Consider the following 71534-nt stretch of genomic DNA (forward strand, 5'->3'; position numbering starts at 1 on the left):
TTTTGACAGCGACCATGCATATGGGGTGCCTAACGACCACCCCAACCCCAAAGGCCAGGAGGCAGGAATAGGCGGAAATGTGGATGACTGCACCTGTTGCTGAGGCTGTTATGCAAGATGATGGAGTTAACCACCTACCTGTAGAATGGATCACACTAAACGAGATCATCCTCCCTAAAAAAATTATGAAAGAGGTATCAGCAGTGCATTCCTTCTTAAATTCTGTCACAAAACAGTTATGCACTCCTTTGCTCTAATGCATCCCAGAGAGGAAACCACAGAGCATGCATGCATAGAGCCAAGATCATAGCACACACTGCTGAGAAGTGATCGCCTTGCCAAGAAAACAACGCCCGGCAAAGATGCAGTGCAGATCACATAGGAAGTGCTTGCAAAAAAGTTAAGGGACCTATCTCCAAAACCACTCGCACAACTGAGAGATTATCTTTCTAAATGCAGCGTTTTGACCAGTCGCTCTCCAAGGCTACTATTGAAGTGATCACGATGCTCATCGACAAGGGAGACCCCCGACACAAGAGCAAAAAGGTGACAAAGAGGATTGCGCCTACACTACAAGCTAGAGTCTAGGGCTTTCTACCTTGATCGATGTGAGAGGCCAGCCACTCACAAGCATCTGTCATCCATTGTTACTCATGTTGTGTCTTAGTTTTATGCCATCGTTATGCTTCAGTGTCTGTAAGGCAAGTGCTTCTGCTTTGATCTCCATGACTTGCACCAGTTGTGGACTACTGTGTGCAGGGGGCAAGTGGGGCCACATGGCCCTTTTTGTATTGTTAGTGCCTAGAGGCAACAGCCCACTCCAGCAAAAGACTACCCATGTAGTCAGCTCATCCAAGTGCAATGAATGCACTTTAGGCCCAACCAAATTCATCACAACTTTGTATCAAATTCAGTTGTACCTCTCTATTACCATGTCGCAACATAACGTTTTGGTGCTATGTTGAAAAGTCAGGGGATTCAATTCTGTAGCCAAAAGATCAAGCATCAGAAATCTGGTGATGTGGATGAGAGCTACCATCATTTGTTTTCAAGAAACTAAGATGCAAGAATGGACTAATACATTGGTGTTAGATACTCTAGGGTCAAATTTCACCAGAAACTACAATGCCATGAACGCTGATGGTGCAAGTGGATTGCTGGCATGTGATGAACATTCTTCACTTTATCAGACTCTCATGCCACCAAACATACCCTCTCAGCCACTATCACTATGCTAGCAGATGATAAATCCTAGTCTTTAACCATGGTGTATGGGCCGCAGAGCAACGAGGAAAAATTATTTTTCATGGAGGAGCTGGTTTCTCTCCTGCCTCTCATGAAGCCCGTGTGGTTACTAACGCAGGCTTCAACCTCATTTATTAGGCATAGGACAAGAATAACAACCGTTTAAACCTGTGCATGATGAGAAAATTTAGAAAAGCAATCGACGACATGAGCCTCAAAGAACTTGAACTCAATGGGCGCAGATTCACCTAGAGCAATGACTGGGAAAACCCCACCATGACGAAATCGACCATTTCCTTTGCTCTACATATTGGGATTTGCTTTTCCCGATAGTGTATCTTTCAGCCCTCTCGTCTAGCGACTTTGACCATAGTCCACTTTATCTCAATGGAGATAACCTTCTCCATTGGTACACATGTTTCATATTAGAATCCTTTTTGGTGGGTCTACTTGGTTTCAAAGAGACAGTTTTGGCAGCCTGGAAACAACCTATGTTGGTCTCCGACGCCATTCTCTGCATGCATGTCAAGCTAAACCAAACCACAAAGGCAATTAAGCTATGGAAAAAATAGAACATTGGAGACATAAAATTGCATCTTAATATCGCACGGGAAGTAATTCATAGACTGGACATTGCACATGAATCACATTTGCTCTCAGAAGATGAAAAACCTCAGAAAATGGCTCAAAGGGAAAATAGCTGGACTCACCGCATTGGAGAAAGCACACGCTAGACAACACTCACAAATGATAATGATCAATAAGTCAGACGCAAACATGAGGTTTTTCCACATCAAAGCAAATGACAAAAGAAGAAAGAAGTTCATCCCGAGCATAACCTATGACAATGGGATTGTGATGACCCACAATCAAAAAGAGGCCTTGCTGTACAATCACTTTGTTCAACATTTGGGCACAAGCAAAAGAAAAGAATTGGTTATAGACTGGGATGCTCTGAACTATCAACCACAAGATTTGTCGGATTTAGAAGCCCGCTTCGATGAGGAGGAGTTACACTCCACCATAAAAGGCATGCACTTGGAAAAGTCCCAAGGCCCAAATGGGTTCATCAGAATGTTCTTCAAAAACTACTGGGAAATAATCAAAAGAGACCACATTGAAGTGCTAAATGTTTTTAACAATTTGGGTTCAAACAAGCTAAGTCTCATTAATGACACACATATAGTGCTACTGCCCAAAAAGGATGGAGCTATATCTATGGTTGATTATAGACCAATCAACCTGATCAACAGTTTATCCAAAATCAACACAAAGCTATTAGCCAACAGATTAGCCATCCGCCTCAATGAGTTAGTGCTGAAAAGCCAAAGTGCATTCATAAAGGGTCATTGCATAAATGATAATTTCATGTACGTCCAGAATGTAGTAAAGGTGCTACACAGATCGAAACAAGCAGCCCTTTTCATCAAGCTAGACATCTCCAAAGCTTTTGACTCAATAAATTGGCCATATTTGATCGAAGTGTTGTAGGCGATAGGGTTTGGACAAAGATTTTGAGAGATTGGATTTCAGATTTGCTAGTGACATCCTCATCTTGGATTATCTTAAATGGGATCCCACGACCATAGTTATGACATGCTAGAGGGCCGCGGCAAGGTGATCCACTCTCACCAATGCGTTTCATCCTAGCAATCGATCCCCTTCAAAGAATCATCACAAAAGCAGCACGTAAAAACATCCTCAAGCCAATCTTGCCCAGAGTGGCAAACCTCTATTGCTCCCTATATGCGGATGACGTGGCCATCTTCGCCTCCCTGGACATAAATGAATTGAATGCCTTATGGTTGATTTTGGATGCTTTCAGCAAGTGCTCGGGCCCAATAACAAACCTACAAAAACAGAAATCTACCCAATTTGCTGCAACGAGCTAGACTTTGATGAGATTCTAGCAGGTTTTCAAGGAAAGGTGTGGTACTTCCCTTGCAAATATCTAGGTTTGCTCATTCACACACGTCGACTATGAAGAGTGGACTTTCAACCCCTTATAGATAAAATTGGGAACAAATTGTCAGGATGGCAAGGAAGACACTTTTCACTGGCGGGTCATGAGACGCTAGTTAAAGCGGTGTTGTCCTCGCAAGTAATGTTTCACCTTACCGTCCTACCTTTACAAAAATGGCTGCAAAAGAAGATCAATCGTATACGTCGCTGCTTCCTATGGAGGGGGGAGGAACTGGACAAGGTATGTGGATTGCCTGGTGAGCTGGCTGATAGTTACAAAACCAAAAGAGAGGGGAGGACTTGGCATCGCCGACCTTCAAAGATTTTCATGTGCCTTGCGCGTTCGCTGGCTATGGTTTGATTGGCAGGATATTGTGCGGCCATGGAAAGGCTAGCTTTTACCATGTGATCAAGCAAACCGTGCGCTTTCCAACACATCCACAGAAATTACAGTGGGGAACGGGAAAAAAAACCGACTTCTAGCACTCAAGTTGGGTACACGGGAAGGCTCCAAGAAACATTGCCCCGCTGATCTTTGACGAATCTAGTAGAAAGAACTTTAAGGTGAATCGAGGACTTCATGACCACCATTGGTTATCATACATTGGGGAAATCTCAACGGAAGGGGAACTATCACAGATCACAACTCTATGGGAAAAGACCAACCGAATCCACCTCATAGAAGAACAACCTGACGTAATTACATGGTGATGGACTGAAAATGGGTAGTACATGGGAAGCAGCGCATACAAGATCCAATTCCATGGGGCAACGGTGAAACACAACACAACACTGGTCTGGAAAGCAAAAGCACAACCCAAATGTAAAACGTTCACGTGGCTTCTACTACAACAAAAGATCTTAATAGCAGACAACCTAGCAAGAGACCAAATGTGCAAATTATGTGACCAAGAGCTGGAAACCCCTACACATCTTTGCAAGGATTGTGCCTTCACTCGTGAGGTATGGTGCCATCTATTTGCCTGGCTCCACCTATTCAACTTATTACCATCTTTTGAGCTCTTTCAAACTCTATATGGATGGTGGCACGCAGCAATGAAGAAGATTGATAAACAATTGCGGAGTCAGATCAACGACTTTGTGCTACTCTTCTGGTGGTATATATGGAACGAGAGAAACGCAAGGATTTTCCGAGACAATAGCCTAACAGCACTTGAGGTGGCGCACAAGATCAAGGACGAATTGGGCGAGTTCTCAATGGCCTTGAACAGGTTATAGTGGCGCTATCTCCTGAGGCAATTAGTCGTGCCTACCGGTTGGTGTTTTTGTCATGTTGGTTTTGTTTTTAACCTTGCTATGTGCTCCTTTTAGTCTCTTTTGTTTTTTCTTTGTAAACCTTCTTTTATTCTTGGTCTAATAAAATTGGCATATCCTCGTTCCGTCCCTTCTAAAAAAAATCTATACTTGAAATTGCTTATTACAAAACAGACCTTTTGAACCCCCATAGGATCTACACAACTACATATATTACAAAACAAACCTGTTGAAATTGCTTATTACCCACCTGTGACCTCTCAAGTGTCAAAAGATGATCAGAAAATGACATGGCTTAAATATGTAGTTGTATGTGTACCTTCCTTGTCACTAAAAGCTGGTCGTAAGAAAATGAAATGTTAATTTATTAATTTTTAAAAGAAGGAACAATATCATTCTAATTCAGTAGTGATTATGACTATCACATGTAGTTACACAGAACCAAACCATTCATGCCTGTATATGATCGTCTTTCTTCTCTACGAACAAAGTAGAACTCCTGAACAAGCAGAAAAGAAACAATCATCAATTGATCGTTGCCTTCCCAACAAGTGTGCCTATCTACGTTTTAGACATAGATGACAATACTTTGCACGCAAGCATCGATTGATAGATTAAGCAGGGGTGAACAATACTCAAAACTTACTGCGTCTACTCGATAGTAATTAGAATCCCTTGCGTATGTAGCAACAAATAAAACAGCTGCATGCTGCATCGATGGCACCAACAAGTTAGCTGCATCGATCCAAACAATCAAGAGTATGGTACGTTGCTTTGTTCTCAAGATAGCATCCCTGACAGGAGCCCTCTAGTAAAACCCTATATGTCTGACTACGAGGTGCACGGGCAGGCATAGCCCGTTGATGGCGGCTCGACTGCCGAGGAGCGAGCGCATCGAGGCGCGACAACGATGCTTCCACAACAAGTGTGGTTCTAGTTGCCATGTTTGCTAGCTGTAGAGATCGATCGGAGCCATGGTTGTGTGATAGAGGCTGGCTGGGAGGTTAGGCCCTTCGTTGACAAGGAATTATGAAGGTTGTCCATGCTGTGACATGAAGCCTTAGAGTTGGCGCCAAAAGGGACTGCGGATGCAGGAGGTATAGTGTGACAATTCTAGGGTCTAGCATAAGTGGTCATCTGCCCTTCGTTCGATGTGCATGGGTACATACAAAAGAACGTTAACGACGCAACGTATACTAATTCTAATCAGAAGATAGCGATCATAAACCTCTACAATGTCTCAATATCTAGGGAAGCAACTGTAATACAACGCAGAGAACAACTAACACTTGTAGGTCATATCACTACTATAGAAGGATTCATCACTGACAGTTTAAACCTTCATTACAACGTTGTAATTTAAGTGGTTATCACAGACAGTAGAAATTGATAACTTTGATCTCAATTTCACATATTGTACCAATTTTTTTATCAATACTGAGTTAAGTTCTAATTTAATGTTTGCAACTATATACATCTTCGTGCCATGAATTAGTAGATTGATTAAGTTTTGTGGTCGGTTTCTTTTTCGACTTGCTTTCATGTGTAATTATCATGTGAGAATTTGGTCGTATATGTTCTCAGCCAAAAGAGTGGATAGCTGATTTCACACTACCAAGAAAGTCAAGCATTAAGGTTTTTACGGTGATTATCCCAGTTTTGGCTATAACTTTTTCTGACCCGCCGCCCCTATTTTCTTCAAGTAATATTAGAAACTGCAATAATATGTGGAAGTTGACATACTTAAAATTTCCTAAAATATGTGAAAGTCACTAGAGACACTCATGTTGACGAACTTTTATTAGGATCGGAGAGCATACATGTTCGCGCGCAGAAGTAATTTTCAAGTGTCAAGATTGTGCATCAGCTAGACTGGGAAAGCTATAATACTAAGCTAGAGCAACGAGCAAGATATGAATTGATTGAATGAAAAACTATTTAGAAGAATCTTTTATCGGCATACGTATACCTTTCATCTTATCCATCATCATTTAGATTGGATACATGTATATCAATCCATCTACATGCTATATATGTAAAATAACATAACAGCGTATGGATTATCCATACATCAGTCGGCTTTCTTTTTTTTGAATTTTTTTAACAACATTGGATGTTGCCTAGATTTTTGCTCATAGGCAATAAACTGATAGGCGATGGCCCGTACGTGGACTTTGCAAGGTTAGTTCGACCAGATTCCTTTGGGTTTTCTAGGCCCCCAACTATTGATCCCAATGGACACAGGCGAAGGGAGGCTGTTGACGTTGGTGTTGGTGTGGTGAGGTGGTACAGCGCTAGCCAAGGGCTTGGAGGACGGCTATGAGCAGCAAAGGCTAAGTAGAGAAGCCAAGGTCATCAACGGAGGATTCAAGTTAGGGTTTTCTTGGCTAATGTGGTTGTCAGATGCAATGGCACGCTATCGGTGGATGAACACCGCGAGCAGGAATCCTGAGGGATCCCCTTTGAGATTCGACCGGGGGCTGGTCCTGGAACTATCTCGTATATGGGGTTAATGCGAGTGGGACTTAGGAAGGATGGATCACCGTCAGCTAGTAGAAATGAATGCACCAAGAATTTAGACAGGTTCAGGTCGCACGAAGGCGTAATACCCTACTCCTGTGTGTCCAATATGTTATCAATGCTCCTTTCTTTTCCTTTTTTCCTATCTCTCCCTTCTCGATGTGCTCCCCCCCCCCTTTATCTACCGGGGGGGAGGCCATTCAGGGAATGCCCAGAACGAGGGCACAAGTTTTCGTAAACAATAAATGAAAAGTGACCATCAGTGGTCTACTGTTGATGTTACAGAGGGTTGAAAATACATCCCTTGGACGGTCCCATCGGTCTTCACATTCCAGCTTTAGCAGGCGTAGGTGCGCCCACTGGCCAGCTTCTGAGTACTCTCTCATGCCCGTTTGGTCAGAGTAGGTCTTACGCGGTCTGATGTGACAGGACGATAAGCCTCGTGCCTATCAAAGATATCTTCAAACCGTCTTTCTTCATGGGCCCCGTGAGGGGACATGCGATGGGACCCGCTGTATTAATTGTGCCCACGCCTTCCTGTACCGTGGACCAAAAATCATGTAAGCCCCTTTTTTTCTTCGAGCTCGTTTTGCCCGTGTTTTGGCTGGGGGTTGATCTCTTTCCATTCCAGGCCACCCAAGGGCTCTTCAGGAAGCCGAGCGTCTCCTGAGCAAACGAGGCCTTCCCTGGCCCTAAGTTGAGAGCCCAGGCTGGCTCTGCCCCGAGCACTCTGACTGGGGAGGAGCTACTAGCTTCAGGGGAGGCTATCGCGACAAGGGTGGCGCTGGCACGGTCGCCGTCGGGGTCCCTGAGCGCCTCTGCTGAAAAGGCGCGGAGGGGATCTAGCTCTTGGCCATCCCCTGGCCAGGCCCCGGAACCCCTCCCCGAGGTGCTAGGTAGTGCTCGGGAGGTCATCGGGCGGCTTGAGGTGGCCATCACGGCGGAGAGGGACAAGCTCGAAGAGGAGCGTGCCACCCTTGTTGACGAAAGGGGTCGGCTAGAGGAGGCCCGCAAGCTCCTGGAGACCCATGTGGCCATGGCCCGCATGGCCTACGAGAGATCCCTGCAGGAGCTGGCCATGGAGCGGGAGGCCTTGGAGGAGGTGCACGAGGAGGCCATCACCGCAAAGAAGAAGGCCGAACGCTTGGGGAGCTTGCGGCGCTGCGCGACCAGGCGTCGAAGGAGTGCACCGATGAGCTGGCCACTCGTGAGGAGCAGCTTTCCTTGCACAAGCAGGTGGTTGCCTCACGGGAGGAGGTGGTCGGCAAGAGGGAGGAAGCCTCTCTATCCACTAAGACGGACCTCCGCCGCCAAGCCCAAGATCTCGAACACGGTCGTGCCGACATTTTCCACCGGGAGGAGCAGGTTGCGCTGCGCGAGATGGACGCCAACCTGGCGTCGTCAGTGCTCGCCACCCGGGAGGAGAGCCTCGCCAACCAGGAGGCACGCGTAACTGCCCGAGAGCAAGCCATCGAGGCCCGGGCCAAGCAACTAGAGCGGGCCCGCACCGAGGTGGCTGCCCAACTCCAGGAAGCACGGGCCATAAAGGACGTCCCCGCCAGCAACAAAGGTTTGGCGCACTTATCGGCCAGCGCAAAAAGCTCTGCGGTGGTCTCGACCACGTTCGTGCCTAGCTTCTCGAGCATCCGCTCATCGCGGACACCCTGCCGGAAGGCGACGATGATAGCGTGGGGGATGATCCGCGGGATGATATTACGGACTTGGTTAAAGCGCTGTATGAACCACCTCAGCGTCTCTCCCTCCGGCTGCTTGACACAATGGAGGTCGCACTCCAGGCCGGGGCACGCGAAGGTGCCTTGAAAGTTTGCCACAAACTGGTGGCACAGATCATCCCAGGAGAAAATAGAGCCTGGGGGTAAGTTCATGAGCCAAGAGCGGGTAGAGCCCCTCAGGGCCATGTGAAAGTAATTTGCCATCACATTTTCGTTCCCGCCTGCCGCTTGGACAGCGGTGGTGTAGATCTGGAGGAATTCGATGGGGTCGATGGGACCGTCGTACTTCTCCGGTAGTTCGGGCTGGAACTTTGTGGGTCAGTTGACCTGGTGGAGCTCGCCGGTGAACACTCGACAGCCCGTGCCATATACCTCGGCACCGGCTGTGCCCCTGGTGGGTGAACGCCGACGCGCCGGGGAACCCCGGCGGTCGCGGGGCAGCATAGAGGAGGTTTGGTCCTCCACCGCCTCAGCCTCGCGACGGGACTCCCGGCGGCGCTCGAGGGTGACACGCGCATCCTCGATGGCTCTCCGCTCATTAATATGCAAACGGAGGTCTTGAGCTCCCGTTATGATCAGTGGGGCGGCACTTCGTTTGGAGCCCCCCTGGCTGGCTCTACCGTCACTCGAAGATGCTCCAGCCTTAGTTGTACCATAGAGGGAGGTGGTACGGAAACTCTGGGCAAGTACTCTCCGATGAGCCGTGCCTACCAAGTCGGCTACCTCCTGTAGCCAACGGCCCTCTGGCGTTTCTCCCGTTGCCTGGACAGGCAGGTGCCTAAGGAGTGCTTGTGCCGCAAGCAAAGCACTCCCAGGGCTGGCATCGCCAAAGTTGAGTTTGCGTCGTATCGGTGCTCGGCGTTGTCTAGATGCCAATCTTGCAACAGGGACGATCGCTGCTTGCTGTTGGTTCGACGACCCACCCGCGGCGGTCGCGGCCCTACTGGGCCCAGCGCCATTGTCCCTGATGCAAGGAGGTGCCGTGTGAGCTGGCTGTCGACGCCGCTGAGGACGAGCAGGAGCCAGGGCCCCCTGAGCCATGTTTTCCATGTCCTCGTTCGAGTCCAAATCAGCGCACTGACAATGATGTCCACCCGCCATTTTTTCTACAAAAAACGAGGCGGATTCAGGGATACAACCCCCCTACCTAGCGCGCCAGCTATCGATGGATAAACACTGCGAGCAGGGATCCTGAGGGACCCCCTTTGAGATTCAGCCGGGGGGCTAGTCCTGGAACTACCTCATACGTGGGGTTAATGCGAGTGGGACTTTGGCAGGATGGATAATCGTTAGCTAGTAGAAATGAATGCACCAAGAATTTAGACAGGTTCAGGACGCACGGAGGCGTAATACCCTACTCCTGTGTATCCAATATGTTATCAATGCTCCTTTCCTTTCCTTTTTTCCTATCTCTCCCTTCTCGATGTGCTCCCCCCCTTTTATCTACCGGAGGGGGAGGCCATTTAGGGAATGCCCAAAACGAGGGCACAAGTTCCCGTAAACAATAAATGGAAAGTGACCATCATTGGTCTACAGTTGATGTTACAGATGGTTGAAAATACATCCCTCGGACGGTCCCATCGGTCTTCATGTTCCAGCTTTAGCAGGCGCAAAGGCACCCACCGGCCAGCTTCTGAGTACTCTCTCATGCCCGTTTGGTCAGAGTAGGTCTTACGCGGTCTGATGTGACAGGGCGATAAGCCTCATGCCCATCAAAGATATCTTCAAACCGTCTTTCTTCATGGGCCCCGTGAGGGGACATGCGATGGGACCCGCCGTATTAATTGTGCCCACGCCTTCCTGCCAGACGGCGGCAGGGACTGGCGTATTCAGAACGGCAGGCGTGGGGGAGAGTGGTTGGATGTGACCGTCCACGCTCCCCATTAAATGCGGCATCGGGCCTCCCACCGACCGACACCTCATCGTGGAGTCCCTGCGGGGTCCACCGGCATGGGGCTTGCCGGGTGCTCGGGGCTCTCTGGGTGCTCAAGGACCAACTGTTCTTGGCCCCGAGCACCCACTCCCGGACCTTGCGTCCCTCGGGTCCTCGGGACTCTCTGGGTACTCGGGGACCAACTGTTCTTGACCCCGAGCATCCACTCCCGAACCTTGCTTCCCTCCTGGCCTCGGGACTCGGGAACACCTAGTTCCTATATGACCGACACACGCTGTCGAAGATTAGAGATGAAATGGACAGTAAAAATGAGACCATGATGAATGAACAGACGGTACTCTAATAATATATATACAAGGTAGTGCTATTTTACACGTATACCTAGTCTGGCCCCATCCCTAGCCCAACTCTACTAGTCCAACCCCTTAGCTCAACTCGCCCTCACTTCCCTGACCACGCGCCACGCCCAACCCACCCCCACCAGCCTAGCTCACCCCGTGCTGAGCCACGCTGGCCAAAGACGTGTTAAGGGCCGCACGCTGGGCGACGCGCCACAGGCCGTAAGCCAGCTGTTTCTGTAATTAATTGCTACCAACTTATTTGCATGGCACCACGCACCATGCAAGCAAAGCAAAAAAGCATGCATGTACACCTGGTAACCACCTATATAAGCAGATTTCAAATTTTGAAGTATGTATGTAAGCAGATTTCAAATTTCAAAGTATTATACCAGATCCGTTTCTTGGTTCCTACAGCAGGATGAGTGTGTGGTACTTCTGCTGCCCTCTTGCACTACTTTTTTTCCATTGCATGTAGAGGCATCTATCCATCGAGTCACAAATCCAGAGAGAGTGACTAAATTTTGTATCTGTTCAATCCAGAGGATGAGACAACTAGCAGACCGTGTAGCATACATTAACAACCTACCGACCAATAACTACTGAACACTGACACTATTATGACACTACTTAACAACTTGCTGACCAATAACTATTGAAAAAACTACTGATGTTACTGCATAACTACTGATACTCATGGCAACTACTGACCACATGGGTATGAACCAGCTACTGAAACAAACTACTGAACAAAAACTACTGAACAACTACTGATATTACTGATAACTACTAACTACTGAACAAAACTACTAAGACTGGGGTATGAATCAGCTACTGACAACTACTGAATGAAAACTACTAAAACTATTGAACAAACTACTGATACTACTAACAACTATTGACACTACTAACATAAACTACTGAATCATTTTACTATGACTTGGAACTAGTAAACAAAACTATTAAATAAAAACTACTGACACTACTGAATAAAATACTGATATTACTGGCAACTACTAACACTACTAATATAAACTACTTAACAACGTTACTATAACTTAGAACTACTAACAACTACTACAAAGATGATGAGTAACTCAGTAGTACATGTCAACAACTACTGAACTCCTCAACTACTATGAGCTAATGAACAACTACTGCATTGGAGGGAAGAGTTTTTATATACAAGCAAGTCCTTAACGATGAGTTAATACGTTTCAACGGTGTAAGACTATAAGATGCTCGATTAAACCAGTTATAGGGCATAAAAATGATGAAAAAAAGCTAGCTATTTTTGTTTTTAGATGATGCCTAAAAAAAAAGAAGTTGTTAGATGATGTTTCGCAACTTGCTAGCTGACACCACTAGAAAAAGAACACGATAGCATGTTATGCAGAGGCGAGCATCACGTGGGCCACATGGCAAGCATGCACGGTGGTGTGAGCGTAGCTGGGCAGCCACGTGGTGTGGTTGTGATGCTGGGCAGGCGAACACGTTGGTGGGCGCAAGGGTGAGCGCACTATGAGGACACGGGCCAAACGCGAGGGCAAGCGAGGCATGGGGAGTCAAGGTAGGTGTCGGAGGGTGAACTCCTATCGCAGGGATTCGGAGGGACCCCTTTTTGATATTCGACCGGGGGGATGATTCTGAATATGTTTGCGGGAGAAATAAATGGGTGTAAATATGATGGCAGGTGGGATGGAAGGATCGAATGCAAAATGCAGTAAATGCACTGGAGGGATTTTTAGACAGGTTTGGGCCACACTGAGCGTAATACCCTACTCCTGTGTGGATGCTATAAATGCCCTGGGAATGTCTCTCAGAATGTTGATGGTTACATAAATGTTTGTCTATCCTAGAGCTTCGGGCTCCTTATTCTTCGGTGATCTCAGCTTCTATGCTTGTACTAAGTGTTCTTCTGTCTTCGCTCTGGATTCTTTAGCCTCCGAGAATGTGTATTCGAGTCTCTCTGATAGCCTAAAAATCCTCCCCTTGTCCGTGCCCACCGGCTCTCTTAAATACCCGCCGGCGGTAGCGTGCCCTGAAAGGGAGGGCACGAGTTCCAAGGCGCCATAAATGGAAAAGTAGTCATTATGGGCTGCTGCGCGAAGTGACGGCGGGGATGAAAACGCACCCCCCGCCCTGTCTTGGTCGTCATGATGGCGTCGGCAACGGGCGCCGTGGAGAGGGCCCACCGGGCAGCGACAGAGCAGCCCAGCGTGCCCGCCCGGTCTTGTTAGCCTAACACAGCAGGGTGGCAGGCGGGGCGCCTTGGGCCTTGTGATGCTATCCCGAGGCGCGCCGGATGACCCGGGATGGGACCCGTGCATTAAATGTCCCCACACCCTTCTGCCAGGATGTGGCAGGGACTGACACCGAGCATGGTAGGAGCAGTTGGAGGTGACAGGCCACGCGCCCTCTTAAATGCAGCATCAGGCTTTTCACAGGCTGACACCTCACCACTGGATCCCTGTGGGGGCCACCGACGAAGGACTTCTTGGGCCGTCGGGGAAACGAGTGCTCGGGGGTCACTGGTCATATCCCCGAGTACTCTCTCCCGGAAACGCCCTCTCTTGGTCCTCGGGGAACCGAGTGCTCGGGGGGTCACTGTTCATATCCCCGAGTACTCTCTTCTGGAAATGTCCTCTCTTGGTCCTCGGGGAACCGAGTGCTCGGAGGCTACTATTCACAGCCCCGAGCACTCTCTCCCAGAATTGACTATTTGGATCCTCGGGGAACTGAATGCTCGGGGGCCGCTGTTCGTAGCCCCGAGCACTCTCTCCCGAAACTACCTTCCTTGGGTCCTCGGGGTACTTGGGTGCCCGGGGGCCACTGTTCGCAGACCCGAACATGCCCTTCCCGGTACTCGGCTTTTCTGGTCGTCGGGGGACTTGGTCCTCGGGGAACCGAGTGCTCGGGGGCCACCGCTCATGACCCCAAGCACTCCCTTCCCGACACTTGGTCTTCGTAGATCATCGAGGGACTCGGGCACTCGGGGACCACTGTTCATGGCCCCGAGCACCCCCTCCCGGGACTTAGTCTTCTCGTACCTCGGGGAGGTGAACCCCGCGGGAAGGCACCACGTGGCAGATTGCTGGCCCGGCCTCGGGATTTAAGGACCCCTGGTTCCTGATTCACCGACAGCAGCCCCCAGGCCCATTGGCAGGCGATGGCCCAAAGACTGTGGATGGGGCCTTCATCTTTATCGAGGCCGAATCCAGCACCGACGCCACATAGCGTGTTTTTAGGCGCTGTCCCCCCCCCCCCCACCCGGCCTAGGCTTCTGGTACGGCCTGACGGGGAGCCGAACCGTCGCACGTCCAGCCGACTCCCGAGGTGCGTGATAACAAGGCAGGCGGCGCGCGTGGCAACTGCGCAGATCGAGGGTAGTGCGCCTGATGACTGCTGACATCCGTGCGGATCGAGGGAGATTCGTCGGGCGGTTGCACCGGCCGAGGGAGTTTGTCTCGGCGAGCATGCCGCGGCAGGCATTGTTTGAAATCCCGAAAATATAAAAAGGAGAGGGGAGCGAACCGCCCCCCTCATTACGCCATCTTTGCGATCAAGTCTTCGCCTTCTTCTTCCTTGCGCTCTAGAACTCTCGCCCTCTCTCCGGCCCGCAACACATCCTTCCTCCCCCACCATTCCAGCACGCTCCCCACCCCGAAACAATGCCGAGGGTAGGGAGCAGCCATCGTGACAAGGGGGTCGACAGCATACTACCGGAGTCACGGATCGTCAACGAGGAGGGGGCGGGAAAAGTGCTGAAGATGATGGTGCCCGAAGGCCAGCGGGAGGCCTCGGTGGTGACGCCGGCGAACTACCGACCCGTCACGGACCGGTCGGGGCACGTCGTCATCTTCATCTCCTTCGTGGTGGCTGGACTGGTGCCGCCGTTCTTGACGTTCTTCCCCCAAATCCTCGACACGTTCGGGATTCAGATGACGCACCTCAGCCCAAACTCGGTGGTCATTCTGGCAATCTTTGCGCATTTCTGCGAGATGTTCATCGGAGTGCCACCGTCGGTGGCGCTGTTTCGCCACTTCTTCGTGCTGCGGCCGGCCGGGAAGAAGAGAGGCTTCTCCACCGCGGACGTCGCCGGCTGCTGCAATTTCCGGCTGCGGGACGGCTTGACGGAGGTGTACATCCCCCAAGTGCCGCGGAGCAAGTGGGATGATTGGCAGTGTGACTGGGTCTACATCGACGTCAGCCCCCACGACCGCCTCACTCTGCCGGAGGTGGTGGCGGAACCCCAGAGGTCGATCTGGGAGACGGCTCCGGCAGAGGACGAGCGGATGCGGCCAGTGCTGAACCGCATCGACAACCTGCGCCAGGCGGGGTTGACGTCGGTGATGGTGGTGGCGGATTATCTGCGCCACTGCCTGGTGCCTCTGCGGGAGCGGGCCTGCCCCTGCTGGATGTACACCAGGCCCCAAGATATCACCAGGACCCAGATCGGTAAGGACTGGGACCTGGACGAGGCGGCGCTGTCGGGCTTGCTCCGGGTGGTGACCGGCATGGATGACCTGACCCGGGCGGTGCTACCCCGGGAGTAGTTGGCGCTCTGTGCGGACCTGGGACGGGTGGCGCTGCAAGTGACGTTGCCCGAGTTCGACGCCTAGGGTCTGATTGACCGGCTAGGGCACCGGAACCCCAGGACCATCCATATCCCCGGGGTGGACGAGGAGACTGGCAGCGCGCCGAGGGCCAGCGGCCGGGACGCCGCAAGTGGCAGGCCACAGGCGAGCGGCAGGGAGGCCGCGGGCAGCAGGTTGTAGGCCGGCCGTGGTGCTGCTGCAGGCAACAGCCATCAGGCCCACGGGAGAGGCACCGCCGGCAGTGGAACGGTGGCCCGGGGGACAAGGGAAAACACCCCCGGACGTTCGTGCCTCAGCCATCGTCCTCATCCTCGCCGTCGCCTCCACGGCAGCGGCCATCGGTGGGCGGCACGAAGGAGGGAGGCCGGGGCGCCCAGTCATCCAACGCGGAGTCTGCGACGGAGGCGAGGTCCAGGGCTCCGGAACCCGGAGACCAAGGTCGGTGTAGGAGCGCATCTACAGCGAGTGCCCAAGCTGACCCACCGCCGGAGACGGGCTCCACGGCGGAGGCGAGGCCCCGGGCGCCGGAGCCCAGAGACTAAGGCCGGCACGGGAGCGCGTCTACAGCGAGTGCCCAAGCTGGCCTGCCGTTGGAGCCGGGCTCCGTGGCCGCCCCGCAGAGCCCCCCACCGAAGAGGAGGGCAGATTCCAGGCCGAAGCCGTCGGGCCCGGAGTTCAACATCCCGGAATCGCGATGGCAATACCGAGGACCGAAGACTGCATAAGTTTCTTTTCCCCGAGCATGTTTCGCTCGGAGTAAGTTCGTGGACTAACCTGTTTTTGCTTTCAGGCTGCCCAAGGACGCCGCCGGAGACCAAAGGCGACCGGAAGCACCAAGGTCGGCTCCCACCCCAGGGCCGAGCGCGCCTGAGCCGAGTGTGCCGGCCGAGCCGGAGCCGCAGGCGCTTCCGATCCCTAAGCCGAGGGCAGCGACCGCGCCCGAGCCGCCAGCGCCGGTCGAGCCCGCCCCTAGTACTTCGAGGGCGGGGCAGATGGCCGTAGCGAGGGCGGCGCCGTCAAGGCAGCAGTCGGGGACCCCGAGCGCCTTTGCAGAGAGGGCTCACAGGGGACCCAGCGCCCGACCGCCGTCCAACCAGGCCGCGGAACCCCTCCTGGACGTGCTAGGAAGCTCCCGGGAGGTGATCGAGCGGCTGGAGGTAGCCGTGGCAGGGGAACGAGCACAGCTCGAGGCCGAGTGGGCCACCCTCATAGAGGAGAGGGGGCGGCTGGAGGAGGTCGGCCGTCTTTTGGAGGCCCGCATCGCCTCGGCCCGCACCGCCCATGAGAGGGAGAGGCGCGCGATGGCCGATGAGCGGGAGACGCTGGATGAAGTGCGCGAGGAGGCCATCGCCGCGCAAGAGAAAGCCACCTGCTTGGGTGAGATATTGCGGCGGCGGGCCACAGAGCTGCTCGCCAGGGAGCGGCTGGTGCGGGCTCGGGAGGAAGCCATCCTGCGGCACGAGAAGGCGGTGGATGCCTCCCATGCAGACTTAGCCCGTCGGAACGACGAGCTCGAGCAAAGCCGCGCCGAAGTCCACCGTCGGGAGGAGGAGGTCGTGATCCACGAGACCGACATCGGAATCACGGCGACGGCTCTGGATGCCCGGGAGGAGCAGCTAACTCACCGTGAAGCGGAGGCCGCCTCGGCATCGGCGGTTTTAACTGCTCGGGAGGAGCAGGCTGCCAAGTGGGAGGCGGAGCTGACTGCCCGGGAGCATGCCCTCTCTGCCCTCGCCGAGCAGGTGAAGCAGAAGCAAGCCGAAGCTTTGGCGACCAGCGCCGTCCCAACCAGCGCGGCCGAGGAGATAACCCTTGAGGAGCGGCTGCAGATCACGAAGGGCGAGCTCGAGGCTGTTACCGCCGAGCGGACGAACGTCAAGCTAATGATGCGAGGCATCCTTCGGCAAGCACGGAGGTCCGTGAGGGTGGCCGGGCTCGGGCGAGTCAATGTGGGCGAGAAGGGGATGGATCAAGACACCATCGGCCACATCGCCCTTGGCTTCGAAGAGATCAGCCGGCGACTGAAGGCACTTCCCCGGGCCGTGCAGGAGTTAGCCTCCCGGGAAGGGCGTGGTCTGGCCCAAGCAGTGGCCGAGCACGTCCTGGCCTATTACCAAAGCCGGGACCCCAACTTCTCGATGGAGCCAGCCCGACAGGGGGTGGTCGAGGCCGAGGAGGGGGCCGCTCGGGAGGCTGTCCGGGGCGTCGCCGCCGAGAGGGCGGCTTGCTTCACGCGGGAGCCGCCGCCGGTGCCGAGCAGTGGCAGCAGCAGCGAGGACTCCTCGCCGCCTCCAGAGCCCGCCGACCTAGATTAGGCTTTTGCTTTTTCTTTTCATTATCTTGATGTAAATATGGGAGTGATCCCTCAGAATAGCTGTCCTTTTTTGAATATAATGGAAGCCTTTCCTTGGGATCGCAACTCCAATGTTGTCTTGATGCTTGATGAAGTCCTTTCTCTTTTCGCTTGATGTCCCGAGGAGTACTTAGCCGGACCGAGCCCGACTACCCCCCCCCCCCCGAGAATGAAGTCGCCCTGACCACTAATCATCCGAGTAGTGAGGCCTCTCCGCGCGTTCAGCCCCCGAGCCCTCGTAAGTCCGCAGCGGCTAAGTCAAAAGACAAAGGCATGAACTTCTACTCAGGAGATAGGTCGATCCAGCACGGAGCACGCCACGACCAGTGAACGCTTTCCCACTTTGCGAGCACTCAAACAAGCAGACCGGAGACACGTGCGGGCGGAAATGCGACCAAGAGTCCCCACGGTTTGGTGGTGCCCAGGCTAGGACGGACCGGACCGAGCACTGATAGCCCGCCCCAAGGGTCTAGGCTCCCGACCGCTCTTTGCTCAAGTGGTAGGATTACCCGAGAACCCCAGAGGCTCGGTAGTGCCCGGGGTACTTTCAAGCGAGCCGAACACCACTGGAGAACTTCGGTCAGATATTGACGTTCGTACGGTACACCTTTCTACTGTCCGTTCTGTCGTTCCGGGAAAAGCGAACACGTGAGCAGGGTTTTGTGCACGAGGAGACCATCTCGCCGAACTGATTAGAATGCGAGGGTCCCGAGGATAACTCGAGAACAATAGATTGCTGAATATGTAAGAATGTAAATTCGTATGACCTTAACCACTCACTAGACAGGTGTCAGCCTTTCGGCCGACCGATCCAGGAGAGGTATGCACTCCGAGCTCGGGGTACTCGGGAACTTGGTTTCTTTGGACGGAACACCCGAGCACTGGAAAGCATGAGAGGAAGCCAGGGGCCAGGTGGTCCCGACCAATCATGCCCAAGTGGTAGGATTACCCGAGGACCCCTTAGGCCTGAGCAGCGGCCTAGGCACTGAGGCCCTTGCAGTCGAGCTGCTTTTATTCTCGGTTGTTGATCTGTAACTTAAGAAAATAGGAAAAGATTCTTTGTTCGGTGCGCTCTGTTAGTGCGGTACTCATTAGACTGCTCTTGTTTTTGACCCGAGACCTCTCGAATACCCGGACCGGCGAAGTATGCAGACAGAGGCATAACCCAGAGGTCCTATGGCTTGGTGGCGCCCGGGAAGGACTGACCAGGCCGAGCACCGATAGCCTGCCCCTGGGGTCTAGGCTCCCGATCACTCTTTGCTCGAGCGGTAGGATTACCCAAGAACCCAGAGGCTCGGTGATGCTCGGGATACTGCCATGACACTGAACACCACAGCCTACCACAACAGACTTAGGTCAAGCGGCAACTGCCTATGCGCATACCGATCGGGATTCTTTTATCAACGGGAAAAATGAGAGAGCATGTTTTCCTCGCACAATCAAGTATCTCACCAAACAGGTTAAACATATGGATTCCAGACAAAATAAAATTTGAAATAAGAACTGGAGAATGATAATATATATTGACAATTTTGTACAAGACTTGGTGATTTACATGGTTAGTGGTAGCACCCGACCAACTTGGGCAGGGGGGGGGACCCCCGGCCTGGTTGGCCCGAGCACATACATGCCACCTACGGATAGAACTTGCGCAAATTCTCAATGTTCCATGCGTTTGGGCGCGGCTGCCCGTCCTCTGCAGCCAGCGGAAAAGAGCCTTCTCGCGGGACACCGATCACGGTAAAGGGGCCTTCCCACATAGGGGACATTTTATTCCTTCCTTCGCGCGATTGGACACATCAGAGAACTAGATCCCAAACCTCGAGAGACCAGGCCTGGATGTGACGCTGATGATAGCGCCGCAGGCTTTGCTGGTATCGGGCTGCTCGGATGGCGGCACGCCGCCGGCGCTCCTCCAAGTAGTCGACGTCGTCGCGCCTTCGCAGTTCCTGTTCGCCTTTGGAGTAAGCATGCACCCGAGGGGAGCCAAGAGTGAGCTCGGAGGGGAGGACCGCCTCAGCGTCGTACACGAGGAAGAAAGGAGTCTCCCCGGTGGCGCGACTTGGCGTAGTCCGATTGGCCCATAGTACAGCAGGTAGCTCGTCGATCCACCCTTTCCCGTGCTTTGCGAGCACGTCATAGGTCCGGGTTTTGAGCCCCTTCAGTATCTCAGCATTGGCACGCTCGACCTGCCCATTGCTCTAAGGATGAGCGACAGAGGCGAAGCAAAGCTTGATGCCGAGGTCCTCGCAGTAGTCCCCGAATAGGGCACTGGTGAACTGAGTGCCATTATCAGTGATGATCCTGTTCGGAACGCCGAAGCAACTTGTGATACTGCGGATGAACTGAAGCGTCGTGTTCTTGGTAACCTTGATGACTGGAACCGCCTCTGGCCACTTGGTAAACTTGTCGATGGTGACGTAGAGGTACTCATAGCACCCGATTGCTCGGGGGAATGGACGAGGATGTCCAGCCCCTAGACCGCGAAGGGCCATGACAGGGGGATGGTGTGAAGAGCTTGAGCTGGCTGGTGAATCTGCTTTGCGTGGAACTGGCATGCCCTGCAGCGTCGAACCAACTCGGAAGCATCCTGGAGAGATGTAGCCTAGTAGAAAACTTGCAGGAAGGCCTTCCCGACCAGCGTGCAGAACGATGCATGGCCACCGCACTCGCCCTCATGGATCTCAGTGAGAAGCTCGCCACCTTCTGCCCGGGTGATGCATTTCAGGAGGACATCGTTTGTGCCTCGCCGGTAGAGACCCCCCGTCTACTATGGCATAGCGTTTAGACTACCGTGCAATTCTCTCGGCAGAGGCATCATCCCCGGGGAGGAACTTTTCTTTCAATTACCCTCGGATCTCGTCCATCCACGAGGCATCTTGAGAACCGCCAGCAAGCGCAGCGCATTCGCTGGGCGGCGGCACCCTGACGGGGCTTCCCACTGAGGGCACCGCCTGGGTCCCCTGAACTAGGCTCGAGGGTTCCCCTTCGTCCTGGTCGGCGGGCAGGACGGAAGGCCGTGTGAGCCTTTCTTCAAAGACTCCGGCAGGGACACGCACACGGGAAGAGGCCAGGTGAGAAAGGTCATCGGCCAGAGCGTTGTCGCGGCGAGATATATACCGTAGCTCCAGGCCGTCGAAGTGCCTCTCCAGCCTCCTGACTTCCACCACGTACGCCGCCATTTGAGGATCCGTGCACTGGTACTCTTTTGACACTTGGTTAACCACCAGCTGGGAGTCTCCCTTGACCAGGAGGCGACGAATCCCAAGGCCCACCGCGGCCCGGAGGCCAGCGATGAGGCCCTCATATTCCGCCATGTTGTTGGTTGCTCGGAACTGCAGCTACACGACGTACCGGAGTTCTTCACCTGCTGGGGAGGTGAGAACCACTCTAGCCCCCGCACCTTTTAGCGTGAGGGAACCGTCGAAGTGCATAACCCAGTACCCGGGCGCATCGTGCCCAGGATAGGCGGAAATTTCTTCTTGGTCGATCTCGGGGACGGGCGTCCACTCTGCCACAAAGTCAAAGAGCGCTTGACTTTTGATCGCCTGGCGGCTGACAAAGTGCGAATCAAACTCCGCCAGTTCCACCACCCACTTGACGATGCGCCTAGTGCCTTCTCGGTTTCGGAGGATTGGCCCCAGTGGGTATGTGGTAACCACCGAGACCTTGTGCGCCTGGAAGTAGTGGCGCAGCTTCCGGGAGGCAACGAGCACGGCATAGAGCAGCTTCTGGGCTTGGGGATATTTTTTTTGGCATCTCGGAGGACTTCACTGACGAAGTACACTGGTCGCTGCACACGGCGGGCCCGGACTGCAACCTCACCCGAGGGCTTGTCACAGCCCCCGAGCTCGGCGGAGTGGTCGGGGCTGGCCCAGTGCTCAGGCTCGACTCCCTGATCGGGAGGAGGCAAGTGCTCAGGCTCATCTCCCTGGTCGAGAGAAGCCAAGTGCTCGGGCTCGTCTCCCTGGTCGGGAGGAGCCAAGTGCTCGGGCTCGACCCCCTGCTCGGGGGGAGCCGCGAGGACTGGGGAGTGCTCGGGGGCGGCCAGGAGCTGGGACCCAGCACCTTGCCCCGAGCACTCATCACGCTCCACCACCAGTACTATGCTCACGACCTGAGGAGTGGCCGAGACGTAGAGAAGTAGTGGCTCGCCCTCGGAGGGGGCCACCAGTACGGGCGGCGAGGTGAGATATTTCTTCAAGTCATGGAAGGACTGCTCGGCCTCCGGCGTCCAGTCGAAGTGATCGGTCTTCTTTAGGAGTTTGAAGAGGGGGAGTCCTCGCTCCCCGAGCTTGGAGATGAAGCGCCCGATGGCCGCCATGCAGCCGATGAGGCGTTGAACTTCCTTGAGTCAAGCCGGGGGTCGCATCTGCTTGATGGCCCGGATCTTCTCGGGGTTGGCCTCGATTCCTCGGCTAGAGACCAAGAAACCGAGGAGCTTGCCCGCAGGTACCCCAAAAACACACTTCTCAGGGTTGAGCTTCAAGCGGGTAATGCAGAGACTGTTGAAAGTCTCGGCTAGATCTTCAAGCAGGGTGGCGCGGTCTCGGGATTTGACCACGAGATCGTCGATGTAAGCCTCAACGTAGCAGCCAACCTGCGAGTCAAGGGTAATGCGCACAGCGCGCTGGAAAGACAACCCAGCGTTGCGCAAACCAAATGGCATCGATACATAGCAATAAGTCTCCACCAGAGTGGTAAAAGAAGTTTTTTCTTCATCCTCTATGGCCATACGAATTTGGTGATAACCAGAGTTTGCATCTAGAAAACACAAAAGATCGCACCTCGCGGTTGCATCTACAATCTGATCTATGCGGGGTAAAGGAAAATGATCTTTTGGGCAAGCCTTGTTTAAGTCGGTGTAGTCGACGCACATGCAGAGCTTGCCGTTGGCCTTCGGGACAATGACTGGGTTCGCCAGCCACTCGGGGTGGAAGACTTCTCGGGTGAAGCCGGCGTCAAGGAGCTTACTTACTTGCTCCCGGATGAATTCCTGGCGCTCGGGCACCTGCCGCCAGACTTTTTGCTTCACCAGCCGTGCATCCGGGCGCATAGCCAGGTGGTGCTCGATCACCTCCCTAGGGATCCTGGGCATATCGGATGGCTGCCATGCAAACACGTCGACGTTAGCCCAGAGGAAGGCGATGAGCGCGCTTTCCTATTTGCCGCCCAGGTCACCGCCGATTCGGATGACCTGGGAAGCGTCTTCGCCCACCATGGCCTCCTTCGTAGGAACGGAGGTGTCGGCAGCGAGTCGGGGTTTGGATGAAGAGGGTCCCGGGACCCCTGGATGACCTTCGACCTCGGCCCGAGCTATGACCAAGGCCGAGTATAACTGCTTGGCGCAGGAGACGGCGCTGCCGGTCTCGGCGGACACGAGATGGGGCCCGCAGGGCCCGGTATCTTGACCGTGAGGTACGCATAATGGGTGACCACCATGATCTGAGCGAGCGCCGGGCGCCCGAGGATGGCGTTGTAGGGGAGGGGAAGTTACACGACATCGAAGATAACGTTCTCCGTACGGAAGTTATCCCGGCTCCCGAATGTCACGGGCAGCTCAACCTACCCGAGGGGCAGGGAGTGCTCGGGCGACACCCCGTAGAAGGGGAGCAAGGGCTTTAGGCGCCTGGAAGGCACCTGTAGTTTCTCGAAGGCCTCCCGGGAAAGGAGGTTCAGGCCTGCACCCCCATCGATCAGCACCTTGCTGACCTTTACGTTGCAGATGGTGGGGGACACTACCAGGGGTAGCCGCCCCACGCCTGCAGTATTTGCGGGGTGGTCGGCCAGGCTGAACATGATCGGGGAGTCTGACCACTTCAGGGGGCCTGGCGGCCTCTTCGCTCGGGATCGCTGAGCACACCTCGCGTCGCATGGTCTTGATGCTGCAGCGGGAGGAGGGCGTGTATGTGCCTCCGTCGATGAAGGCGACGGTGTGCTCGGGCTCCTGGAAGCCGAGCTCTTGGTTGTCAGGGGCAGCTCTATCGTCGCCGCCCCTGCAGGGCTCCTCGCGGACCCTCTCGCGCTGCTCGATGAGACCTTTGACCGTGCGGCACTCCGTGAGATCATGCCACTTGGTCTGGTGGATCTGGCACCACTTCCCAGGCTCGGGCCTCGCAGGAGCAGGGGCCCTTACCGGAGTGGGAGCCCTTGCGGGAGCCAGAGCCCTAGGAGGGGCTCGGGCCGAAGCCCTCGTAGGCGCGGACCTTCTGTCGGTGGCCGCCTGGCGTGCTGGCCAGTGGTCAGGCTCCTGGGCTGGCCCATGGGCGGGGCCCTGGGCTGGCTTGATGGGGACAGACTCGCGCCTCCTTCTCTTTTTCTTTTCCCGCCTGTCGGAGCGGGAAGGACCTAGTTGATCGGCGGTGGGATGCTCGGGGCGCGAAACATGCCACGCCCGAGCCTCCACCGCCTTGGCGCACTTGTCGGCCAGCGCGAAAAGTTCCGCGGTGGTTTCGACTTCGTGCGTGCCCAGCTTCTCGAGCATCCACTCATCGCGGACACCTTGCCGGAACGCGACAATGATTGCGTGGGGGGTTATCCGCGGGATGGTGTTGCGGACCTGGCTAAAGTGCTGTATGAAGCACCGCAGTGTCTCCTCCTCCTGCTGTTTGACGGCGTGGAGGTCGCACTCCAGGCCGGGGCACATGAATATACCCTGAAAGTTTGCCACAAACTGGTGGTAGAGATCATCCCAGGAACCGATGGATCCTGGGGGTAAGTTCATAAGCCAAGAGCGGGCAAAGCACCTCAAGGCAATATGGAAATAATTGACCATCACCTTTTCACTGCCGCCAGCCGCTTGGACAGCGGTGGTGTAGATTTGGAGGAACTCGACGGGGTCGATGGACCCGTCGTACTTCTCCGGCAGTTCTGGCTAGAACTTGGTGGGCCATTTGACCCGACGGTGCTCGCTGGTGAAGGCACGGCAGCCTGTGCCATACCCTGCTGCGCGGGGGGCGCCCTTGGGCGGTGAACGCCGATGAGCCGGGGAGCCCCGGCGGTCATGGGTCGGCATGGAGGAGGCCTGGTCCTCAGCTTCAGCTTCATGCCGGGATTCCCATTGACGCTCAAGGGTAACACGCGTGTCTTCGACGGCCCTCCGCTCATTGAGGTGCAAGCAGAGGTCCTGAGCTCCGGTAGTGGCCAGGGGGGCGGCACTCCGCTTGGAGGCCCCCCAGCCGGTTCGGCCGCTACCCGAGGATGGACCGGCCTTGGTTGCGCCGCGGTGGGAGGTAGCCCAGGAACTCTCGGCTAGCACCTGACGGTGAGCTGTGCCGACCAAGGCAGCCACATCCTGGAGCCAGCGGCCTTCTGGGGTTTCCCCCACTGCCTGAACTGGCGGGTGCTTGAGGAGAGCTTGCGCCGCAAGCAGCGCACTCCCAGGACTGGCCTCGCCGAAGGCGAGCCTACGTCGCAACGGCGCCCTGCGCTGTCCCGACGTGGATCTGGCGGCAGGAGTTTCTGCCGCCTGTTGAGGGTTAGATGGTGCGCTAGCGACGACGGCGGCGGCCCTGCTGGGCCCAGCGCCATGATCCCCATGAGAGGGGAGCGCCGTGCGTGCGGACCGCAGATGCTGCTGAGGAGCAGCAGCGACAAGGGCCTCCCGCGCGAGGGGCTCCATTTCCTCACTGGAGCTGGAGCTAGTGCGCCGGAGACGATGGCCACCTGCCATTTTTCCTGCAGGAAAAAACAAACAAATTCAGGGATGCAACCCCCCTATCTGGCGCGCCAGCTGTCGGAGGGTGAACTCCTATCGCAGGGATCCGGAGGGACCCCTTTTTGAGATTCGGCCGAGGGGATGATTCTGAATATGTTTGCGGCAGAAATAAATGGGTGTAAATGCGATGGTAGGTGGGATGGAAGGATCGAATGCAGAATGCAGTAAATGCACTGGAGGGAGTTTTAGACAGGTTCAGGTCACACTGAGCGTAATACCCTACTCCTGTGTGGATGCTATAAATGCTCTGGGAATGTCTCTCAGGAATGTTGCTGGTTACAAGAATGTTTGTCTATCCTAGAGCTTCGGGCTCCTTGTTCTTCGGTGATCTTAGCTTCTGTGCTTGTACTAAGTGTTCTTCTGTCTTCGCTCTGGATTCTTCAGCCTCTGAGAATGTGTATCCGAGTCTCTCTGATAGCCTAAAAATCCTCCCCTTATCCATGCCCCGAAAGGGAGGGCACGAGTTCCAATGCGCCATAAATGGAAAAGCAGTCATTACGGGCTACTGCGCGAAGTGACGGCGGGGTTGAAAACGCGCCCCCCGCCCTGTCTTGGTCGTCATGATGGCGTTGGCAACAGGCACCGTGGAGAGGGCCCACCGGGCAACGATAGAGCAGCCCGGCGTGCCCGCCCGGTCTTGTTCGCCTGACACAGCAGGGTGGCAGGCGGGCGCCTTGGGCCTTGCGATTCTATCTCGAGGCGCGCCGGATGACGCGGGATGGGACTCGTGCATTAAATGTCCCCACGCCCTTCTACCAGGATGTGGCAGGGACTGATATCGAGCGTGGCAGGAGCAGTTGGAGGTGACAGGCCACGCGCCCTCTTAAATGCGGCATTGGGCCTTTCACAGGTTGACACCTCACCGCTGGACCCCTGTGGGGGTCACCGACGAAGGACTTCTTGGGCCGTCAGGGAACCGAGTGCTCGGGGATCACAATTCATATCCCCGAGCACTCTCTCCCGGAAACGCCCTCTCTTGGTCCTCGGGGAACCGAGTGCTCGGGGGCCACTGTTCACGGCCCTGAGCACTCTCTCCCGGAATTGACTGTTCGGATCCTCGGGGAACCGAATGCTCGGGGGCCGCTGTTCGCAGCCCCGAGCACTCTCTCCCAAAACTACCTTCCTTGGGTCCTCGAGGTACTCGGGTGCCCGGGGGCTACTATTCGCAGCCCTGAGCACGCCCTTCCCGGTACTCGGCTTTTCTGGTCGTCGGGGGACTTGGTCCTCGGGGAACCGAGTGCTAAGGGGCCACTGCTCATGACCCCGAGCACTCCCTTCCCGGCAGTTGGTCTTCGCAGATCATCGGGGGACTCGGGCACTTGGGGACCACTGTTCATGGCTCCGAGCACCCTCTCCCGGGACTTAGTCTTTTCGTACCTCGCGGAGGTGAACCCCGCGGGAAGGCACCACATGGCAGATTGCTGGCCCAACCTCGAAATTCGGTCCCTGGTTCCTGATTCACCGACAGCAGAGGCCTAGGAGTTGGACTGGCTGGTTGGATCCAGGTGTAGAATGTTATTCTAAACCCAAGGTGTAGTATAGCATTTGTGTGTGTGTTAAATTTGAATTACAATGTCCTAAGGATTTGGATTACCATGCTCCCTATATATCCAAAGTCCAAGCAGGTCCTGAGTGGTGATTTCTCTAAAAAACAACAGATGGCCCGCAGAACCCTAACTTGCGACCCTTGATTATTGAACACTAGATCGTCTTTGAATTGGAGGTTGCTCAGATTCCATGGTCAAACTAAGAGGCTATCTGCTAATGAGCTTTAAAATTATCGGTTGCATTCATGCGCGCATATAAAAAGATTACAGCAAAGTATGTGGCTGTGAATGCACGTGTCTGTGAGCAACTGGGGGAAAATATACATGCAAATTGATCTCACGAGTGGGGTCGTTGGAGAGAATTCAGGAAAAGGAATTCTTGGCATGATCCAAAGAATAAATGTGTTTGTCATTACGACTGTTCTCACCTGTGATCTGGCAATACGTACGTTCGTCGAAACTTTAGAGGAAAACTCTGTCATTAAAATTCTGCAAGTATTTACAAACTAAAAACTACAACATCAAGGCCCTGCTTGGAACGCTGTGTTTCAAACAGGTGAGTCCTCTATCGCTAGGGAAAAGAATTCCAACCCCCGGCCGGGTTTTACCTTTTTTGGATTGCAAGGACATGCATACAAACCACGCTTACAAATATGCATGTGCCCCCGATCTATAACAGTTGAACTTACACACAATGCATGTGCCCTCGATCTATAACAGTTGAACTTAGATAGCGTAGGGACGTGTTTTAGTATTGTGTGGGTGTAATAGGTGGGCATGAGTGAACACACCAAGTTATTTTTTTTAAAAAAAAATCCTTCACTCAATTGAATTTCCATCTACATGTTAATATATACATCACCTATGCTATTATATGTACATATTATGTGGAGATTAAATTCAAATTTTGACAAGAATGAAACTTGAGTTACAAAGTTTCCCACCAAACTTTTCCAAAAATCTTCCCAGAAAAGATTGCATCCCCGCTAGATCTAGACACATAAAACCATGCCCAACGGATTTCCTTCATGATCCAGAATCCCTTCGCGATGGGATTTTCGTTCCTTTCAGTGTTCCAACGGTTTTCCTTCGCGATTCCTTTCACAAAGAGATTCTCAATGTTATTCTCTTTATGACGGGGTTCTCTCTCTTTTTCTTTTACGAATTCCTTCAAAGAAAAGCTATTGAAGATAAGAAAAAATAAAAAGAATATAAATAGGAAAGGAAATTAGAAAGAGAACAAAATGAAAAAAAAATAGTTAGTGATAGTCTAAGAGAACATGTAGAAGTATAATTTTGTTTTCCACAACATTCTCTCTCTATATATAATAAAACTACCTACCGACGTCCTTTGTTGACCAGATTCATCTATAACCATTTGGTTCATCGGGGCGAGCCCACTAGATAGCGTAAGGATCCATTCAGCCAGCAATAAGAGACTCAATTAATAATTAAGTGAAATACTAGTGCGTAATCATGTTTGGGCATACGAAAGCATTTATGGAACTTCGAGTAGATATAACAGCAAGCAAGATAGAAATGACAGTCTTCGATTCATCCCCCCCCCCCCTCTCTGTGACTCTCTCTCTCTCTCTCATATGCCGGCTAGTTTGATTGGGTACCTCAACTTACCCTACTGAAAATTGGTCATGCAAAATATGTTTGGGTACTCTTTGCTTTGTTGCCAAAATATTGGTTTGCCAATGCCAGTATTGTCGTGCACTCAAAATTGGTCATGCAAAATTATATTGTTTCGCAATTAGCGAGACAGCGCGGAAGTTTTCGTGAATGAACACAAGGCAGATCTCGATATTCGTGCATGCGTACGTGGAAGTTTTCATGTCTTCGATCCCTGGCCTGCTATGACCGTGTCTTTACGTTGCTTGGTTCCCGATGTGACCTCGAGCAAAGTGTAGCATTTCAAATAATCATATTTGATTGATCAGGCCATTTTCTCTTATGAATAATTTTGAGCTAAGTCAATGTTAGTTGAATTATGACCGATACTATATATGTATATTGTAGCCATATAAGAATGTAACATATTTATTTTTATTTATTGTAGTGCTAGCTAGCTAAACGACACCTATAATTTGGACAGAAAGGAAGTAGTTAAGTAGACTTCTTTTTTGCAATTTTTTTCGTTTTGCAAGGTGAGTAGTTTAATTTAATTAGTAAACTATACGCAGCACATAAATATATGACCAAACCATGCATCATTAATTTTCATTCACATTTAAGCTTATTACCATTTGTGATTTGTTCTCCTGTTACCCACCAGGAAATTAAAACTATTAGTTACCCGTGGTAAGTGGTCCGTTACTTACGGAAGTGATTTGAATTCTGGTTGACGATATGTCGATATATAATATACTCTTCTAGCTATTTAAGTTTCAATATCAAATGCCACTCAAAGTGAGTAATTTCGTATTTACCTAGCCAGGGTTAGAGCTTTAGATCCCAAATAGGGACTAGTAAAGTAATCGATCAGTACCAGTTATATGTCAAACAGTACAAGATTGTTAATCCGAATGATCGTGTAATAAAGTATGGCAAATTGCAGGGAATAGAAGAAGAATTGAGACATTGGGATTTGGAAAGATGGAATAGGAGGTTTAATTCCCTTGTTCCCCTGACTCCCTCGTGCAAGCCTAAATTCCAGCTTAACTAAGTCTTCTGAGCATTTACGTATGCACCCCTTGCTCTGTCCTATATTACGCATGGACAAGAGGTAGTGTGCCAAGGGTATGTAACACCAGCTGCAGATGCTATATATACATAACTCATGTTTTGCAAGGGACTATCCGCAAAATCACATAATAATAACAATGTTGCAGATGGAGACACCTAATTGCTCCTTCTGAGGCCAGTTTTGGGGCAGGTCCCCTATTCGAAGGACAGCACACCCTTCTTTTCATTTGGTCCTCCAAAGCCAGCCAAAACATATGCATAGAGCCAAATGGAGTACATGCATGACACTCCTTACTGTGTACACTGTGAACCTCTCAATATAGTCAATGCTCCCATCAATCAAGATATATAAAAACTAATATAGAGCTCAAACCCATCTGCCACTGGCCATGTAAATTTTATACACCTATTAGGGTTTGTCTTTGGTGAGCATCTTGGACTTGCTAACCCTACCTCTCCCCCTCCATATAAGCCATCCATACATCCGGTTCCCTGTTACCATCTCCTTCCCCTTGTTTTTCTTGCTTGTCGCTACACTTCCGTTACTTTGAGGAGCTGAGCTAATCAGGCAAAGGATATTTCCAAGGTTTGTGTTTTTCTTTTTGTTCTGTTAGATCTATGCAGGAACAAGAAGGTATATAAGGATGTAGTGAATTTGAAGCCTCTAGTTTAGTTTTTCTCATTGGTTCCATATATACCTGGCTTGCTTCTCAGATCTTAGGTTTGGCGAGGAAGAATGCATCCCAGCGGCGGGCCTCTGTCGGTTCCACCAGGCTTCCGCTTCCATCCGACCGACGAGGAGCTCCTCTACTACTACCTGAGGAAGAAGGTTGCTTATGAGCCCATAGATCTTGATGTCATAAGGGAGATTGATCTCAATAAGCTTGAGCCCTGGGATCTCAAAGGTAGATATACGCTTATATTTGCCATTTTGCTTGTAGATATACTTATCTGCAGTTAGCTAGATCTGATCTTCCAAAAACTACATAGCTAGATTATTCACAAGAAATTCTACAAATTTGGGGCATGACAGATAGGTGCAGAATAGGCACGGGGCCTCAGAATGAGTGGTATTTCTTTAGCCACAAGGACAAGAAGTACCCAACAGGGACAAGGACGAACCGTGCCACGACGGCGGGGTTCTGGAAAGCGACGGGGCGGGACAAGGCCATCTTCCTCGACAACGCCCGGAGGATTGGCTTGAGGAAGACCCTAGTATTCTACGTCGGGAGGGCTCCCCACGGCAAGAAGACTGACTGGATCATGCACGAGTACCGCCTGGACGAAGATAACGTTGAGATCCAAGTAAGAGATCATGTGCTATGCAGACCTAATTAGATTTATTGGCTTCCTTCCCCCACGATCTAATCCACAAACTTTCCTAGATAAAAACCTGACATGTGTGCTCTTGATGAATCAATTAGTTTTAATTTATGAGAAGCTTGATCATTTCTCTCGTGTTTCTTTATCTCCAACAAAGAAAACTTCTTTGTTTCCCTAGCTTCTACTGGCTTCCAGGTTCCAACCATGAAATACCGTTCAAGTCACCAGTTTGATTTCATGTATGCGTTATATTCTTCCCACAAACTTAATAACACTTACTTTCCATTATACACATTTGAAAGTTTGCATATTCTAGTCTAGCTAGCAAGTGTAAAGTGTAAAGTGACTAATAATGGAGATCTGATTTACGAAACATTTCTGATCTGAAATGCAGGAGGATGGATGGGTGGTGTGTAGGGTTTTCAAGAAGAAGAACTACCAGCGTGGCCTCAAGCTGTCAGAGATGGCAGAGGTGGACGACGACGAGCTTACCCCCTTCCCGGTTCCAGTTCCGGTACCTAGTACCATGCCAACTGACCATAAGCACAACCCCCACCTCATGCACTACGATTTCCCTTCCTTCGACCCCTCCATGCAGCTCCCACAGCTCATGAGGGCCGACCAGCCCGTCCCAGCCCTCCTCCGCAGCCAGCCCGGCGTAGCCATGGCCATGAGCTCACTCGACATGGAGTGCTCGCAGAACCTGATGAAGCTCACATCGAACGGCAGCAACGGGATGCTCCATGGCGGTGGAGGTGGCACTGACCGCTTTGCTGGCTCGACGGATTGGTCGATCCTGGACAAGCTCCTCACGTCACACCAGAACCTGGATCAGTTCTTCCAGGGCAAGGTCACCGCAGCATCTGCCACCCCGATGGCGCCATACCATCAGCAGCTCATGGAACTCGGCGGCACGTCGTCCTTGCAGAGGCTCCCGCTGCAGTACCTCGGAGGCGAAGCAGCCAACCTCCTAAGGCTCCCCAAGTAGATGGAACTCAAGTTTAGCTGCCATCTTGAGCAGTGAGCAGCTCAGGTTTTTGGTTAAATAGACTGTTTAAGTCGGTCTACCATGGCATGGATTTTAATGCTTCTAAATGTATATACAGTGCATCTTCTTGGGCCATGCATGCATGGAATGCCATTTCCACTCTACACTGGTTGGATGGACATGAAGATCTTTTTTATGTTCCCATTCTGTCTTAGGGTTGCTTGTTAGGTGCTTTTGAAGAAGAATGAGACGAGAGATGGCCCAATTAATCAAGAATTGTTATGCCTGTTTGGAAAACTATTTATGTTTCAAACTTCCCTATTGTTTGGTCTTTTGTCTGTTGAATTGAGCATGCTTGCATATATATTGATGGTCACCAAATTAAACGCGCTTCTACCATCTGAATGAAGCCTTTTGTTGCGAGTTTTCTGGTTCGCTCAAGCATGATTTGATGTCTATATCTCCTGCATCATTTGGAGATATAAGAATATCGAAGTTTTCGATGCATCTTTTGCCCTATTAGTTCTTCCCTATGTCAGTCTTGAACACTCTAGATTTAAGGAACACTCTAGATTTAAGTTTTATATTGGTAATAACAAGGCACACAAAATTTCTAATAGCAAACGTGAATACAAGCATTAGATGGACTGTGGACCATAGGATATTACGCATGTGCTCGCTAGATCTGTAGGCATCTGCCCATGAACGCATGAGAGGGAACCGAGCGGTTGCATACCACCAATGGTGCTTGGCGGACAAGAGGTTAGTGGCTTGAGCCCAGAAGTCCATACTGTTCCACTATGGGGATTACCGATCCTTCCTGACCTTTAGGCATGGTGGCAGGGTGACCATCGATAGCGCTAGTTCTTGCTAGCGGGTCGTGGTCAACAGCTATAAAAACGCGCCAGTCAAGCGTTGGCAGATGCATTGTGGTAGTTAGAAATTTCTAATTAAGAAACTAAGTTGAAATGTGTCTTGGTTTATATGTGATGAGTGATTTATACGGTTATCGATTTGGTTTGTCGAGTTTTGGATTGCTTCAGCTTAATTTGAGCATTTTGATTATGAACTAATTGGAGTTGGAGTTAGAAAAATATTTTTGCTTATCTTATAGTGTACAGATGACGGATGCAACTTGGCGGTTGACGGTGGGTGATCAGAGCTAAGAGGGTGCTTAGTGTCGGATGATCAAGTAGCCAAACGGAATCAAGAGTGATCCTAGCTGTACATATAGAGGTCAAGTAAAGCATGAAACGGAGGATAAAGACGGCATGTTGATAATGTCAAGCGAAAGGGATGTCAGTGCAAGTGATAAGGCGATTCAAGGAATTGGGAGCGGGAGAGACTTGCCGGGGGTCAGAATCGCAAGACAGAGTACACGTGTCGATATCAGAGCGCTTGCTTAAGGTGTAAACAAGTGGTGAGTCACGCTTTGAGACGCATGCACATGGTTTCATGGTTTGGTCTCAAAACCGTGGGAGGACTGGAGGCGTACGTGGCACCATCGTGAAGCTTGCGTTGAGATGAAGCTAAGTCGTGAAGGTGTCGCGGCAGTCCGATGAATGAAAAGGAAAATTGACCAAAATGTCTCCTATGATAGATAGGAGTGTATTGCAGGAGACGGGTATTTTGGAAAAAAAAAAGCTAAAAAACTTAGGGATCAAGTTTCTTAGGTTTATAAATAGAGAGGTATGGCTATAGGAGAGTATGAACCAGTCACTTGAGCTATTGTGCTACTCATTTGAGAGCCTAGTGCTAGGGTTTTAAAAGAGAGAAATGCTGAGTGTTTAGTCTATGTATTAGGGGAGAGTTTTGAATAAAAATCTTTGTAATCCGCCTAAAATAGGATTGATCTCTTTGAGTAATGAAGTTTATGTTTTTGCATATGCTTGAATTCTCCTTCTAATTTTTCTCTATTAGTTTCCTTACAAGTTTGCAAGTTTTCGGCGTTTCGTTGTGATTTTCGTTTTGATTTTTGGGCTGAATTTTCAGCACTTTGTGAAGTTATTCTTCTTTTTGCTAGAGGCATAAAAATAACATATAAATATATACTCATGGGTCTTGAACTCTCTTGCCTTTAGATCATCAACTTGGAGAATTTCTTCAACCGGTGACCTTATCTTTGATTTTTAATCTTTCTTCTCAAGTTCCAAACTTTGTGTGGGGATGAGTTACGGATTGATTTACTGTGAAAACTAGTATTTGATTCCAACTATGAGACCCACCTTTGATTGCATCTTCAAGTTTGGTTTTTAAATTCTTTGAGTTTTTGTTTTGTTCTAGTCGGATCTTCCGGGTTGAGCTTTGTGTTTCTGTTATGTTTTGTGTTGTATTTTGTTCTTGAGGTGTGTTGGGTGATAAAATAGGAGAATATCATTTATTTTGAAATTTTTTGTTAAAGAGCCTACTCACCTCACTAGTCATCATTCTTGATCCTACAATGTTCCAAGATGGAGGCTAAAGAGGCTGTAGGCAACAACTGGATAAAATTCGCTTGTTGTGGGCTCCGATAAACGGCTTCAGTTGAAGTTGAGGTTTTGAAGACAAATAGAAGCGATGCAACAACAAAGACCAGCAATTGAGATTTTATCTCATGGTGCTTTGAGATATACAGAAGGTTAACGGGCAGCATGTGAAAAGAGCACCAGGGTGGAGAGGAAAATGGTGACAAGACGGTGACCATCATATACCTATCTCATATGTGACCATGAGTCAGAGATCCACTAAAACAACTATTGCCATGTTTAGCAAGTTACCTTTCTTTAATTCTTTTAATTTTAAACCCGTCATTTTACCTTACTAGTAGAATTTTTACATATTCCAAAATCAGGTACTCACCAAATGCCCATTAAATTTCCTGATTTAATGGGTGCGAATGAACCGGTCATTTACCGCAATTTTTTCGAACCTTAACCAAGTAGCAGTCAACCACTCCAGTACTCTACCTATAGGAAAATGCAATTTTTTTCCACTTCAGTTTTCTTTGAGCACTTGCCATTTCCTTTATACGACCGAAATAGACAGTCTTCGCTAATACAGTATTTTCCATAACATAATGTGAGCCTTAGATGTGTCTATTACTGATCCCCTCTCTGGGCTTCTTCCTCCTTGAGAGGCTTCATACTATTTGTTTACTGGGACCAACGAATTGTGAATGAATTATTCTACAGAAAGAAGGCAACGCCAGATGCGTTACGGTTCTTCCTGCATGCCATCTCATGACTAGTTAATTCTCTCACCACGCGCATCAAATTTCGTGCGTGCATGGAGAGGATAAAAATTATATGTCAACCTGTGTAGTGTGTACCACCAGCCAGGTTTTATTTTACTTTCTTGGGCAGCAAACGCGTGAATGAAGCAGGGCTAGCTGCTCTCTGCTGCAGTGTTCGAACACATCAATGTCAGAAAAGCGGGGCACAAATTAAGGTCATAACATTTGATGAAAAGGAATGTGAAACAGGCAAAAGTGTTTCTTTCTGACTTAATCGTGGTAAGATCATCTCCAATCATATTCCCTTCATTTCGTTCCCTTTCTAATTCCTTTCCTCATTTCCATTCCTTTTATTTTCTTTCATCTTCAATAGCTTTCTTTCGAGAGAAATCGCAAAAAAAAAGAAAAAGAGATAATCCCGTTCTGAAAGGAATGACCCTGAGAATCCCGCTGTGAAAGGAACCATTGGAGCGCTGAAGGGAACGAGAATCCTTTCACGACGGGAATCTTGCCCGCGAAGGGAAGCCCTTGGACGTGTCCTAACGATGAATCACTTGTGTTACAGTTGATTAATCAATCTAGCAGATGTGTAACTAAGTGTGTAAAAATAAAGCTGTCACAGTGTCGCATACACGACTATGCTTACAAGAAAGCCTAGCAAGGCGCCGACTGTGACCTGGAGCTCTGTGTGGCCTACAGATTCACTCAACCGGTAACCCTCCACTATGTAAGCCTGCTCCAGCTCAGTCAATTCTGTTACCTCAGGTTCTGAGCTTCGGGGAGCGTTTAACCTTGGCGATTTGGTCCTAGAGCTGTGCCTTGAGGAGGGGTTTGCATTTGAATGGGACGAAGAAATCGCCTCCTCTCGAACTGAAACAAGCTCAACAGCCATGTCGACCTCTGAATTTTGAGCCGTCTTCTCCCTAAGGACCAAAAACTTGTTCAAAACCTTTGCATGGTTGCCCACCTCTCTTCTAACTCCCTGGTGAAAACATTAAAATAATATCATGTGAGTGAAATAAATTTAGCATGAAAGACAACATTTGGTCAGAAATCTATCTGCAATCTGTGGTGATCAATTCAACACGGATGCTACTATTTGGACTGTCCCGCATCCAGTTGTGCCGAAATCGACTATATTCAGAAGCACTGCTGATACAGATTATGAAACAAAAACTTTATAGCCATCTACCTTGTAAAGCTAACATCAATAAATAACTTACTTAGGGCCCACACCATTTGTCGAAAAATAATAATCACCAAACAGAAGGGAAGGTATTAACCAAGCACTAGTGTGGACAAAATGAAAATAAAAAGAATGAAAATGCAGAAGCCCAGGCATACATGGCTGAAAGTAATACTACATGCAAAGGCACAGCTTGTGTTATGTGTGGGTTACCTACCGCAGAAAGAAGGGAAAATGAGCATCAGCAGGACAGGATCAAGCTGCAACCGATTGATCATTGCTGGTTTAGATAGTCTTAAACATAGGTTTCGGTTTAGGGAAGATTGAGTCCAGGATATGAGTTTGAATCAGATTGGAGATAGGATAGATGAGTTTGAATCAGATTGGAAATAGGATAGATGAGTCTGAATCAGATCAGAGATAGGTGAGATTAGCTCCTATAAATATGCAGATTGGAAATAGGATAGATGAGTCTGAATCAGATCAGAGATAGGTGAGATTAGCTCCTATAAATATGGAGCGGGAGGACCCTTTTTGAGATCAATCAATATAATAGCTATTTCCTCGTCTCCTGCTTCCTGCATCTCGTCTCCTTGCTGCTATTGACACTGGCAGGCGTCAACTCTTCGCCACAGGCAAGAAACCGACCAAGGACTGGCCAGCAACTTCCCATACGTACCCGATTCAGTCACTTCCCCATGGACGTGACAACTTAGTATCAGTCTATAAGCACTGAGAACGAGCAGTTCACGGCGCTTCTCATCGCGCAAGAAGAGCTTCTGCGCAAGGACTTCCAGGAGGGCTTCACCTCCATCAACAGCGCCCTGGCGACATCAACAACACACTGAACAACCTTGCACGTTCAATGATGGGAATTGTGGATCCCATTCAATGATGGGAATTGTGGATCCTGTGATGGTGTTGGAGAAACCCAAGGTCGTGGACAACACTTAGATTCCGGGGCACTCTGGCTCATTAGCTATCGAGCCAGCTCACACCAGGAACGATACACCACCAACGACTGTTCCTTTGCTGGGCAGTGCGGCATCCTATAGAACAGTAGCAGACCGCGTTATGCAGAATCGGGAGCCGAATCAGTGCCGCAGTCCGTAGGCGTCCAGCCTTAGGAATACAAATTGGAATTAGGCGGCAATAGCACGGGCGTAGTCCCAAGGTTCTTCAAACTGGATTTTCCACGATATGATGGGAGGGACGACCCACTGCCATGGCTCACAAGATGCGAACAATTTTTTCACAGCGAGAAGACGGAGGAAGCAAACAAGGTACTTCCATCTGGTATGGCTGTCCACGTACCATATGGACGACAATGCACATCACCGGTATTTCCATCTGGTATGGCTGGCCACGTACCATATGGACGACAATGCACAGCACTCCGGGGTGAACCACCTTGGGAGGAGTTCAAGGCCCTTTGCAACACACGTTTTGGGCCACCAATCCACAGTAATCCATTAGGCGAATTGCGGCACTTGCGACAGACAGGGTCAGTGGAGGATTACCAAAGCTATTTTTTAGCTCTACTCAGCAGGGCTGATCCAATGACCAAGCGTCAGGAGAAGCAATTGTTTACCTCCGGTCTTGTGGAAGACCTTAGGGTGGATGTCGAACTGCAGGATCCACATGATCTTGAAGAAGCAATGAGTCTGATGCGCCTATGAGAAAAAGGCAACTTGTTTGTCCCGTTTTGGCGGCACACGCTCGCTCCTGGTCTCCCGTTCGGCACCACATACAACAACAGCTAGTTCGCCTCTATCAGGAGCACCGGCAACAGTGTCTGTAATAGCTCAAATTCTCAAAACCAAGAAAATTAAAAACTTTTTCAAAGGGGATAAAAGAGTTTTCCAAAACTAAATAATCCTAAGTGTGTGTATGTGTTTATTGTTTGCTTGATTGATTGATGGATTTTGTGAGTTAATATAGTATATATACGTTGTATGTATATATATACATGTGCATACACGTGAGAGGAAATAGAAAAGAAATAGAAAAAAGCTTTTAGATTAAAAAGGTCGAAGCCCATCTCTTATTCTCTCTCTATTTTGGCCCAGGCCATCACGTTAGTTCAGCCCGCCCGGTCATCCTTAACCTTCAGCTCCCTCTCCCCATCTCTCTCTCGTGCTGCCGAGTTGCGCCACTGTGGGGTATCCAAGCCAGCCACTGGGAAAAGGACAAGTCCGACGTGCATACGAAGGAAGATGTCTTCTAGAAGCTCGCTAGCTACGGATAAGCAAGAATCACGGCCGAAAGACGCCTTATCTCTAACGGGATCGAGTTCATATCGAGTCCAAGTTGATGCCGTCGTTGTTCAAATCGAGTCCGAGCCGCCCATGAGTTCTATCTCCTCTGGATATATAAAGCACCCAAGACCCCTCCCCTAGAGCATCCCAAATCAGCTACCAGATTTAGAGCCCGAGTGCCACCGCGTAGCCTTGTCGCCGCTGCGCCAGTGAAGAAAGCTGCCACCTTCGATCTCGGTCACCAAAGCTCGATTGCCACTGGCTAAGGGTTCGCTAGCATCACAGGAGCGCAAGGAAGCTTTCCTAAGAAAGTTTGATCGTTGTTTATCACCAGAGCTTCGTCCACGACGCTAGCCGAGGAGTGCGTCGTCACCGACCTAGCTAGAGTCTTCCCTGAGCTTCAACGAGTGTCTATGAGCATGTGAACCTGTTCCGCCGCTCGCTGTTGAGATTAGGCCACCGGAGTGCCGTTCCGACATGGATCCGATCGTGCGTCGTCGCGGGAGCCATCTCCGCCATCGTGCCACCCGTTTAGATGAGAGCCAAATATTCTGAGCCGTCCAATCCAAAATTGAGGGCTAGGATTAGATCTAAAACATACGACTTCGCGAACCAATCCGATATCACCACGTGGCCTTCATAATCGTAGTCAGCCGGTTACCCAATCAGCATGATGATGTGGCATCAACATAGGTGTATTTGCCCAACGTGTCTTGCCATGTCAGCGTTTGTTTTTCTTTTTATTTGTTTTAATTGTGTTGCTGACATCATAATTGGTATATATTGCGCAATAAATAGATTTTCAGTGGAAAAATAATTCTAAATAGGGAATTTATTTTTAATAATGTTTAATACTGTTTTATAGGTTTATTTAATTTGGTTTAATAGTTTTATAATTCAAATAAATGTTAGAAATTCCAAAAAATCATAGATGGCTTTGGAAAAATTCTAGAGAATTCCCAACAACATAATTTCATTTGTAGTTAATCTTTTTAGCTTTGTTTTAATCTTTAGAAAATCATAACTTGTTAACCATAGCTCCGTTTTGACCCGTTCTTTCATCGGATTGTCCGAAAAAGTGTGATCTTGTATATGATGATGTTTGTTGTGTGATATTTGGTTCTTTTGGATCTTGGTGTTTACATGTTGTTGTTTTTCGGCGTATGTTGCGAGTAAATGCCAATGTTTCAGATGAACTAGAAGATCTGCAAGATCAGGATTTCGAAGACCCAACCGAATTCAGTGAAAGCAAGTTGTGTTCTTGATCATATTTATCCCAGTTTTTAAACGTTTTGTTTTACAAATATGCATGCTAATAATTTTGTTGGGAAACCCAAAAGTTAGGCTTTACACTAGTTTTCCCTTATCATTCTTGTCGCTATATTTATGGTTTTGGGTTATGGAAGGGTAGATGATGTTTGCTTTGGGATGGTAATCATGATAATTATTCAATGAACTTGATAATGGTCCTATGCAACAATGATAAAATATAATAGAATAATTTTTGAAGCAATATGGTATAGGGATTTGAGCATGTGGTATGATGAGACCGATACATGATGTATGGATGAGAATGTGGTAGTTTTGTTCAAATCTAAGGACCGGTTCATGGGGTGACTTTTCTGTGTTTACAGTACAACCACAAGTCTGGTATGGGACGGACCTGGCCTATTAATTAGTGGTTCGCTAGTATTGTGTGTACCATGCAAATGTGGGTGGGCACGATGTCTGCGGAAGTGATTTCTGAACCCATGGCGCAAGAGGGGGCCTCTAGAGTGGAGTAATTCCCACGATGGTTAAACCTTATCGGGTACATGCATACTAGTGGATACTTTGTAACGACTTTGCAGTGGATTCCTAACGCATATCTCGAAAGTGTGTAAGAGTTTTCCATCAGCCAACGGATACTCGATAAATGGGAAGAAATATCTTGTAGGTAAAGTGTACAACATCTGCAGAGTGTAAAATTGAAAATTAAGGCATGCTCACAATTACGAGTGGCTTTGAAAACCTACCAAGATTAGAACTTGATATTTTGGTTAGTTGGTCAATTGTGATGGAGGAATCATAGTTAAGGTGTTTAACCTTAGTGGATGGAACTTTGGTTGAGGTGATCAAATATTGGTCAAATCAAGATGGATGGAATCTTGAGGTGATTTGTTGTTTACAGTTATTCACTTAATTATTATCATTTTTTGAATGTTTTTACTTAAATGTTATTTATGCAAAAAAGCCATTTAGCCATATTCTTGTCAAATCCTTCATATGCATATTATTTCCTTCACAACTTGTTGAGTGCGACATGTGCTCACTCTTGCTATCACCAAACACTCAGTTGAAGAAGGTATCAAGGAGTACGCTGAAGATTGATCGTTCTAAGATGCTTTCTACGTCGATCATGCAGGTGGAAGAGTCGTAAAAGATTAGAGTTATCGTAGTTCGTTTAGTTCCGCTGTAGTTTAATTGGTTCTTCGACTCTTGAAGGTCATTTGTGTAAGACAATTTATTCGATTAAGGTATGGATATTGCAATGGTTATCATCAATGAAGTCACTATGTGTTAGAATTGATTCTTGTGCTTAGCACATAAATAAAATTGGTTTGTTTCTTAAACCAGTATCGACAGAGGTGGTATCACAGCCTCGACCTAAAACGCAGCCTTAGATAGCCCGGTCAACCTAAAAAGAGAAATTTTGGAAACAATAAAAGCTATAGTTACCTTCCTCTCTTCTAGTATGGTTTACTTATTCTCTCCCCCTTGTGCTCAAATCTACCAATGATGCTATAGGCCTTACCGACATGTGATACCAAAAGAAGCTGATGTACGAAGGGACAAGGCAAGCCAACAGCCTGGAATGGTTCGTCACCGTCTTCGTTTATAGACGTTGTGCACACAAGGAAGAATTCGAAGTTGCACGCACCTACACCACGGAGACAAGGAGGTCCAGTTTTGAAGAAGGCATATGGTATGCTGCACACAAAGCCCTCTACCGCGTGTGCTTGGACTATGGAGCAACAAACAAGGATTCGTTGCACTGCTACGTCCACATTCGCAGCGATGCAAGCTTGGATACTGGAGTCCAATGCTACTGCAATAAAGAGAACACCATGCTCCAAATCCAAGTTCAACTCATCGTCGCCCTGAATCGACTCTATGAGAGCATCATGAAAGAATTGAAGGCGGTTTGCCATCGTTGGAAGAAGCTAAAGAGGACAACATGAAACTCCAACACAACTTGATGATTTCACTCCTACACCAGTTTCGCCCCTAAGCAAGAGAGCCGCTCCGAACCTCTCTCGAGATCAGGATCAGAGTACCCAGACAGTGACTCAGAAGGAGAAACTGCAACCCCACCATGCGTACCAAATAGGGAGTCTCCTATTAGAATAATAGAGATCGATCAGTAGTGACGCTTAGGTCGTCTTGGGGTTGTTGGTTTTCATCAATCTTATTGTGAGTGTCAGATGTGAGTTGTAGGATCGTCCTTAGGCACCCTGTTTGCATCCACATCTTAGAAGTAAGGTTGATGCTAGTGAATAATAAATATAATAAGAGTTCTTTTAGTAAAAATCAGTCTTTACAACGTAGAACTCTTCTTAGAATCTTGTGCTTTCCCCTTATCTATGCTGTACTCTGGCAGATGGTCAACACCAGGAGTAACCTCGAAAGCAATGACAACTGTGTAGAAACCCCGCCTCCACCACCACCTTCGATGACCATGGAGTAACTTATGGTTATTGGAACCCAAATCTTGCAAGGGATGACCTAGACAATAACCAGCATGCAACAGGCTACTTAGACTCAGCCACCACCAGAACCCCACTACAACAACCGGTCCAAGTTGAGAGAACTCATGAGGACCAAGCCACCCACATTCTCTCACACCACTAAGCCGCTTGTTGCAGATGATTGGCTGAAGACAATTGAGAAGAAACTGCTGATCGCCCAATGCAATGATCGTGAGAAGGTTCTGTATGTTGCACATCAGCTCACCGGTCCTGCCACTTACTGGTGGGATGCTTTCTGCAACGCCCATGAGGATCACGAGTCCGTCACTTGGACAGAATTCAAGGAAGCTTTTCCTCGCCATCACGTGTCGGTAGACACTATCGCAATGATGAAAAAGGAGTTCCACAACCTAAAGCAAGGGTCTATGTCAGTGAATGAGTATATCAACAGGTTCACTCAACTCTCAAGGTATGCACCACAACTGACACTGATGAGAAGAAGCAAGAGCGATTCTTGGATGGGTTGGTTTATGGAATGCAAGCTCAATTAAACATCCATGACTACCCAAATTTTCAGCATTTGGTAAACAAGACACTAATATTGGAAGACAAACGTCGTATGCTCGGTGAAGATTGCAAGAGAAGGATGGCCTCACAAGGACAACACTCAGACAGTAACTCTCGCCCACATACCATACCACACTCAGACGGCGATTACGATTGGGGCACCGAGGAAGGAAGTGTCGACGACCCGCACATATCCTTGTATGAAGTGGCCGAGGTCCAACAGGCTAACACGATGCGACTCTACGTACAGGTGGACGACATTGACCTCCAAGCATTAATTGATTCCGGGTCTTCTCACAATTTCATTCGGGAAGATGTGGCTAGCAAACTCGGCCTCAAATTGCAACAAGTACAGTCCGGCCTTCGTGTGACCGTAGCAAACGGCAATCATCTTATTAGTTCCGGACCTTGTCACAGATTGAAGGTCCTGGTCAGACAGGAGCAATTCACGTTAGATTACTATGCAGTACCAGTGGGCAGCTATGATATTATTTTGGGCACCCAATGGCTCCGTACCCTCGGGCCAATACTTTGGGACTTTGAGCGCCACACCATTCCTGCAAGTTAAGGGATGGATGGTTACATGGCAAGGCATGTCGGGACCTACTGCCTCCTCCCTGTATACAGTGCCAGACCGCGATGTCCTCCTTCAACGATCTGGATGAGTTTGCTGGTCTGTTTAGCGAACCTAGTGGGCTACCTCTGGCACGCCTCCATGACCACCGCATTCACCTGGAACACGATGCACAGCCTGTAGCAGTCTGGCCCTACTACTAACCTCAGCTACAAAAAGATGAGCTAGAGCGCCAATGCACAGCAATGCTCACCCAAGGTATCATTTGTCTGAGCACATATGCATTTTCCTCTCAAGTGTTGTTAGTCAAGAAGCATGACAGGTCATGGCGTTTTTAGGTCAACTATCGGGCCCCTCAATGCCTTAACTATCGAGGATCAATTTCCAATTTCGGTGGTCGAAGTTCTCGATGAACTGCATGGCGCAATATACTTCACCAAGCTGGACCTACATTCTGGCTACCATCAAGTTCGCATGAATGTGACAGACATTAAGAACACAACTTTTCAAACACACCACAGCCACTATGAATTCCTCGTCATGCCATTTGGTTTGACAAACGCCCCGGCGACATTTCAAGCTCTCATGAACAACATTCTGGGATGGTATTTACGACGCTTTGTCCTTGTCTTTTTCATGACATTCTCATTTATAGCTCCTCTTGGGCGGATCACTTACGACATCTGCGAATTGAGTTGGAGACACTGTGCCAACATCAGCTTCTACTCAAGAAAACCAAGTGCATTTTTGGTGCGTCATCCATGTCGTACCTCGGACACGTGGTGTCGATCTAAGATATCACCATGGATCATCAAAAGGTGCAAGGCGTGTCAAATTGGCCTGTTCCTCGCACAATGCGTCCAGTACGTGGGCTCCTCGGTCTCACTAGATACTACCGACGTTTCATCGCAAACTATGGCTCCCTCGCCACCCCATTAACATGGCTACTGAAGAAAGAAGCTTTTGCATGGACGGACGAAACAGCTCGGGCCTTCGAGTCGCTCAAACAGACGCTTTCCTCATCATCGGTTCTTCAGTTGCCCAATTTTTGTCACATATTTGTAGTCGAATGCGACGCCTCTGGGTATGAGATGGGCGTCGTGCTCCACCAGGGTCACGGGCCAATGGCGTTCTTCAGTAACGCAATGGCACCTCAGCATGTGAGGTTGGCAGCCTACGAACGAGAACTTATTGGATTCGCTCAGGCTGTAAAACATTTGCAGCCATATCTATGGGGGAGTCGGTTTCTAGACAAGACAGACCATTACAGTCTAAAATTCCTCCTGGACCAATGCCTGTCAACCATCCCACAACATAGATGGATAAGCAAGTTGATGGGGTTTAACTTTGAAGTGGAGTACAAATCGGGACATGCCAATATTGTGGCCAACGCCCTATCACGTCGGGATGGAAAGCATGCCAACCTTCGCCCTATCAGCACCTGTGTTTGATATATTCAATACAATTCGCTAGGAAATAGAGACATATGCAAATTTGCAGCGGCTGAAGACAGATAACATGATGGTCTGATCATGGTCAAACGTCGCGTTTTCATTCCAGCCTCCTTCTCCACAGTGTCACAGCTCATTGCCCAGGCGCACAATACAGGACACAAGGGAGTTCAGCGAACATTGCAGCAGCTTCGGGTGGATTTTCAGGTCCCTAATGACAAAACTTTGGTCCAAGATTTTGTTCCAGACTGCGCTGTTTGTCAACGTAATTAGACAAATCACTTGCACCCAGCAGGGCTATTGGAACCACTTCCAATATTTTCACAAGTTTGGAGCAACATTGCCATTGACTTTATTGAAGGTCTTCCTCGGGTCAACAACAAGACAATAATCGTCATGGTGGTGGATCGTCTTTCAAACTTCGCTAACTTCATTGTAAGCTCAGTGGCCCGAGCATTCTTTGACGAGGTAGTTCGGCTCCATGGCTTGCCAGAGTCAATAGTCAGCGACCGTGACCTAGTTTTTACAAGCAATCTATGGAAGGAGCTGTTCCGTTTGATGGGGAGTCGGCTGAACATGAGTTCAGCGTTCTGCAAAGCGATGGTCAATCTGAGGCAGCAGATAAGGTGATCGCAATGTATTTACGCTGCATGACCGGTGACCATCCAAAAACAATGGCTTCGCTGACTACCCTGGGATATTTATATTTTAACCTGCATAAACTCTAACCAACAGCTCTTAGCAATCAAAGTGGTTGCCGAAACAATTTGCTGGCGCTGGGACTGAGACTGTCTAATATTGAGAGATCCTAGTTATACAGTTGTGCCCAATCTATCTTGAAAATCATTACTCAATCAGTATTGAACTATCTTGATTTCATCTTAAGCTTCAGACTCAATCTGAAAGGGACAAAAATACAAGAACTGCAAGAAAGATTGAACCAACAAACAAAGCACAGAGTGTCGAACTGTATGATCCGACCAGTAATAGAACTAATGGAACATGGGATCAGGGAGATAAGCGAGGGATGAGGAGTTTGGAACGTGCAAGGGTGCGGCTTCTGAGAAGACAGACTGTGTGTGAAAGCAGACAAGACTAATTTGCAATCACAAATTCTTTTAGGCATAGTTACAATTTTTTTCTTTCAGATAGCGGCACTCACTTGCAATCGGTTCAGGAGCATAAAAATCCTAATCACTCTGGTCCATTGGATTAAAAGACAGGACTGTTCAGAAAAAATAGTAGAAAGTAGAAACCTTAAAGAGCCGTAAAATATTCACCATACCTGAGCATCATACATTACAATCGCTGCAAACACCACTGACATCCCGAATATGGAGTCTGCAAACCCCCTGCACACTAAACCAATAATTAAGAAAAACAAAAACATGCAACCTAGGGCTAAAACAAGCAGGAAAATGTAAGCTCTGAACCACAAATCTTCAAGAAGCTAACCTTTCTAGCCCAAGCGAAGTAGCCACAGCCACAACACTCTACAAAATAGGAAAAGGATAGTTAGAACTTAGAACCATTTGAAGTGTCAATGTTATATGAGTTAACAAATTGAGCTCAAAAGGGTAAGATTGAACAGAATTACATTACAATAAGGATCCACTCAGAATGCGGCAATTTATTCCCGATCCCAGCAGAATTGTATAGTTTTCTGTGAAATTCATGTATTTCTAACAGGCTCTAAAAGGAATAGTAACAGTTTCAAGCATGTTTTCAGTATGCCCTTCCTGACTGTTACTGTTGCTTACTAACTATGACAGGACCATGCAAAATTGTCATTTGGGATTCGCTGTTTTTTTTTTTTATGAAACAGGAGGGGTGAGCCTCTACTGTAAAATAAATTAAAATATTTGGAAGTCTGTACAGAAGGGAAAACAAAGACAACAAAATCAGAGATTACAACAATAGTTGCTAGCCATATAGACGTTTTTTGTTTATTTTTTTTCTTTTGCTCTATGGATAACCATGCCAAATTCTTGAACAAAGTTATCCTTGCAATGTTGCACACTTGGGTCTTTATTATTGAACATCCAATCATTCCTCTCTTTCCAAATACACCAGGATAGCAAAATGGTAATCTCCATAGAGAAGGGAAGAGCCAATCTCCTTTTGAAGTGCAAAAATGGCTTGCAAAGGCTGGAGCCTTCTGTTGTAGAAAAGACCAATAGAGCGCCAGAAGGAAGGGGCAAAATTGCAGTGCAGAAAAGATGGATAAGAGTTTCTTCCTTTTGAAGAACGCAGAGCTCACAGGTGAAAGATTCAATATTCATTCCTTTTCTTCGGAGTAAGCCTCTGGTGTTGAGTCTATCTTTCATAAGAAGCCAAAAAAAGACTTTATGTTTGGGTTGACAGCATGAAGACCAAAGCCATTTAAAGGCTGGATGAACAGGAGAATGCCCAATGAGCACTTGGTAAAATCGTGCAGAAGTATATATATACCATTGCCCCATATATAATCCAAAAATTATTGTTGTCTGACAGAGTCAGCTGGTTCAAGAAATTCCTTAAATCAGTAAATTGAGCAAAGGCCTGTGAGCTCAGGAGCAGAGAGAAATGTTGATGGAACGATTCTAATTGCTCAAAAACATGTCCATTTGTTAAATGTTCATCGCGAGGAAAAACAAGGGATTCTAATTTACTAGACATGACAAACAACTCCCTAGCAACTGGTTTATCCACAGCACAACGTAGCACCACAGTCCCAAACAGGTCCGTCCTGGAGCTACCCAAAAGGCACCGAGTAACGCAGAAATTGGTGAGGGGATGATCATCTTACCGCGGTGTGGGTGGAGGGCATCCCTCCGGACCGGAATGCCGTCCTGAGGTCAAGGCGGACGCCCCCGTTCTTGGCCGAAGTGAAGGGCTTGGACAGCTGCCCGATCGCGCTGGCCACCGTCGCCGCAATCAAAACCTTCCGACAAACCAACCAAGAAACGGTCAACACAGAGAAGGAAAGAACTGAAAAAAAAAGTAAATAAACCAGCCACTAGGCCACAAACCTCGTTGTGCGCGAGCTCGGCGATCTCCGGCAGGCCGAGGTGGAGGGAGGAGGCGGCCGCGACGGCCCAGCGGCGCGCTGCGTGCCTGGGAGTAGGGATGAAAACGGACGGGATAAATCCCGTTCCGTTCCGATCCGTTTTCTATATTTTCTTGTCCGTTTTCGATTCCGTTTTCGAAAGAAAATGTGAAAATGAAAACGGTTATGGGGTTTTTCCGACCGTTTTCGGATTTCCCGTTTTTAATCTAGAATTTCCCGTTTTTCTAATTGAGATCAAACTTCACAAATCACAATGTAGCCCACATACCAAGCCCGATCGGTCAGTCCAAACATAACCTCCATCCCAAAGTTCAACCAAATCCCAATGGTCCAGTCTCAGTCGGCTACTGACCTACCGATGTTGTTCAAGCTCTTGCACCACCTACAATTCTAGTCTTTGTATGATTGTATGTTATGCCGAGTACTCGAGTTACAACATGATAGTTGTTTTTTAGTTGATACTTATGTCATTATGTGGTTTATCTGTGTATGATATAAATTACTTTTGTTGGTGTGAATTAATTATGTGTCGCGCCGATGCTTGAAATCATTATTCTACGGATCAGTGTTCTCATTTTAAATTATCGGTTCCTGACTGATACCCGTATATTTATGTTCGGATTGGTTCGTTTTTGATATCCCGGCATTCCCGAGTTCGTACCCGTTTCCGGCTTTCCCGTTTTCGATTCCGTTTTCGAGAGAAAATGTGAAAATGAAAACGGTTAGGGGGTTTTCCCGACCGTTCCCGTTCGTTTTCATCCCTACCTGGGAGTAGGGGACCAAGACGAGGAAAAGGGCAGGGGGGAAGCCAGCAGAGTGGAGGAGGTGGACGGATGCGGTCGGCGAGGGGACCAGGAGGGAGAGGAGAAGGGAGGTTGGGCCATGGCCGTCGGGTCGGGTCGGCGTGGCGGGCTGGCCTGCCTGCGGTGCGGAGCCACACCACACACACCCAGGTCCCTCGCGAGCCGGACCAAATGAGAATCGTCACGGTTTGCTGCAGCTTCTCGGGAGAAGCCGAGGATTTGGAATCACAAGGGAGCTGCTGAGGCAGGCAGAGCGAGCGGCAACAGCCCTGCCGAGTTCCATTCCCCTCGGCCTTCCGAATACAATTTTAATTTCTACCTAAGGATTTATACTATTTCGCAGCCACTACATGGATTCTAACAAAGTTTGGGTAAAACAATCAAGGAGCACTACATTTAGAATAAAACGATAGCACACAATACACTTGACACCTCGAGTAATTTTCGAACCTCACAGCAACCAAAAGAGAAGAAAAAAAACGTGGGAAGACAAATTTTTCAGTGTTTTGATTGAGCAAATATTTAGTGCACAGCAGTGAGAGCCAGCATGAAGCAGACGGAGAAAAGTCAAATCAAATTCGCTTATAACTTTAAGTTATTTTTTTTAACGCGGGCTAGGTAAACAAAGTACAAAAGCCAACATCAGAAACAAACAGTCTGCGTATCTCGTCTGTCCTGCTAGCTTGCCGTGCCAAAAATGAATCATAGAGGTCGATTCGTGCAAGCCAGCAACAGCAATACAGCACGCACGAGCACACATTTCTTGACACTTTTCAGAATAACTGATATTAACGGTTCCATCAGAAAGTTCAGATAACACAAACTGCAGTACGGGGTCACCAGCAGCACCAAATTATTGAGAAGCATACAAATCGTATGGCCTTATTGGCAAGTACTCAAAACGTGCACGAGAAAAGAATGCTTAAAAAGCATGCACATCTTATGGAGGGGCACGAATTCAAAACATGCACGGGAAAAGAACTGGAGATGCATGAAATGGTCCCATGATCCACATTTTTTTCCCGCATGGAACTCAAGGATTGCATGTTCAAAGTTCACAATTTAGTCAGCCACATGTGGAGAATATTTGACATGGCAGCCGACTTCCAAAACAGTCTGAAACAACTGAGTTCCACATTGACATGGCTCTAATAACAACCCTTCAAAGATCAAACATAAGAAATTCTGGTATATGATCTTATTGACGCTCCTACAAGTTCCACTCCATGGGAAGCAATATCAGATGGAACCACCTAGCTGCACGGAAATAAGCATTCTAATGTTAGAGTATCAAAGAATTCATAAATTTGTTAGTTTATCAGAAATTCATATTCGTATTTGAGTTCAACAAAGCAATGTGCATATTCTATTGCAGTGTGCCTAACTAGTTGGATATGATTTAAATTCATATGAATGCATGTTTCTTAAGGTGAAATAAATAAATTAGAATAGTTAAGCGTGTCATGCGTGAGAATAAAATGCTATTGATATCTCGATAAGTTGTATGAAGATATGATAATATACACCCAAGTGAATTGAGTAGATAGTCAATCCATAACTTTTTTTTTCCGTTATAACGTTTAATTCGCAGTCGTATATTAGAATCCATATTCAATTAAAGAATAATAATATAAATGCGGTTTGAGCAATTACCACCATTCAATTCGTACTGGACTCATTCCCGCCCCTAAATCAGGCTAATAGGGTGAACATGCACTACAGCGGTAGGTAGATGGAAGGGAAAGCATCTTTCCTTCCAGGTGGACGTCCTACCACGCAATCTACTGTTCATTTAAAATTGTAATCTGGACGCACATAATAAGGTAGGGGTATATTTCTAAATACACAAATCCAAAGCCAAATGTGGAAGGATGTTTACCTAGGTGATAAAAAAACCAGGTCTGTAGAAGGAAAGCAAGATAAACCCTGATCTAAGGGGAAAGTCCTTGAAGTGATAATGAAAGCGTGGTTCAAGTTTTAGCAACTGTATCTGGTGGATTATGAATTAGTTAGCAGCCTGAACCTGGATGGAGCAGCAGCAAACCAGTGTCTTGGAAAAGAGTACACAACAAGCAGTTATAACATTGTATTTTCAGATTATGTTCATTCAGCTGTATCAATAGTTTTACAGATCTGGAGAAAATTTTAAATGCCATAAAGCATAAACTCATTATCTTATGATGGGGGCAAATGCACCCAACAACTTCTGTGGCCCTTAGTCTTTAATATGCAAAATGATTAGCAAGGTGCATATCTTAATGGAATGAAGCTGAAAACTTAGCAATATTCCAGTCCATTGAAACATCTGTGAGTAACTAGCCTAGAGATTACTGTTAACAGGTGCAAAATACACCAAATAACATATTGCCAAAAGGTTAGAAGATACGAACAAGTATGATAAAAGGCTCAATAACCGGGTAATCAAATATGCATTCATTAAACTGTGCATGCCCGTAAATTCAGAGAACTGCAAATCTAGGCATAAAAACGACAGCAATATATGCGATTATTTTGATTCCGAACAAATTAAGATTTTGCAAGGGTGTTTAACATGCATTTTGCCATAATCTTTAGGCTTGTAAAATATACCTGAAAAAAGTGTGTGTGCTAAATAATAATGGTATAATCAGCCTGCAAGTTGCATGCATAATTTACTTGGATCACAACTGGACAATTGCTTATTGAGTACAAGTCACCAAAGGTTAAGCACAAACATAGAATGTCCACATAAATTTTAGGATATGTGAACATAAAGCATACCATAATAGCCTCAATCTCTTCCTCGGTCAGGGGTTTGCGCTTAGGAAGGAGTGAAGCCGGTCCTCCAACAGCAGTATGAGAAGGCGGGGAAGGCACATCTGATCTGAAGCGGTAATTTTTTATCTCTCCAGAAAGTGGTGCCTCTACTTTAGCCCCTGAAAGTGAAACTTAAATTCTTAAGGACACACTTTTCCATCATAAAATTATTAGATGACCAACTAATAGTAAAAACATTTTCATTCAAAAAATCAGAGTTCAGAGGTACATCTCCCCTACCAAAACAACTACTCCCACCAGTTCCTAATATAAGTAGGGACAGAGTAATATAGAACTTTTTCAATGGACAAAGATAGTCATTTTATCTACTAATATGAAGGGTGTTTCTTTGACAGAAAAACAAACGGTATAATAATGCATTAGAATACCAAAATCGCTTGTGAAAGTAGGTCATTTGTTGCAACAGCTATATATTTCATGGCCAAGTGCATGGTTATCCAAAAGACATTTGAAAGCTGTCCAAAACATCCATATTTAACAGCAGTAGGTCACATAGAAGCATACACAGTAAAGAAGCACGGGTAACTAAGCCAGCCAACAAGTGGATCCACGAGATCTCAAGAAAGGCAAACACGAGATTTTAAAAAAATGAGATGCAAACCCAAGAGGAGGCTGTGTCAAGGAAATGCAGCAAACTTGGGTGTCACCAGGGCAAATTTGGGTTGACTGATTAGGATGATCACTCCAGAAATTTTGGACTTATTTCAAATTTGAAATAAATGTTAAAATTTTTAATAGAAGTCCCCCTTATCCAAACAGGCCCTAAAGAAGACCTTACTTTGGATAATGAAATTGACAGGGACAACGTTGGACTTTGGTGTGCTCAAGGAACAGTGCAATTCCGAGGGTGATAAGTTGATAACTGGTAACTTCAAAGTAGCATCGGCATTCCGAGGCAACCAGTATTCTCTAAAATAACTTAAGCAGGGAATGAAAAGTTAAAGTCTCAGCAGTAACCAGCTAACTGCTAGTTACTGCTAATATCAGACAAGATTGATATCTCAAAATAATGGCAAGTTTAGGTACAATTTCATTGTAATATGTTTAGTACTTTAAGACAGTATCCATTTAGTCAATAACTGGAGATAAAAGCCTATAACTGGTTATGGCAAGGTATTATGGCAAATGCATTTCAGAGAAGACACCCATTCCTGTATAGCAAACCAAAAGGTTTGATTATGTTGTCACAAATTTCAGCAGATCCATGCCAAAGGTCCAATTAAAATGAGTATCAGTTGCAAAAAAAGTGTGAGGATAACTAATGTTACTGCTTATTCATGGCACACAGATAATATCATATCTCAGTAGTAGATAAAAAAAACCACTGTACCTAATGTATCCTCTTTTTAGAGCCGAACGAAATATAAAAACAGATAAACTGACCAGCAGCAGCCCTACATCTGAATGACATAGCTCAAGCTTATGACAAACAAACAAAAATTACAGAACTACCAACAAAACACAATGCAGCCGCATGAATCTAACACATAGAACCTTCTATTTTCATTAAGCTCCTTCATAATTTCATCTCAAGCCCAACCTCGTATCCCAAATTCTCAATTCCATCTACCTAAAGGCCCTAACAGTGAACAAGAATAGGGTCACATTTCCGCATTATGATCACATTCCAAGGAACCATGTAACTATTACACAGATCAATCAATCGGTGCGGAAAGAAAGACATAAGCATGTGCCCACCCACAAATCACTAACCGAATCTAGCCCAATTCAAACTAACGTTGCCGTTGCTTGGCCGGCGTTCAAGGATCTAGTGCTTACCCAATCGGGACATGAGGGTCGCGTGCTGATCTGTGGGTTGTGACGCTGCTGCAACAAGAAAATGATAAAAAGAATATCGTTAAAATTAGAGAGAAATCGTCTCACAAACTAGACCAGCGAACCGTAAGGAATAGAAGAAGGGTTAGGGTAAGAAAAGGGAGCACCTGGCGCAGATGGGGATGAGGATGGGGCTTTGAGATTCCTCTTGGGAAACTTGATCAGAGGGATTCGCGGCATCTCTCCGTCCGGATTGGAGGAACCGAATTTACTAGCTTCTCCCTCTCCCTCGCTGGATTGGAGAAAAATTCCTTACCGCCGACGAGAGGAAGAGCTGGAGAAAGGGGACGCGCGGCGTCGGGTCGAAGAGAGAGGGGTGAGACGTGACACACTCGACGGTGGAGGGTTCGATATGGTTTTCTTGGACCAAAAGACGCTTTTGCATGTGGGAAAGCGGACGGACAATTTCATTTTCCCTAATAGCATCTCCAACCATATTCCTTTCATTCTGTTTCCTTTCTGATTCTTTGTCTCATTCCTATTCTGTTTAACAGCTTCTCTTCAAAGAGAATCACAAAGAGAAAGAAAAAATAATCTCGTCCTGAAAGGAATGATCTTAGAAATCTCTTCGTGACAGGAACCGTGAAGAAAAATTGTTGGAGCGCTGAAGGAAACAAAAATTCCTTCACGACAGTATTTTCGTCTTAAAAAAACCCTTGACCATGGTCTAAGACCTTGTTTGGGAAGCCAACCCCTGCCAGATTCTCAACCTTTTCCCTAAGGAGAAAACCCACATAGAAATTAACTATGGGCCAACAAGCACACGTGTTTGGAAGCCCAGTTGACGGGGATGTCTGACCCGATCCACTTGGTTTTCACAGGGAAACACGCCCCATCTATATAGGTCAGAAAGCATTCCCCGTCTCCCAGCTCGCTCCACTGAAGCCCAGTTGACGAAGATGTTTGACTCAATTCACTCGGTTTCCATGAGGAAACACGCCCCATCTATATAGGTCGGAAAGCGTTCTCCGTCTCCTCAGCTCACTCCACTCAACTTGCAGCCGCCGCCTCCACCTTCGCCATCACCTCAGCGGCCGCCTGAAAGTGCATCTAGGCCCCCTAAGTGGGTTTTGGCTTATTGATGACAAAACGATTAAGGAACTAACATGCTTATCTAAGTTATGAACAGGTTTAAGCATTAGTTGTAAAGATAAGTGACGTTTGACGCCCGTCGAAACAAATGGAGAATCAACGAAGAGTACTCAATAGGATTTAAATTCTTTTATTTTTGAAATTGAGTCTAGGATAGCCGCTCTATTAAGAGGGTTGCATTTGATTGCTTGGTTAGTGTCTCAATGCTCAAAATATCCCTTAGAACCAACTAGTTGAGAGACACAATCACTCACGGACACCGAGTTTATTCTGAAAAAATTCACTGAGTCCGGATACTCCGGTATTCACCGGATACTCCGGTACTCAGTATTTAGCCCGGAGTCTCCGAGGTAGGCTCCGGCAGAGAGTCTCGGTTACGGTTTATTTTTATTTGAAAAAGATCGGATTCTTCGGTGTTCATCGGACACTCCGTTTATTTATGGGTTAACAGACCGGAGTCTCCGAGGGAGACTCCTCTCGGTTAGGTGTTTATTTTAATTAAAAGGGGACCGGAGTCTCCGGTGTTCACCGGACACTCCGGTAAGTGATTTAGTGTTAACCGGAGTCTCCGAGGGAGACTCCGGCAGAGACTCTCGGTTAGCTTTTAATCTTTTTGATAAAAAAAGGAGAGACCGGAGTCTCCGGTGTGCACCGGATACTCCGGTACCTGGAGAGGCCGGAGGGTCCGGCTAGTCTCCGGACTTAATGTTTTTGGAAGCCCTGTCAGGACCGGAGACTCCGGTGTTCACCGGAGACTTCGGTAATTTAACAGAACTGTAACGGCTAGTTCTGACACGTTATGTGACCGTTCTGACGCTGTTTTTGGATTTAGGGCCAGATACTCCTGTCAGTTCTGACAAAACAGTAACGGCTAGTTTTTGAGAGAGGGCTATAAATGCTCCCACACCCCATGGCATTTAGAGCTTGCTGTTGCTGGTGAACTTTAGACCTCTTGAGCACTTTAAGAGCATTCAAAGACCCTCCAACCACCTCTAGTGCAAAGTTTACAAATTTTTAGAGAGTTTGTGTTTGGAGAGGGTTCAAGCCACTTGAGCATTGAGTTCTTCATCGAGCATTCGCTGCGATCATTTCTCTTGAAGCTTTGTGCTTCTAGACGGCAAGGCGTCGCCTGTAGAGCACCCAAACTTGTGAAGTGCCACGGGAAGTTTGTAGACATCTTCGAATTGAGTAAGAATTTCTAGCTTGATCTTGGTGGTCGCTAGAAGAGGATAGGATTGGAAAAGACCCGGCCCTTTGTGAGCTCCTCAACGGAGACGTAGGCACTTCTTTGTGAGGTGGCCGAACTCCGGGATAATCTCTCGTGTTCGTATTTGTGTAATTTGCTTTATTGTGTGAGTTTTGTGATTTGTCATACAAATTGCTCTAGTGATCATCTTGCTAGTGTTAAGTGTTATTCTAGCTCTGTGATATCCAGTAGACCTAGCTTCAACCTTAGATTCTAGCTATTAGCTTTAATTCGTAGTTGTTCTAAAATTCCTGTATAGACCAAAGACTCCGGACTAGACCAGATACTCCGGACCATACCGGAGTATCCGACCTTCACCGGAGTATCCGGCAGATTTAATCCGCTGTTTTAGTTTTAATTTTCAGAAAAGCCTATTCACCCCCCCCCCCTCTAGGCACTTTCACCGCCTCCACCTTCTTCCTGAACGGCGAGCCTGACTAGGCCACGGGCGACGGCGTCAACTCTCTAGTCTCCTTCTTCGCCAACGCCACCGGAGGAGGCGTCTGAGCCACATCTCTGCTTCGTGGAGCCAAAGACAGGTTATTCATTTTCTTCTTTTTCAGCTGAGAGTATACATCTCTAAATTGCTACTCGAAATATGATATGATATGATATGTGCTGCTGCTAATGCTACTGATAGCATGAAAGAAAAGATGAGACGAGTATGGATATTACAGACAGACACAGAGTATACAAAGAAGAATCGTGTTGTTCTAGTTTTGTTTTGATTGGCATTCCATGTATGGGAAAGGTTGGAACAGACATATTGACCTTGATATTGATGTGACATTTCACATCATTCATTGGGAGAAACATGATATTGGTGTCCTCCATTTCATTTTGAATTTATGATTTCTGGTCATCTTGGATTTCTTCTGCTTTCCATATGTGAGGAAACAATTAATCATTTTATCTGTAGCACTATTGCATTACTGTATAGAGCTTTGCAAGCAATCATGTGTGAGGTTAAATGTATGGATCATCTTGTAATGTTGGTGCAGATTCTTTTAATTTTTAATGATCTTGCATTGAGTTTCGTTTGGTATTTATTTATTCTAATTTTTTTAGCCTTTTTATGTTCATGGTGATTTTTATCCCTTTGACCCCAAACAGCAGCAGGAGGCGGATTTTCAGCTAATATTATAACTCAGCAAGTTCACTTGTCTGTGGCAATTTTCAAAGTTGCAATTTTGGAGGGCAAATTCTCCAAACCGGCCACTTTGTAGTGGCATTTGTAAAAAAAAATCCCTTTGATGTATGCCTACAGCAGAAGAGACTTAAAAGAAATGAAGGAACATTATAAAAAAGAAATGGGTTACTCAAACTGGTAATAAACTGCGGTGGGGTCACGAAAAGTACTGACTGTCACCAACAGCTTTGGTGATGAGACTAGCAGTGCCAAACTGCCATAGGAGAAAAACTGTCAGCTGCCTACAGCTTTCTCAGGCCATGTAACAAACACAAGGATACAAATTGCAAACCTGCGCATCCCACGTAAAAGTTTGCTTGCATGGAGAACGAGAAGTGTACCTTATTCGTTCTGTAGAGAAGTATTGCAGTTCAAGGTCCCATGCTCACCCGTATTGTATCGCATATGATTACTCGTCTGACATTTTTATCTTCCGTCATGGGAAGACAGATAGAAGTGCCTTGTTAAATTGGTAATGTTCAACAAGCCTTTTCATTGTGTAAGTTGTTTAAAAAATGATCTCGGCTAACAGTTTTGATCGAGATTTTAGTGGCTGCTGGTGTTAACTAACATTTTAGCTCGATCCCAAGCCACTCTGAAATATAAGATAGGGTCACCTTCTAACAAGTGAGAGTGAGAGGGATAAGCACTACACCCTAATCCTACTGGTCTAGGAGAGCTCGGGCAATGGCTTAAAGATCGACAGCCTCCATTACAGGACCTCTACGACACCAGTGCCAATAGGAGTTTGGAATCCATGAGTCTACACTGACATCACGACTACATCAACCTTCTCCATCAACGCGCCTGCATCACGCAGGCACGGGGTTGTCAGTGGCCTAAGAGGCACCTCCTAATCGGGTTAGTGATGATTTACTTATGAAATTAGGTATCAGGCTAGAAGATCCTACAAGATCAAAGAAGTCTTAGACATAACAATGGTATCAGAGCCATCTAGTCTAATTCATGAACCCTAAGCCATGATCCTGAAGTTTTAGCCCTAATCAAACCCAATTAGGTTTAATTAAGGCTTAATTTTGTTTCGGATTAATGTGTATGATCATATTTTTCGGTTTTTATATCTTGAGTTGATCATATTGAGCCCTGCTTAATCACGGTTCAACCCTAATTGATGCAATTAGTTTTGGCTTAGATGTAATAGTCACAAGTTTTAAGCTCCTCATGCCTCGGTTTAATGCATTTCATGCAAACATGTTATAAATTATGCTAATTAGGTTCGGATTAGACCTTTTTGGTACATGTATGTGTTTTGTGTGTTCTTTAGGCCTGGGTTTTCAGGGTTTAGATCTCGGGATAATGCATAATTGAGCTCGGATTAGGCTCATCCGAGCTCCGGCATGATGGTTTGAGGCTTAGGCAGTAGTAAGAAGAAGATGAAGAAGGGGTTTTATGAAACCCTAATGAAATTCCACACCTTCCCGAAACCGTAACTCCCCTAAAATTTCCCAAATTCAAATCCTTCTCACTAAATCAAGAACCCCAACCCACATATCCAACCAAATTGAGGTGTGGCTTGATATTTATGTACCTTGATTACGCTGACGTGGTAGTCGTGGAGCTCACCGAAGTCATCTTGCTCCTCGGCATCTCAAACACGCGTGTGGATCTCCTCAATTGTGCATTTCTGTCGCTCCTTTTGTCATGTGCATGTCGCCTTCCCATGGGTGCCGCCTTAAGTCAGCTTGATGGAGCCGCCCCCGCACACCTGCGTGCGCGTGCGCTGGCGAGCCAACCAAGGGTAGCACCACTGTGCCTCTATCTTCCTATTTTCTCACTCAACCCCCATCCTGCTCTCTCTTTTCCTTTGGTCGGCAGCTTTCCATCGCCAGAGTTTCTTACGGGTCGTCGCTCTCTAATTCGCGCGAAGAAGACAGAGAGGAAGGGGAGGAATGGTCTAGGATTTGGGCATTGGGCGAGCAAGCCGATTTTGTTCCGACGAAATCGGCGGAGAGGGCGGCTGAGATGCATCGGGTGCCCGATGTTGCCCTGTTGGGCTACACCTGCACTACTGGGCCGCCCGAGCTACACTCTCGGCCGAAGTAGCAAATGAAGTGGCCCCACGCACGTTTTTGGGCCGAAAGGCGGGATTTTAGGCTATTCTTTTAAGTTATGTGATTTTCAGTTCTATTCACGTGATGTTTTACTTATTAATTATGCTTTATGCACTGTTAATTAATGTTTATTGTCCAAATAATGATGTTTTGACTTATGTAATTTTGAGTAAAGTTTAGAAATGCACAAATTCAGTTATTGATTTTAAGTGATAATTTCTGGCCTCTTATGATTAAGTTTGTCTCAAAGTAAAATGGAACCAACGAAATTTTTTGATTTGAGACTAAAACCAAGTTTTGGACATTAAAATATACTTAATGTTGACTTTTCATGGTTGCATTCCAACCAAAGCTATTTATAATCATGAATTGTCAGAATTTATTACCTACTAATAAAATATTTAATGGGCTAATTTTGGGCATAGGATTTAGGTTGATCATGAATTGTCAGAATTTATTACCCACTAATAAAATATTTAATGGGCTAATTTTGGGCATAAGATTTAGGTTAGCTTTTGGATATTTCTCAGCTGGGCCAAAAAAATGTTCAAGTGCATTTCGAGAATAGGCTAAGATGAGATCAATTATTATGATTCTTCTAAGATATTTAATTAATTTATTTTATGTTATCCAGAATTTTCTTATGTTTTAATGTTACCCTAGATTATGATATTTTGCTTACTATTTACACTTCCGCAATTAAGTGATATACAATACTCATCCATTTTGGTCACATGATTAAGCATATCTCTAATTAATATTATTTCTTTGAGATTTAATGTGTTTTATGATTATGATTAAATTTATGGTTTATGGATGTATACGACCAACGTTGTTTATGGCCATGTGTCATTTAATTATTTCTTAGATTAATTAAGTTACTGAGTCATTTTGTCTCAAGCATCTATGATCATGATTATATAATAATTAAGTCACTTTAATTAAGTTATTGATTATGTAATGTTGTTCTTAGGATTATTTCATGGCACATGTTATTATCTGACCAATGTCGATGCTAGTCATTTATTTCCCAAGAATTAAGTTGTCGCTGATTAAGATGGAACCAACGAGAAGTTTTAATTAGAGATTTGATGATGTTTGGGGATTATGTCGTGGTACACGATTACATTCTGACCAATCTTGATTGTAGTTATGTGTTATTCCCATAGCTTCTCTAATCAAAATGGAACCAACGAGAAGTTTTGGTTAAAGATTTCATGTATGGAACCAACGAGAAGTTTTGGTTAAAGATTTCATGTTGATTTAAGGATTATGTTTTATGGCTCTTGGTTACATACTGACCAATGTTGTTTGTGTTGTCATTACCATTAGTGAATCCAGTTATTCATTGTTTTCTACCAAAATGTGATGCAAAGTTGTACTGCTGATTCTTTTCTCAAGTTAAGCTCTTCGTTTGTACCTAACGGTGAAGCGAATTGGAATTATTGAAGTTTGTCATCAGCATGTTATTAATCTGACTAGCGTAGGATTAATTTCATGACAAATAATTATTCACAGCTTTTATGGATATTAAAGTAATGATCAGTAATGTGTCCTTATTATAATTTTAGCCATAATTTCTTCGGTTGTTTCTAATACCCTAATAAGGAATAGAGTAATTTATTAGTATATTATTCTTGAGATTATGTATATTGATTACGCACATAATAATAATGATAATGATTAGCTCCCTTTAGAGAAGCCATTAAAGATTAAGGCATTGATGTAAATTTAATAAAATTGTAGTTTGCTAAAGATTAGTGGAAGTAAGTCAAGCAAATGTCCTTTATGATCATAAAATTTCGGATTAGGGGAGCAATCCTCTGTTTAATTATGATTATTTGGCAATGAAGAAAAGTTCTTGACAGTACACTGATCATAAGAGTGTCCAAAGAATAATGAGCTTGGACATAAAGAATTATTGGAGCCTTTCTAATTCACTTTATTACGCCATTCTTTTATACGACAATAACGAAGAATGAGAAGTGAAATATGATTGTGCACTAAATTAGTGTATTTATAAGGAAAGTTAGCGATATAGTAAGATAAAAGACTACATTTATGCTGTTAACATTACCTCAGAAATATAAAATGCTTTAAAGCGAAGTCTTAGAGAATGGATAGGACGCTGATGTTTGTGAAGAACTGTCCAAACAATATTCTGATTAATCATTAAACTGATCATTTACATAATTACGACAACAATAATTAACCAGAATATCATCCCGATAGTCCCGGTACGTGTTTTATACCCAAGATTGGAACACATGCCTTACTAACATATAGCATCACAACAAGCTTAAGAAAAAGCAAGTAATTAACATTATATTACAAGCCTTTAGAGAATCATCATTTCAACAGTTTCCAACAGAAGATTAGGGAAACTATGTAGCGGAAATAAAACCTATTGACAATAAAAGAAGGGTGGAGTCATTTGCCCTGACGTATCACCCAAAACACCATCACTCCAGTAGTTTGCACTATTCATTTCTGCCACCAACATCGGCGGGCGTGAAGTAGCCAAAGACCAACTCATCCTCATATGCAGAATCTAAAAGAGCAGCGTGATTACAAAGGTACTCGCAAGACTTAATTCTTATATGGTACATATAGATAACCCGACTCCAAGGATTATACATTGATCCACTAGCAAGGAAAAAACCACAATGTTAAGTAAAATAACATGCATCTGCAACCTAGACATATATATGTGAGCATTTATACTTAACCAAATATACCTTTCCAACCTGTAAACCTCAATATAAACATGAACATATGTGTAACTGGAACAACAATTAACACATATGTAAACATAGCCATCTCAACCATATAACACCCATCAACCCACAATGGAACTCTACGATGGTGCGCATGGACAGAATACATGCTCATGACCGAGAGCGCGATAATTCGAATTATTCTTACACCCTGTATAGGGGTATAACTTTACCCACACGACTCGGGTCCATCATCTTTTCCCCCGAGACAACCTTTCTCATACCTGAAACTACTCACTTGCATATGCCCCTATGACACTAGGATTACCACGAGCAAGTCCCGACCATGCTCCGACTCCCTGACACCTTATTTCTCCTAATTCTTTTTCTCTTACACGTCATAGAGACACACAACAAGTGTTAGCATGACATATGATAATCGGCTTACCTTACCATTAGATCAGTATGTGATAAGTACAGAAAGTGCTTAAGCCAACGGTGACCAGCAGTGGGTGCTTAACCGATGCAAGGTTGTCTGCGGTATCCAGACTCCTTTCCTAAACTACCCTAAGGAACTCCTCCGGGACAGAAAATACCCCTAACACCACTCACATCTTGCCTCATTCTCACCACTCATCTAGCCAACATCACAAACATAGTACTTGTGAACAATAAGTAAGCCCTAAGCTCGCGAACAACGGTTGCACTGTCGCTCGACTTCTACTGATTACCTAAGCATTGCTAAGCATATCTAATGACTCTTAAGTAAGACGTCGACACTGTTATCCAAGCTACAAGGATATGGATTCATCAATAAGTCAAGGTAGAGATAATGCATCAACATAGGTTCTACCCATATCAACCCGACATCAACTCGCTAAACATGTAAATAAACATAAAGCATAACTTATCAATTTAGACTCCATTCAATTCAACTGAAAGGGTGCAATATGCTTAGATGGCTGCCTTGCTGCTTCGAGGTCTGCCTGATACTGCCTACACAGAACTCGCAGAAGTGGTGTGCCTCGTTGTCGCCCTCGATCACACCCGTGTCACGCTTCGGTTCTTCATTCACTAAAAGAACGCATGCAATGATGAGCATGAATGACGTGCAATAGAAGATGCTTCACAGTGCATAGCGACAGTGGAGATGCAATGTTTTTAGGTCATGAGTTTTAGGCCTCAAAGATTTCCTAACTTGGATTAATGTTAAGCATTTAATCATTTCCTGGATTAATTAAGCTTAACACAAAGCTTAGACCTAATTAGAAAATTAATTTATACTTAATTTGAGGGTGATTATTTTTAATGACCAAGGAATCAATTAATAAGATTTACAAAATTGATTTCAGCAATGTTGGAGTTACCAATATTTATTGATGAATTAACGAAGCTTTAAACATATTTCATTAGTCATAGAAATTCCAATACTTATTTCATAGCCTCTAGTATTTTTATCATGTAAATTATAATCATATGAATCTAACAAAACTAGTTTCACTATTTTTGGATCTATATTGATTTTCATATGATTTTTACCAATTTTAGCCAATTAGTTATTGAGAAATAAATTGATTACACCATTTTCTAAATAACTGGAAAAAATTTAGCCTGGAAACCTTTTTACACCAGTCCGTTTCTAGCCATAGATATAAAACGTGGGCTCAGCTTATTTGACTTAGGTCAAAAACGACCCGCGCCAACGGCCGGCTATGGCTGGCGGCGTTAGCGGGGTCTGCCGGCGGCGAGCGGCGCAACATCGGCGACCGAGGAGGGTAGCAGCGTCACCAGCGGATGCGCGCGGACTCGACTGGGGCACAGGTCGTCGACGTCGACGGCCGAAGAGCAGCAACAATGGCGCATGGCAACAATGAGATGACAACGGCTCGGTCCGATCGTGTCGGCGGCGAACGACACCCAAATGGCCCGGCCAAGGGCGCCTACAGCTTTCACGTGGGACGGCAAACACAACAGCGTGACTAGATGTTGATTGGCCCAACGACAGCTCGACTGGCGGCGTGTGCAGGGAGGCAGCGGCGACTCAACCACCGTTGACAACCGTGCCGGTTCTGAGCTAAGAGAAAAATAGTTCATGCAAAAAGTAGAGGAGAGCATGGGGAAGCTCACCGTGGGCTTGGGTACACGGGAGAAGCAGCGGCTCGCCTACTCGGTGATGAGAGGCGGAGGGAAGGCACCGGCACCGAGGAAGACAGCACGGGCATACTAAATTCGGCTGGGGAAGAGTGAGGTCTCGGAGGGGAAACAGCCGTGGTGCTTCGGAGGCCATCTTCCTTGCTTCACATGGCTCGGGCTCAAGGGAGTTCGTCGGTGGCATGGCAGATTTGGTGGTGGCGTGCATTGTGGCGCTCTACTTTGTTGGCTCGGTCGAGCGAGAGAGAGAGGAGAGTGAGTAGAGATGGAGGCCAAGGGGAGGAGATAAGGGCGACGCCCGGTGCCTCAAGAAAGAGCACGGTGTCGTGACCCAGTTTTCTGGCGACGTGGTAGTGGCTGGCCGGCCTCCACTGTTAAAGAAAACGGCGGCTGTCGGTGAATCAGGAACCAGGGGTCCCCGAATCCCGAGGCCAGGCCAGCATTCTGCCACGTGGCGCCTTCCCACGGGGTTCATCTCTGCGAGGTATGAAAAGACTAAGTCCCGGGAGAGGGCGCTCGGGGTCATGAACAGTGGTCCCCGAGTACCCGGGTTCCCCGATGATCTGCGAAGATCAAGTGACCGGGAAGATAGTGCTCGAGGTCATGAATAGTGGCCCCCGAGCACCCCAGTCCCTCGACGACCAGAGAAGCCGAGTACCGGGAAGATAGTGCTCGGGGTCATGAACAGTGGCCCCCGAGCACCCCAGTCCCCTGATGACCAGAGAAGCCGAGTACCGGGAAGGGTGTGCTCGGGGCTGCGAACAGTGGCCCCCGAGCACCCGAGTACCCCGAGGACCCAAGGAAGGTAGTTCCAGGAGAGAGTGCTCGGAGCTGTGAACAGTGGCCCCCGAGTACTCGGTTCCCCGAGGACCAAGAGAGGGCGTTTCCGGGAGAGAGTGCTCGGGGAGGTGAACAGTGACCCCCGAGCACTCGGTTCCCCGACGGCCCAAGAAGTCCTTCGTCGGTGGCCCCCACAGAGGTCCATCTATGAGGTGTCAGCCAGTGAAAGGCCCGATGCCGCATTTAAGAGGGTGTGTGGCCTGTCACCTCCAACTGCTCCTGCCACACTCGGTGTCAGTCCCTGCCACATTTTGGCAGAAGGGCGTGGGGACATTTAATGCACGGGTCCCATCCCGCGTCATCCGACGCGCCTCGGGATAACATCGCAAGGCCCGAGGCGCACCGCCTGCCGCCCTGCTGTGGCAGGTGTACAAGACCGAACGGGCACGCCGGGCCGCTCGGTGGCTGGCCGGTGGGCCCTCTCCACGGCGCCCGTTGCCAGCGCCATCATGACGACCGAAAACAGGGTGGGGGCGCATTTTCAACCCCCGTCACTTCGCGCTGGCGAGCCCATGATGATTGCCTTTCCATTTATGGCGCCTTGGACCTCGTGCCCTCCCTTTCGGGGCATGCTACCACCGGCGGGTATTTAAGGAAGCCGGCGGGCACGGACAAAGACAACTGAAGAACTCTTGAACTTTTAGAGAACTCATAGACACTTGCTCAGAGACTGAAGAGCATCTTCGTACAAGCATAGAAGCTGAGACCACCGAAGAACAAGGAGCCCGAAACTCTAGGATAGACAAACATTCTTGTAACCAGCACATTCCTGAGAGACATTCTCAGGGCATTTATAGCATCCACACAGGAGTAGGGTATTACGCTCAGTGCTCCAATAATCTCCCTTCCTCCAATATGTCACTAGTCGGATGTTGGCTCAATCCGAAGGAAATTATGCGGAAGCTTTGCAGAATTATTACGAAGCTACGCGACTAGAAACGGCCCGAACCTGTCTAAAAATCCCTCCACTGCATTTACTGCGTTCTGCATTAGATCGTTCCACCCCACCTTCCATCACATTTACACATATTTATTTCTCCCGCAAACATATTCAGAATCATCCCCCCGGCTGAATCTCAAAAAGGGGATCCCTCAGGATCCCTGCGATAGGAGTTCACCCTCCGACAGCGGCCGAGAGAGAGAGCAAAGAGAGCGGGAGAGAGGGATGGGCACGAATAGTAACCGACCAAAAATATCCCCACCCCTTTTTCATCCCTATGTTGTATGGTGATTTCGTGGGTTGCTTCACAACGCACCATTTAAAATTAATTCCAACAATTTTTGTTTAGTGTTTGATTGAACTGATTGCTTGCTCATCATTTCAATTATGATGCTAATGATGCTCATGAATGCTCAATTATGTGCTTACAGACTTTGGGCTATCACAAAATTCCCCCCTTAAAAAAAATCTCGTCCTGAGATTCATGTAGAGTGTGGGGAACTAGGAGCCTTGGGAAAACTCCCAGGTTTCTGAGGGCTATATTCACCTAGACAAGAAAATCCTAGAACAATGATTCTACAAGATGACAAGTGGGTGTTGTGTAAGTGATGATGGTGTCATCATTCTTTCTCACCTTAGTTCACTGATATGACAAAGTTATTACTTCTACTCATATTCATGAGAGACAAGGTGAGGGTGGCCTCCTTGGGGACTTGATGGTGATTGTGTACATATATAAGAAAAATAGGAATACAAGATTCCTACTAAAACAAGGGTGGGGTGGGTGCAATGATAGAACTTTCATTTTACCCAAAAGTGAACGCATCTAAATGATAGGCAAGGCATTTCATGACGTCTATATGATTATAGAATCATTTACATATTGGAGAAGAGTTCGAGAAAATCAACGCGAAGCTGGTCTTCACGTTCCCATGTGGCTTCATCTTCGGAGTGATTACTCCATTGAACCTTGATAAACTTAATGGAATGCCATCGCATCTTACGCTCCGCTTCGTCCAAAATACGAATTGGTCGCTCACGGTAGGTCAGATCAGTTGCAAGTCTCAATTTACAATTTCAGCGACTTTGGTTTGGAACTCAAAGGCACTTCTTGAACTGTGAGATGTGGAATACATTATGCACAGTGGAGAGGGATGGAGGTAAGTCCAACCGATAGGCCATCTCTCCACATTGAACAACAATTTGGAAAGGCTCAACATAGCGAGGTGCTAGCTTCCCTCTGACTTGAAAGCGTCAAACTCCTTTGAGTGGAGATACTTTGAGATATACAAAATCTCCAATGGTGAATAGAAGCTTTCGGCAGTGGTAGTCTGCATAGCTCTTTTAGCGGGACTGGGCCATGAGGAGACACTTCCGAATAGTCAGAACATGCTCTTCTGTCTCTTGGACCAAATCTGGGCCTAGAAAAGCCTTTTCGCTAGATTTGGACCAATTCAACGGTATCCGGCACCATCAGCCATAGAGAGCTTCAAACGGCGACATTCTAATGCTTGACTGATAACTGTTGTTGTAAGAGAATTCCGCAAACAACAAGCAAATTTCTCACTTCTTTCCATAGGTGAGAGCACAAGCTCGCAACATGTCTTCCAAAATCTGATTCATCCTTTCAGTTTGAACATCGGTTTGAGGATGGTATGCGGTGCCATGGAACAGCTCAGTTTCCATAGCTTCATGAAGGCTCCACCAGAAATGGGAAGTGAACTGAGTATCTTGATCAGAGATAATCTTCTTCGGGATCTCATGAAGGCAAACAATCCAAGTGAGGTACAACTCCACATACTGTTTGACCGAGTGTGTGGTCTTGACAGGAAGGAAATGAGCAGACTTTATCAATCAGTCCACGATGACCCAAATCGAGTCATAGCCATTAGAAGTCCTCGGCAATCCAGTAATAAAGTTCATACCGATCTCCTCCCACTTCCAGGAGGGAATAGGCAAAGGCTGGAGCGTACCGGTCGGCTTGAGATGCTCGACCTTCATCCTTCTGCAGATATCACACTCAGCAACATATCGAGCGATCTTTCACTTCATACGAGTCCACCAACATCTGGGTTTAAGGTCTTGGTACATCTTGGTACTTCCCGGATGAATGGACAGCAATGAATCATAGGCCTCATCTAGAATTTTCTTCCTCAACGTCACAACTTTCGGAACCACTTGCTAGTTCCCAAACCACAGAACACCCTGACCATCTTCAGAGAAATATGTGGCCTCGCCTTCCTTCAATTTGTCTCGGATTCAGGCCATGCCCTTGTCATCCTTTTGAGCTGCCTTGATTTGACCCAGGAGGGTGGATTTTATCTCTAAGTTTGCCAGAAATCCCTCCAAGACTATTTTGAGTTCAAGTCTTCAGAAATCATCACAAAGTGTGGCATTCCCGGGCTTGACCATAAGACAATTGCAAGGAGCCTTCTGACTCAGTGCATTGGTAACAACATTCGCCTTGTCGGGATGATAATGCACTTTCAAATCATAATCCTTGATCAGCTCGAGCCATCTTCTCTGTCTCATGTTCAGGTTGGCTTAAGTGAAAATGTACTTGAGGCTTTTGTGATCTGTGTAGATGCGGCACAGATTGCCCAACAGATAATTGTGCCAAATTTTCAAGGCATGCACAACTACCGTGAGCTTCAAATCATGGGTTGTGTAGTTCTCCTCATGGTGCTTCGACTAACATGAGGCATAAGTAACACACGACCCTCTTGCATGAGGACACATCCAAGGTCTATGCGGGAAGCATTGCATTAGATATCGAAACCCTTATCCACTTCAGGCTGAGCAAGAATGGGAACGGTTGTGAGTAGTTTCTTCAAGATTTGGAAAGCTGACTCACATTCAATCGACCACTCGAACACGCTTCCTTGCTTCAATAGCTCAGTCATGGACTTGGCTATCTTAGAGAAATTCTCAATGAACCAACGGCAATAGCCCATAAGTCCGAGAAAACTCCAGATGTTGGTGACATTCTTGGGTTGTACCCAATTGAGCACATCCTGCACCTTGCTCGGGTCAACTACAACTCCATTCTTCGGCAGCACATGACCCAAAAAAGAGACTTTCTTGTGCCAGAACTCGCACTTGCTGAACTTAGCATAGAGTTGGTGATCTCGAAGTCATCCAAGAACAACACGGATGTGCTCTAAATGCTCTTCCTTAGTCTCGGAGTATATAAGGATTTTTCGTCGATAAAAACCATGACAAACTTATCTAGTTCCTCCATGAACACCATGTTCATCAAATACATGAAGAATGTTGGTGCATTGATAAGGCCAAAGGACATGACGGTAAACTCGTAAAGTCCATAACAGGTAGAGAAAGCCATCTTTGGAATATCCTTCGGTCAGACCTTTTTTTGATGGTAGCCTAGTCTTAAGTCAATCTTGGAGAAGACCTGAGCACCAGTCAGTTGATCAAATAGAATATTGATTCGAGGAATCAGATACTTGTTCTTGATGGTGAGCTCATTCAACAGACGGTAATCAACACACATCCGAAGAGTTTGATCTTTCTTCTTCACAAAGAGTGTCGAGCATCGCCAAGGTCAGGAGCTCGGACAAATGAAACCCTTTGAGAGCAACTTTTGAATCTGCTTCTTCAGCTCTGCTAATTTATTTGGCGGCATCTTATAAGACTTCTTCAAAATTGGGGCCATTCTAGGCAGAAGCTCAATAGAGAACTCCACTACTCGATCGGGTGGTATTCCTGGCAGTTCTTTTGGGAAGACGTTAGGAAACTCATAGACCACAGATATATCTAGGAGACCCGTGGTTGTGACACTCGTCAAGGCATATCAGTGGGGACCACTCTCTCCAAGGTGAAGAGAAATCCGCACACCACTTGGATTATTGAGAGAAACCACCCTCTTGGCGCAATCAATATGAGCACCATATTAGGTTAACCAATTCATTCCTAATATGACATCTACCCCTCTAGTATCAAGCAGGATCAAATTTGTAGAGATTGTAAATCTTGGCCAGAGGAACAAATTGACTAGCTTGCAACTTAGCACTGGACGCATCAATACGGAATGAAGAGGGTAGAGTCTGTGTGACGATTTGTGACTTAAAACATAACCCTCCTTGATGAATGAATGAGATGCACCAGAATCGAAAAGCACAATTGTAGGGGAAGAATTCATGAGTGACATACTCGTCAATACATTTGCATCTTCGTGAGCTTCCTCGGTGGTGGTGTAGTTCACTCGGCCACATTTGGGAACATGCGCTGTCTTGGAAGCTTGGGAAGGGGGTTGAGCTGACTGTGATGACCTTGAAGCAGTCACCACGGCTCCTGGCTTCAGGAAGGGGCAATCCCACACATAGTGACCTACACAACCACAATTGTAACATGGGCTGTCAATGCTACTTGTCACACTCACTTGAGAACCGACAGGTCTTGAAGGTTGTCCTTGCGGAGTGGAGAAAGATGGATGTCACACCATCCACATTGGTCGTGGAGCAGCCGAAGCTGACATGTGAGATGGAGGGGGCTGACTTTCCAAACGCGTATATTAGGAGGTCCTGCCCACGGAAGGCGACAAAAGCCTCTTACGTTTCTTCTCCTTTTGATGGCCCTTCATCTTGAACTCAACAGTGAGGGAGGTGCTAACTGACTTATTGAAGTCGGTGAACTCATGAGATGACAAGCAATATTGTATCTTGGAAGAGAGGCCGTTCACAAAGTGGTATTATTTCCGCTCATCGGTGTTGACCTCGTCCAGCGCATATTGTGCAAGGTGATTGAACACCTGCACATACTCCATAACAGATCTACCTCGCTGTTGAAGATCCAGGAACTCCTACTTCTTGATTTTCATTATCCCCTTAGGAATATAATAATCACGGAATGCCTAGCGGAACTCTTCCCAAGACACCCGGTGGTTGCTAGCGTGCATGGTGAGATAGTTGGTCCACCATGTGCCAGCAGCACCCTAAAGTTGATGGGTGGCAAAGAGAGCCTTTTCGTGATCTTCACATCTAAGGAGAGTGAGCTTTTGCTCGATAGTCCTAAGCCAATGGTCTACATTGAGAGGATCCTCAGCACGCGTGAAGGTGGGTGGCTGAGTCCTAAAGAAATCTGAGAAGTCGTCCCAACGTCCGACTCCACCTCCTCCTTAAGGGGTCATGTTACGCACAAGAGCTTCGAGGAGCGTTGTCTGAACCTGACGGTTTTGTTCGATTTGCATAAGCACATCTGCTATGCTCGACGATGAAGGCGGTGGAGGGTTGTTCTCATAGGAACCCTCGGGAAGGTCTCTAAGACTGTGGCAGGTTCTCATCATGTTGTGATGATAAAATGAAGGAGGCAAAAGGTCAAATTCCAACTCATTCTATTATTCTATGTCGGATATTACTTGCTTGGATTCCATAAGAGCATATATTTGGGAAAAATGCGTGCATATGAGCAATAGAGAAATAACGGCATGCTCGATCCTATCTACACGTTTTCTTTCTCGAACGTGTCTCTCCGCAACAAACATCAAGATCACAGGTAGTTATATATACAAAAATTATCAATCACCACCCTTCGCGTGAGAAAGAATAAGTAGCGCAAACGGTGCTTGTGCATCTTGCCGCACAAGCGATATTTCATACATTATTGC

The 71534-nt window shown here is 47.4% G+C and overlaps 3 protein-coding genes across 3 annotated transcripts; 1 reads left to right on the plus strand and 2 right to left on the minus strand.

Annotated features, from left to right (window-relative positions):
- The first annotated feature begins 30312 nt into the window (after positions 1-30312).
- LOC133883190 (NAC domain-containing protein 76-like) lies at positions 30313-32307 on the plus strand. Its single transcript, XM_062322420.1, has 4 exons — positions 30313-30459; positions 30588-30778; positions 30907-31178; positions 31591-32307. Exons 2-4 carry the CDS (start codon positions 30610-30612, stop codon positions 32182-32184), a joined length of 1035 nt encoding a protein of 344 aa, XP_062178404.1. The 5' UTR covers positions 30313-30459; positions 30588-30609; the 3' UTR covers positions 32185-32307.
- Positions 32308-35890: 3583 nt separating this feature from the next.
- LOC133883665 (uncharacterized) lies at positions 35891-49313 on the minus strand. The gene is made up of 6 exons (XM_062323035.1): positions 48974-49313; positions 48171-48255; positions 47948-48082; positions 46615-46652; positions 46445-46511; positions 35891-36377 (listed from the first exon to the last, which is right to left on the minus strand). Exons 1-6 carry the CDS (start codon positions 49090-49092, stop codon positions 36012-36014), a joined length of 810 nt encoding a protein of 269 aa, XP_062179019.1. The 5' UTR covers positions 49093-49313; the 3' UTR covers positions 35891-36011.
- Positions 49314-49999: 686 nt separating this feature from the next.
- On the minus strand, positions 50000-54016 carry LOC133883666 (uncharacterized). Its single transcript, XM_062323036.1, has 4 exons — positions 53772-54016; positions 53608-53655; positions 51772-51926; positions 50000-50268 (listed from the first exon to the last, which is right to left on the minus strand). The coding sequence occupies exons 1-4, from the start codon at positions 53842-53844 to the stop codon at positions 50251-50253; spliced, it is 294 nt and encodes a 97-aa protein (XP_062179020.1). The 5' UTR covers positions 53845-54016; the 3' UTR covers positions 50000-50250.
- Positions 54017-71534: the final 17518 nt, after the last annotated feature.

The sequence above is a fragment of the Phragmites australis genome, chromosome 10 (genome assembly GCF_958298935.1).
Source record: "Phragmites australis chromosome 10, lpPhrAust1.1, whole genome shotgun sequence".
Taxonomy (NCBI): domain Eukaryota; kingdom Viridiplantae; phylum Streptophyta; class Magnoliopsida; order Poales; family Poaceae; genus Phragmites; species Phragmites australis.

Excerpts from the sequence above, each read along its gene's own strand:
- LOC133883666 (XM_062323036.1), bottom strand. The coding sequence starts at position 53,844 with ATGCCGCGAATCCCTCTGATCAAGTTTCCCAAGAGGAATCTCAAAGCC. Across the intron at positions 53,656-53,771 it reads CTCATCCCCATCTGCGCCAG|CAGCGTCACAACCCACAGAT; the intron begins GTGCTCCCTTTT and ends TTCTTGTTGCAG. Across the intron at positions 51,927-53,607 it reads GACCCTCATGTCCCGATTGG|GGGCTAAAGTAGAGGCACCA; the intron begins GTAAGCACTAGA and ends TTTCACTTTCAG.
- LOC133883190 (XM_062322420.1), top strand. The coding sequence starts at position 30,610 with ATGCATCCCAGCGGCGGGCCTCTGTCGGTTCCACCAGGCTTCCGCTTC. Across the intron at positions 30,779-30,906 it reads TGAGCCCTGGGATCTCAAAG|ATAGGTGCAGAATAGGCACG; the intron begins GTAGATATACGC and ends GGGGCATGACAG. Across the intron at positions 31,179-31,590 it reads AAGATAACGTTGAGATCCAA|GAGGATGGATGGGTGGTGTG; the intron begins GTAAGAGATCAT and ends TCTGAAATGCAG.
- LOC133883665 (XM_062323035.1), bottom strand. The coding sequence starts at position 49,092 with ATGGCCCAACCTCCCTTCTCCTCTCCCTCCTGGTCCCCTCGCCGACCG. Across the intron at positions 48,083-48,170 it reads CCGAGCTCGCGCACAACGAG|GTTTTGATTGCGGCGACGGT; the intron begins GTTTGTGGCCTA and ends GTTTGTCGGAAG. Across the intron at positions 36,378-46,444 it reads TTGTAATGTATGATGCTCAG|GGAGTTAGAAGAGAGGTGGG; the intron begins GTATGGTGAATA and ends TGTTTTCACCAG.